A 72089-nucleotide genomic window follows, 5' to 3' on the forward strand; every position below is an offset into this window, starting at 1 on the left:
GTAATCAGATGGGAACAACCTATCTAAGTCACAGAGGTACGTAGTTTCCTTAGTTTGGCAGGTTACTACAGGAGGTTTGTGGAGAGTTTCTTGAAAATAGCCCTTCCATTGACTAGCCTGACCAGAAAGGATGCTAAATTTGAATGGACAACTAACTGTGAATGGAGTTTCCAGTATTTGAAGCAAAGATTGGTAACTGCGCCAATCTTAACTCTTTCAGTGCCAGGAAAAAATTTTGAGATTTACTGTGGCGTATCTAGACAAGAATTGGGATGCGTGTTTATGCAAAATGGGAAGTTTATAGCTTATGCTTCCAGGCAGCTAAAGAAACATGAAGGTAATTATCCTACTCATGATTTGGAATTGGCAGTGGTTGTGCTAGCATTAAAGATATGGAGACATTACTTGTATGGTGAAAAATGTCATATATTTACAGATCATAAGAGTTTGAAATATATCTTTGATCAGAAGGAGTTAAATTTGAGACAGAGACAATAGATGGAGTTAATAAAAGATTATGATTGCACTATTGACTACATCCAGGTAAAACTAATGTAGTAGTTGATGGTTTGAGCAGAAATTCAAGCAGATCCAGAGGCATGTTGAATTCTTTAAGGGAAAGGTTGCTATAAGAGTTCAAATGAGCTAATGCAGCTTTGACAGTGGATCACTTGGGAGAAATGGTAGCTCATTTCTAGGTTAGACCTACATTAGTAGATGATATCATAGGCTTAAATGACAGATGATAATCTCAGTAAGTTGATTGAAGAAGTTAAACAATAGCAGAGATCAGATTTTATTCTAAGACCAGATGGATCTTTGATAAAAAATGATAGGTTATGTGTTCCTAACAATTAGTTGTTGACAATTGTAGTGCTGAGAGAGGCTCATGATTCAGCCTATACTATGCATCCAGGTATCACCAAGATATATAGGACATTAAAGAAGTCTTATTGGTGGCCAAGCATGAAAAAATACCTAGTCAATTATGCAGATAGATGTCTGATCTGTCAGCAGGTTAAACCGGTATGGCAGAGACCTGCAAGTTTGTTGAACTCACTTCCAGTACCAGAATGGAAATGGCAGCACGTGACCATGTATTTTGTGTTTAGATTACTCAGAACATCTAGTGATTATGACCACGACAAAGTTTTTGCCATCAAAGCTATGTCTACTCTTGACCAACCAGCTAAGTTATATGTTGATCGAGTTGTGAGTTAGTTTGGAGCTCCAGTATCTATTATATCAGATAGAGATCCAAGATTCACTTCAAAGTTCTGGCCTAGTCTGCAAAAGGTGTTTGGTACTAAGCTACATTTTAGTACAACCTTTCATCTACAGTCGGATGGACAGTCAAAACAATGATTCATACTCTTGAAGATATGTTGATAACCTGTGTATTGCAGTTTAATGATAGCTCGGATACATATTTGTCATTGGTAGAATTTGCTTATAATAATAGTTATCATTCCAATATCGGTATGACACCATGTGAGGTTTTATATGGAAGACCTTATAGAACTCCAGTTTGCTAGAATGAGGTTAGAGAAAGATATTTGATATTACCAGAGTTAGTTTAAGCAACATCAGAAAATGTTAAGGTAATCAAAGAAAATCTTAAAATAGCTCAAGACAAACAAAAGAGTTATGCAGATAAGAGAAGAAGAGAGTTAGAATTTGAGGTCGAAGATCGAGTATTCCTAAAGCTATCACCGTGGAAAAGGATATTCAGATTTGGTAGGAAAGGTAAGCTAAGCCCCAGATATATTGGACCCTACAAGATAATTGAACGTGTAGGGCCAACAGCTTACAGGTTAGCTTTACCTACTGAATTATCTAAGATATATGATGTTTTCCATGTATCTATGTTACAGAAGTATGTACCTGACCCTACTCATATTCTCAAAAAATAGTCAGTACAATTAAAGGAGAATTTGTCTTATGAAGAGGAAATAGTTCAAATCTTAGACAGAAAATAGTACGTGTTAAGAAATAAGACTATCCGTTATTAAAAGTCTTGTGGCGAAATCATGAAGACGAGGAAGCTACATGGGAAGCTGAAAATCAGTTGAAAAGCAAATATCTATACCTATTCACATGAGGAATTCCAGAAAAATTTCAAGGACGAAATTTCTTTAAGGGGAAGGTAAATTGTAAACCCCTGAACTTGTTTTACTAGTTAAAGTGTTATGACTATATACGTTCAAGTTGTAACACGGTGGACGCGTAGAGATTTGGAGAAGTCTATTAATGGTAAGCCAGAAAAGGGCAAGAAAATATGTTAAGTATGGAACGTTGGTTTTTTAGGTGAAGTAGGAACAAGTTAACACCTAGAGAGAAGGGAGGGTTCCATGCGTTGGGATTGGTAGGCACCATATGGCCAGCTTGGTTGAATGATGTGGCCAGAGGCCCAAGGAGGGGGCATTGTGGCTAAGTATAACAAGTGGTATATAGGGTTTATGCGACCAACTTTTTATACCATTGTTGAGGGCTAAGCTGAAGAAGGATGCAACAGACGATCATGCGTTGAAGGGAGAAGTCTTGGATGGCCATAAGCTTAAGCTAAGGAATTCAACTTAATTAATGAATAAGTAAGCCAAGTACCAACCTTGCAAACATCAATAAATGGATAAGCTTGTCAGGTGGCAATTAATTAAGCAAACTCTTCATGCAAACCCAAGTACAAATAGGCTTACCAAGAATAAGACTGTTTTGTCAAAATTTTTCTTAATGCCTATGTGAAGAAGTGTTGTTGCCATCTGAAGACTTTGGAAGTTGAAGAACTTTCGACTAACTAAAGAAGAATTTGAGGGATTTTTTATCGATTCTGGAGGAAATAATGCTTAAATTCTAAGATAAGCAAAAGGTAAGATGTTTAGGAGAATTTTCTTTGAAAGGAGTTTAGTTAAACAAATGTAGGAATCAAAGTTATGAAGTCTGGGAATTTGAATTTGGAATGTTGTTATGGATGAATAAGCAGGCAGTTACATACGAAGAACAAGCAGTTGACTCAGTGATGTTATGCATTAGCGCGTACAACATAGCCAATCCACAACGAAGGCAATCTGAGTACATCACATATTGGATTTACGTCATATAGACCGAGAAGTGTTTTAGTGCTTAACCAAGCATCTTGGGAAAAATTCCCAATTATCCGCCAAGTTAACAGGTAAGATGGCCAAGGATAGTCGATGCGTTAAGGATAGTTTAAGTGTGTCGAATTTACCTATGATGCAATGACTATTAGTATGCAGTAAAGATAAGTTATGCACTAAGCTCAAAAGGGAGCTAAGTATACTGACTAGAGACCTTTCCTTTTCAGGGCAAACATAAGTAGGAGAGGTGTACAACCCCTTGGATAAGTAGCTTAAGACAGTGAGTGATAAGTTTTAATAAATGTTTTCTAACGCAAGTTTATGAATGATTCCATATGCATAGGCATTTCATATGAAGTTAATATATCATGATTTTCTCGAATGCATGCCTTAAAAAGAATGTTGATCGCATAATCCATGTTTTAAATGATGAAGTTATTTAAGGGTTTAATGTGTGTTTTCCAGTAAGCCTATGTCATGTTTTATTGCATGATGAAATTAAACAAGTATATTCCATGTTTTGCAAGGCACTATGCATTGATATGAAACCATGAGGTATGATTATTTCAAATATGCATATTCTATATATGTTCTTAAATGTTTAAATGTTTGTGCCTTTTACAAACCCTACTCCAATGTTGGTACCAAAGGTATGGTAAGGTACCTAGATTACAATGATGTTAGGAATCCTTGACACTGAAGGTATAGTAAGGTGGTTAGGACTCAAACCAGCTCTACGTGCATGTATGACTATATTATAAACGTTGATGAGATCGAGCAAAATGGCTCTCTCTCAACTAAGGTTAGCAAGGATTGAGCAAAAGAGCTCTCCCACATGTTCAGGCAATGGAGTAGTAGAGTTTCAGAAAGATGCTAATAAATTATTTCAAGGTTTTTACGTGATGTATTTTTATGATTTCAGCTCCTTTTTAAAAACCTTGACTATGATTTTATAAATATTTCTTGATAAGCATGTTTATGTTAACTATGATTTAAAGTATGTTTTACTTAAGATAGTAACTCACTGGGCTTTCCAGCTCACTTTTTTAAATGTTTTCCTCCTCAGGTAGCAGTTGATGTCTCGAGGCCTAGCAATTCTGTCTGTCAGTCACTTTTTTGACCCTCCGGAAGTTGCAGTTTAGGTGGCTCATAATGTTTTGTTATTGGTTTTTATGCCCATGTCAGGGGGGTGGGAAAACAGAGGGGAGTTTGTGTTGTATTTACGGTTGGTTCCTGAATTTGTTGAGTATGTTGATGTTAATATTTCTGGTTAGCAGTAAATTATATGTTTAAAGTTGTTGCTGAATTTATGTATTGAGTTCTAGAGAATTATAAATTACTAATCGGGTTTAACATGTGCTAAAATTATAGGTTCCCAGGAGTGTGTTGGATAGTAGTTTTCATAAGAAAGTTGGTAATTTCTGTCTTCATATCTCTCCTCGAATTAAGAGGGTAATCTGAGGAGGGGTGTGACAGAACATGCCGCACTTGAGTTTGAAAAAGAATGGAGGAAAGAAAGCGATAAAGAAAGAGGAGTCCACCAGAAGAAGACTCAACACATTAAGTGTAATTAAAAAAAGATTCAAGAGGAAAACAGAATATTGAGGGAGGAAGAAGAACAAAAGAAAAAGGCGGTTGGCAAGAAAAATAAACCAAAGAAGGAGGTGGCAAGTGCCACAAAGAAAGAAGCGACATTGAGAAAAGTGGCATCGAAAAGTGAAGATAAGGGCAAAACACCCATAGTCGAGAAGGAGGAAAGGGTGTCAAATAAGAGGCCACCAATTCTACTGGAGATGCGATTATTCCTGGAGAGCACACCGCTACCCACATTCATCACAAGATTGTTGATGCAATAGGGTGGAAAGATTTTTGCGAAGGGACCAGAATGGTCAAACCAGTAGTGGTTTGGCGTTCTATGATGGGATGACGCATTCAAACAAATACAGAGCAAATGTTGATGATGCAAAAATTGGATTTAGCGTTAGGAAAATAAACTATTTATACAATTCGAAGATATCCCTGATGTCATAGGAAACAAAATTATTGACAAGTCAACGGATGAAGAGTAAAAAGATGCGCTGAGAGTGGTCGCCCAACCTGGGACCAAATGGACCACATCTGCTAAGGGGATGAAGACTCTATCGCCACATAGCCTGGCACCTGAGGCAAACGTGTGGCTTTACTTCATAAAAAAGAAGTTACTCCCCACGACACATAACCATTCGGTTTCGAGAGAATACGTGATGGCAGTTTACTGCATAATGCGGCTTATTCCGATCAACGTTGACTACATTTTTGTCACACCCCCTCCCGAGCCTTATTACCCAAACTGGAAGAGTATGTGAAGACAGTCAACACCACCCTTTTGCAATATCAACTACTCAATTTCATCAACTTAATAAGACTTAGGAGAGGGTGTGACAATTATCGCAGAGAGACTTCGTTCTCAAAACCAATATTCTTCCCATAACTGATTATGCGGCTGTGTACAACACAAGGTTGGTTTGAAGAAGAAGAATAAGTGGAGGTAAGAGGAAAACTCAGAAGTCATTCTCTCCCCGCTTTATTAGATTACCAACGCATCAAGCCGAAAATCAGCCAAAGCAGCCAGCGAAGCGACAATCTCAACAGCAAGCTTAAACTTCCCCAGAATCTTCTCAACAAAAGAAGCGAAAAGTGGTCATTTCGTCCAACGTTGATGAAAGAGTGATCACATCACCCCAAGTTGAAAAAATGCCTTCTTCCTGTTGAAGCAAAACGTCATCGCCTAAGCCTAGGTCAAACTCTCTCCCGCACTAGGAAGAAGTTGATGTAGAATCATTTGCATAAAAAAATACATAAGGGTTCCTCTAGGTTAGGCATTGATCTGAACAAGCGCTCTGCCCCTCTCGAAAAACCTTCTCTCCCCATTTTGCCTATCGCACCAAAATTAGCAATGCCTCCACCTTCCCCCAAAATAACACAACAGGCTCTCATCCTTGAGGAGTATAAGATCCCAAGCATCCAACCAACCATATCGTTGCTGACTCGTTGTTGATGACCAAAGCCTACCAACTCTTACCCTAAAAGTAGGCAGAGGATCCAACATTGGTGAGGCCAGCGGGCACCAAGCTGGTGAAAGAAGCTAAGGCCAAAATCTCACACGTCTGAAGAAGAAGTTGATCCAATAGTTGATGAGTGGTACAGATTCCTTCACGATGACCTCTGAGATCATATCTTAGGTGGTCTTGATGAGTTGTCACGGTAGTAGAACATTATCGCAAGTCAGTCGAGTGATTTGATGCGGCAACAACAAGAACTTGTTAGTCAACACAACGAGTTGGCAGAATTTTTCCAATGTCAGGTTCAGTCTATCCAACACCAATAGATCGTTACCAGAAGCTTCATACGCCAGCAAACGCAGAGGCAACATGAGCAATTTCACTTTATGGTATAGTTTTTCCAAGACGTTTTTGCTCTCCTCATGGTTGGATTAGCCAGTCCCCCGCATCTTCAAGCTCGTTTGCAATTTCCAAAAGAAAACATACCACCGCAGGAGCAAAATGACAATGATGCGGGCAAAGATTAAATTTTGCGGTGTTTGATTTTCATTTTTTTTTATCCTTTTATATATTTTTCATCACATTTTATAATTATTGACTATGAATTTCATTCCAAGTGCCAACTTTTCTTTGTCTTTTTTTTAGCTTGTCTCTCGCATATCTTTATTGATCGCTTAATTTTCTTCTTTGTCTGTTTGCGCTCCACAAATGACCTCAATGACGATACTGTGCCACCAACACAATGATTAATATGACTAGTGTTAGTATTTAGCTTTAGTACTTTGCCTTAGGTAACATTTTTTTATGTTAGTATGTGTGCAAGCTTTATCTCAAACCTCTTTCTTTTTTATGCCATCACATAATCCAATTTTCAGTAATGAGGACCTTATTGCCCTCTAAATTTGGTGGTGGGAGAGGTTTGAGTTAAATGCGTTCAAAATAGATTTCTTTTTTAAATCTCCATGAAAAAAAGGGCATTGAGATTAGAACCTACTTGTAGTTGGATGTCTGTATGACACTTGTGAGGGTAGGCTAGAACAAAGGTGGGAATCATGATCAATGTAGTAAATAATTGATCACAACTCCTGTTGGGTTGTATGTCCTAAAACTCACAGTGTGTAATGATTAACATATTCTATTATCAATAAAGATGTTATTAACATTTATTCAATAAAATTGTTATTGAATTTGTGAATTGCACTTGTAAAGTCTAAATCCAATAAACTAAAGATCCATGGCTATATTATGAATACATGAACTTTATGTGGAGACATAAGAGCGAATCAAGTTTAGTAAATAGCCAAAATGGTCTATAGGTACCTTATTCTGGTAACGCTATCAGATGCGACCCACTCTGTAGTTGTTACAATTTGTTGTAAAGTGCTACAAATAAAGTGATTCTAATTCGTTCATGTATTGACATGAGGAGTGGGCATGTCCTATGCAATGAGTTTACATAAGATCGAACTAAGAATTAAGTCACTTTTACTTTATAACGTTGTTTACTGTTTAAGACTGACTATTTCAAAGTGATGACCTAGATAACTTGACCTTAATCCTGAGCTAACTATGAACTCCTATTTATTCAGGATTATCCTTAGATTACATGGGTGAGGGTTGACTCAATAGCGCTGGCTCAATAAACCTCCCATTTCAGGGGTAAGACCGGGTAGATAATTGAGGATATAGGGTGCAAGACGGAATTCACTCCTACCCACTTTTAGGAATAGTAGAGAAGTTTTTCCCTTAACTGTTGACTTTGAGTCTTGAACAAGGGGCCCCACCCTCTCATTGGCTCAAGAGGGACTCGGTTTAGTGATTAGATCGCAAACCAATTATTCATTAGAGGATCAGTGGGACTTAAGGAGCAAGATGTAATCTCAGGGGTAAAACAGTTTTTTACCCAACCGTTATTACGAACAACCTATGAAGGGTTAACTTACTAAGCATGGTTATATCGAGTGAACATAATATATCTATAGTGAGGGGAGTGCAACTACTGGGCTTTAGTGAAGTGACCCGATAGTTAACGAATGGTAGTTAATTAGGTTAAAAAGTTTAGTCAATTAATTGCGAATCGTTGGAGCCCATGATCTGTAGGTCCATGAGGTCCCCTACTAGCTCATATCGAACTAAACCTTAGAATAATGTGACGAATGAATTTGAAGTGTTCGAATTCGTTTTTTTGGAGCAAAGCGTTAAATATATACGATATATTTAACCTAATGTTTAATTGTGAATTAAATATAAAGAGATAAAATATGAGATATTTAAATAAGATTTAAATATCAAGATCATGAATAGAGATTCATATAAATTAGAATTAGTGTTGGATTTAATATTAAATTAAATTAATTAAATTATATAATTAATTATTTAATATTAATTTAATTTTAAAAATGATTATTAGAATTAACTTTAGAAATTAAATGGGTTTGGTCAAAATTGCATTAAAAGTCAAATTGTTGACTAGATAAAAAATGTAATGGAAGTCAAATTGTTGACTTTTGATTTTTGAAAGTCAAAATGTCAAGTTTATTGATTTTGGACTTTGAGAGTCAAACTTTGACCAAGTTAGTGGAAAGATCCAACATTTGTGAGTGAGAAATGCCAACTTTTGCGTGGCTAAGTGTTGTCTTCATTTGAAGACACTTGTCCCACTAAATCCCACTTTGAGTTAGTGGATTTTTTAGTGTCAAATTTTCATCAAACTCAAAGTTGCATGTTTGCATGTAATGGTCTTTAAAATGGAGGTTTTTGAAGAACTCTTGGCCATAGTGGAATGGGATGAAATTATGTGATAATCTCATCGTAATTTTCTCTCAAAGTTTTAGCTTTTCCCTCTCCAAATTAGTCACTCACCAAATCTCACGATCTCGTTCTAAGGCCGGAGAATAGTCGGGAAGACTCTCATGGTGGTCTACGAACAGTTCGTGAGGAGATTGGAGCTAATTTGAAGAAGATTTTCAAAGACTACAAAGGTTGTATTCTTTTTTCCCTTTTATTTGTTTTATATGCATGCTTATCTATAATTAATCTAATTAGAGTACTTTAGGTCCGTTTTTCTTCTGTTGCACATGTATTCGTTCCATCAACTCCGTTACCTATGTCAAAATTTTCGAAGTGTGAGTTAATTATAAAAAGAGTACATTGCTCGTAGTTGGATGTCCACATGACACTCGTGGAGACAAGCTAAAACGAAGGTGAGATGCTTGGATCAGCACATGATCAAACTAAAAGGCAAAAGCAAAGGAGAATCTTTTTACTAAACCTTTAAACAAAAAGCCCATTCCTAAAAACGAAATATAAGATAGCTTTGGAAATGAGTAAGAGATTTTTGAAAAATAAGCTTGTTGCATCTGAAGGCTAGAAATATTTCCATAGGTAAAAGAACGAAACAAAGAAAAACATTGGTCTAGCAAATCTAGAATAGGAGCCACTTTAAGAGGTCTAGGCAATGCATCAAAGCTATCAAGATATATTAGGACTCTAAATATATACTTAAGGACAAGCATTGTTTTAAATTTGGGGGTGTGATAACTTTTAGAAATACAAGTTATTTTACCTTTTTTTATCTAAAACAACTTGGAAAATGCGACAACTTGATAAGAAGTTCATGAAATTAATTATATCATGTGATCACATGCATACAAAATCTCACAATCCACGAAAGATATAAAAATCATGTTTTTTGGGTGCAAGAAATCTATTTAAGCGGTCACAAGGTATCACCACAAAGGAATTCCTAACGCCAACATTGGAATTGCATAGTTGAAAACATAGCCTCATGCGATAGAAAGTGATATGACACGTAGGTGGTGGAGGTCAAATGAGATATCAAGTTGGTAGCTGACAAGAAAGCTTCACGGTAGAGCCAATGAACTTTTGGTGTAGAGCAGACGGTACATCAGAGTATGGAAATTAATGCACCCTGTCAGTACAATCATTAGTGAGAGAGGAAGAAGTGTCTTTCAACGCCTATAAATACTCAGCGAAATTTCCATGCAAAGGATATAGCCAAGTCATTGGAGGAAACTTTGCACAATTTCTCACTTCATAAATACTTCCCTTCGAGCCCTCGTGAAATCTTGAGTGAAAGCTTAATATTTCTTCTGGAAAACAAATGAGAGATTTCACCTTCAGCATAATCTTGCGAAACAGTAATCTACAAAGCTAGAAGGAGCAAGGAATTGCACCCCACAACTTGATATTCTATCTCTATCTCTTTTCCTCTATTGTTTTAGTTATTTATATTGTGTAAAATGTTGAAAAACTTCTTGTATCAATATGAATGCATCTATAGTATTTTGTTTATCCATCTCTCCATCTTCTATCATGAGCAACTAATTTCCTTATAGGTTGAGAAACATTGCAAATAACATAACTAAGTAAATTCTAATCATGCGTTCAACTTGTTTTATATATGCTTTATAAAATATTTGAATAAGTTGAAAGATTGTTCTAAATAGAATAAATCTATGTTTGAAAAGGCAAAGGATTTAGACCACATAAAACAAGAAAAAAATATCTTTAGAAATAAAGAGACATCTTTTGCATCAAATACTCATCGCATGAATCCTAGAAATAGGATATGGCGACTAAATACACTGAGAAGTGTAGGTTATGATTTTCGAGTGATTTGTTTAAAGGTTCACAGAAGGTTGGGAAGTAGTACGCCCAATTCACTAGGTTCACGCAGGATTTATGTAGTTACTTAGGAATTGTTAGTGAATATTTTTCTCAACCCTATCTTTATTCATCTAAAATCAATGTCTCTCCGCATAGGCTATTTTACTCACGATTGTGATTCACATCGCATCCACCACTATTTATTTTATCTATTGAATAGGAACAAACTCATTGCATATTCAACAAACAATTCGCGTCAAGATCGAAACAATCATTGTCAACGCATCAATAGAATTCAATCCCCGAGTTCGACCCTGGACTCACCATGATTCTAGTTGGATTTATACTTGTGTCTAACTAGGTAAAACAATATGTTTATAAGATATTACATAGTACTTAATCCATCTCATAGACAAAACGCATCAATAGCTTAGGATGATATTTAAGGATATTACTTATTTCTCTTTGAGTATTTTAAGGGGTGTTTGGCCAAAGGAGTAAAAGCTAGGACTGGTGGTGTTAGCTCCTCTCATTGTTTGACTCGAAAAGTTTATAGGTCACGTGACTAAAAACATCAATTTAATAATTTATTAATTCTTTACGCTCTAGATTTCACTACTAAACAACTCTCAAAACTTGCATAACTCCACCTTTTGATCCAAAACATCTTTAGTCGCATTAATAAATCGTAGTCACTTGCATTGCAACAAAAATATGGTTGGTTGGTAATTGCTATAAGTGTATGGTGACCATTTGAAATAATAAATGATAGATTTTGACAGACAAAAACAAGTACAATCCATTTCTTCATCAATTAAATCATTTAAATCAAATCTCTTCATTTGCTTTTTTTGCCAATAAAGTCTTTCAGTTATCAGTACAATCTTATCCATTTCCCTCAAATATTCTTCCTTTATTTTCATCTTAATTTTTCGAATCGGAAATGGCTGCAGATTCGAACAACCCAGAGCTGGATCTCGAGCTTCTTCCTTACCTTCGACTCTACAGAAACGGCGTCGTTGAAAGGCTTCTTGGGACACGTATCACTCCCCCTGGGCTCGATACTCGGACGGGAGTTGACTCTAAAGACATCATTATTGTCCCCGAAACCGGCGTCTCTGCTCGACTTTACCGTCCGACCGCCGTTGACCCTCACCGGAAACTTCCATTGGTTGTTTACTTTCACGGCGGCGCGTTTCTCGTAGCCTCCAGTGCTGAACCTATCTACCATAACAACTGTCTCATCCCGCTTGCCGCCGAGGCCCAAACCGTCCTCCTTTCGGTGAACTATAGATTAGCGCCGGAGCATCCTCTCCCCGCCGCTTATGATGATTCTTGGGCGGCGCTGCAGTGGATTGCCGCCCAGTCCCAGACCTCCGCCGACGAGCCCGGTCATGAGCCTTGGCTTAAAGAGCTAGTCGACTTTGAGAAGGTGGTGTTGGTTAAAGTCCTTCCCTATGACTTCAGTAAATACATTTACTAAATTATATATATATATATATATTACACTTGTAAATATAGCTAATAAGCTCCAAAGCATCGGTAGACATAACACAGTTTAAAAAAGTTTGCATTATGACGAAATTTTGAACCAAGTTTCGTAGTCTCCCGGTGATCTCAGTCTATTACGGATAGATTTTATTATTGTTAAAAATAGATTTTTATCACCAATAAAAATTTATTACTGATAAACTCTCGTATACATCAAAATAAAAAACATATTTCTAAAAAAATAAAAATATTTCATCAAGAATGCCTTTAAACCGATTAAAAGATATATTAGAAACTAACTTTGACATAATAGTTGAAGTGATACATCTACGAACGTGTTAAACGTTCAAAATATATATATAAAAAAAAAAAATTGTTAAAAAAAGTCAAGTTTGGAAAATCTTGTTATGCATATAGAAAAAATAGTAGGAAATGTACGATGAGGTATTTAATTAATTTTCTTGTAACAGTGTTTTAAGTGTTCAACTTAAGGACTGTTAGATCTTTTTCTTTTAGTAAATGTATGTATAAGTTGAACATACTTGGAAATTAGCGTATAATTAATAAAGTGATTGTCAATATTAAATTATATTATAAAAAAGAATGTCGGTAAGGAAGATGATATTACAAAAGTTTGACATTCAAATTATTATTGATTATCATTATCAATTGGTAACAAAAGATAGTCATTGCAGAAGTTATTTTTTTTAGTTAAAAAACAAATTTAGACATTATACTTTGGGACTAATTCTATTTTAGTCCGTCTAAATTTACTCCCTTTGATATTATTATTATTATTTGAGTACCCTTTGATATTATAAGGTTTGATGGCTGAAAAATATTCATCTTATTTTCTATTGTAAATTATTGTCGATAGGATGCTATTTAAATTGACTGATTAACTAACATCCATAAATAAGTAGGTTGTAATATGAATTAGAAATTAGCTTAATTAGAAGTGATTGATTATATTAATTAGAATGGAACTAGTCAGTCCACACTAACATAGCTAAGGCATCAATTGCCATCCAAGGTTGATGGAAGAGAATCTTGCTACAATATAATGAAATTACCACAAGGCAACGTAGAGTTGAAAAGCTAAATTATATTATTTGAACAGGTGTTCTTAGTAGGTGACAGTGCAGGTGGAAACATATCACACCACATGGCCCTGCGAGCCAAAAGCTCGAATCTGGGTGCCAAAATCAAAGTCGTGGGAATCGCTCTAATTCAACCATACTTCTGGGGACAGGAGCCAATCGGATCAGAGATCACTGAGCATCACAAAAGAGCTGAAGTGGATCGTTGGTGGAACTTCGTCTGCCCATCAGACAGAGGAAACGACGATCTCCTCATCAACCCCTTCTCCGATGGGTCACCGGCAATCGATGGCCTCACCGGTGAGAAGGTGGTGGTAATCGTTGCAGAGAAAGACATCCTGAGGGACAGAGGGAAGCTTTACTACGAAAATCTAGCGAAGAGTGAATGGAAAGGTAAGGTGGAGATTTATGAGACGGAAGGTGAGGATCATGCATTTCATATGTTAGATCCCACTTCCGAGAAAGCTAAGGCCCTTATCAAACGTTTGGCTTTCTTCCTAAATGAAGATTAAACGTTCAAATTTGGCGGATTATAAACACCACTATCTTTTCATTCACATCTCAAGCATTCTAACCAATAGCTGTCCTTTAAAAACGAAACCATATCTCATCCTTAAGATCCAATAAAATAATAATGTGATGAAAGTGAAAGATAGGCAGGAGTTCGTAGCAATGGAAGAGCTTTAAACACTTTAGCTTGTTCAACAGTCACAAACCCGGCAACTTTCAACGGAGAATCCTGGCAGAGGACGTACGGTTCTTTGATGACCATAGTTTGATTAAAACACGACTGTGTCGAGCATTGTACCTAACGTCTGTATGATGTTTGATGACATCAAATTGGAGACATGTTCTTCCAGGTGCTTCTTAGCATCTTGCCTTCCCACGTTTGCAATTGCAAGTTTCTCTGGTGGCAACTCATCTTCCTCTTGTACTGCCTTGTTGTACTTGATAGCCAAGTTCAGCATTTCCTGCATGAAATATACCAGACCCGTAAATCACAACATAGATTATGTACAATGATATACCCCCTGCTGTGTGCAAGTTTTATTGAGTTTAGCCATGAAAAATGAATCGTCAAGATAATTGATCACAACCCTTTTTTTAATTAGATGAGATCACCACTCTTTACGTTGTCAAAATTAAGATTAGAGAGCAATTGAATTGTTTGGCAACGCAAGAAGCTCATTTTATTCAATATTGCAAGAAGAGATGCAACCTCTAGAAGGTTAACACTTAAAAGACATGCTTACCTGGACGTTGTCAAAATTAAGATTAGAGAGCAATTGAATTGTTTGGCTACGCTAGAAGCTCATTTTATTCAATATTGCAAGAAGAGATGCAACCTCTAAAAGGTTAACACTTAAAAGACATGCTTACCTGGACAGTCTGCTCATTAGTTTTCGAGTGTGTATCGAATCGTCGAAGTGTTAGCCCATCAGTCCATTTCTTCTTGTGAAGATTAAGCAACATCTTCTCTTCAAGTTCATTTTTCCTATAGTTAATTGCAATAGAGTAATAATGGCGATTCAATCCGTGGATTAATGCCTGAAAAAACAATGATATGAGTCAGTCAATTGAAAGCTAGAATGATTTAATTGTATTTGTTCAATACTCACTTGAATAGATGGCTTATTAAGATGGCCGAGGTTTGATGTTGTTTGTCGTGGTTCTTGGCCGAGCATCATTGTCTGGGGATTAATAAGACGAAAGGCATCAATAACCACCTTTCCCTTGACACTTTGGATTGGATCCACAACTACGGCAACAGCTCGCTGATTGAGAGCTTCAAAACTCTACAAATGATGGCGAAAGTAAGCATATTTCACATTATAATCTCAACTGCAAATCTTCATTACACTTTTTCCGTAGCTGGAAGACCCAGTAAAAAAGTTATTATAAAATAACAAAAGCCCTGATAGATAAGAATACTTATACAAGAAAAAGGAAAGGCATTCACCCCTAGAAGATTCAACAATAAGGTGGATAACAATATGCTAGATGGGGCTGTTTGAGTAACACAAACCTGTTGAGTATTGATGTCGACACCAGAGAGCCAACATCCAAATCCAGGATGAGAGTGGTACCATCCTACAACCATCTCAGGGCTGAAGGCAAAAAATAGATAGTCAAAGGTAAAGGGCAGCAGAAGATTATATGTCAATAATGAGTTCAACCTTCATACATGAACAAGGGAAGAACTGAGGACTGAGGAGCTTCCCCCATCTCCCAAAACACTCTCACATCACAGACAAGCAAAAAAAATGTATCTCCTCACAAGGCCTACTCTTATCCTTAACTACACCCCCTTCTGTTAGTCCATGGTTAGATACATAATCTCATGGGCTCACTTAACTAACTAATTACAGAAGATATTAACTTCCCCACCATTTTCTCCTCAGACGCCTCCTCTTGTACACATGCTTAATAGGAGAGCTTTCGCCCATATCATGCATAATCTGGGGAGGACTGACATCCATACACTCATTACTTTATTTAATTCTAACCATACGTTCATTTGATGAAAATGTCAACTGATATACCAGACCAAAACCAAAACCAAAGCTAAAGTAAAAGTGATGGGGAGACACCTAAAAATGAGGAGTCATTCAAATGAAACATCGGGCATACACACAACCAAATAAATGATTATAGAAGAAGATAATATAGTGAGTGGTGCTCCATGAAAACAAGAATGACAATAAAATTAAAATGAACTGAGCCCACATTTAGGGAGTCATTTCCTAAAAGAAGCAAAGTGTTGGAAACAGCATGACAAAAGATTCTGATTCTGACTCTGGACAAACGAAAGCCCAACGATATAAGTAGGAAAGAAAACTAAAATTCCTCCAGAGTGCATACTGTTCGACTGAAAATTGACATCAACAGATTTTCTTGGCAAGAGTTCAGCCATCCCAGGATCCTCTAAATATTCATTTACATAGTTGACAATGAAATTTAAGTAAGCCTATGTAAGTTTTATGCTAAAATCAGGTCTATTCCAAAAATTAAACACGCACTAGACAGAACAAGGCCTCCCAGACAACACAGGCGGGACACACAAATAAAATTTAAATAAGCGAAGCTGTTTGCAGGATCTAAAGTTCCATTTCAGCAACTTAATCTTTAAGATGTTTCCTCCAGCAAATTTAGTCATTACAAATCTCAATCTACATAAGTAAAGAAAATTACCGTCCAGTTTGTTTAAGCATGTCAAGCATATTGGTCTGGAATACATGATCAACAGCTTCAACACTAACACCCGTACCACTTTGCGGCATAGCAAATACATCGACCACGCGCACGGTGTACTCGTCAACAAATTCCCCCAACATCAGACCCATTACTTCCATGGGAACCCCAGCTCTCCCTATTACGCAAAATTGTAGTGGAAACTTACATAAACGGGAAGTTTATTTAAAGCTTCACGATCTAAATTACCAAGAACATGAATTACATCCAACATCCTATACCTAAAACCGAGCAAAACCATCCAAATTCGTTGATAATATAGAAGGGCAGAGTCGACAGAGCCTCTAAACATTAATTAAGTAAAATATTGTGAACACATTCGAAAGAATAAGAGCCGAATAAACAAGAAAAGTGGCACTTCAATTCGAACAGTACCGTGCTTAAGCATCTTCAGAAGTGCGAGCGAGGAGATGTAGACCTGTTCCGACGAATCAAGAGTGGGCGAGTCCGGTGGCGGGTGCCCCAATGAACCTCCGGCACCGGCGAACATTCTTTGTAGCCGCTCCATTCGTAAAGTTTTCCCTCAGCGTCGATCTATCCGGCAGCCGGGCATGCAACTGAACTTTCTTTTGCAACAAGACTTCTCTCGTCTGGTTCTCTTCTTAAAAATGGCGATTACGGGAGGTGGCAAAACTCTTATCAAAATGACTATTTTGCCCTTCAAACTTTATTTATTATTATTTTTAAATAGATATATAGATTTAGTATTATCCGAACTAAGTAGATATTTTTTTGTTTTTTGGGAAAAGAAACATCAAATGTCAACTAAACTTACTCATAGTCATGTTAATTGATAGATAAATCCTTGATTTTTTTTCATTTCAAAATGTGTAATATTTGTTGAAATTGCCAGCTCAAAATTCCTAGTTAATTAAATTAGTCCACTTGACTTTCTTTATTAAATTCACACATTTGTGTAGTGATCAATATTCTTATGTACTATTTCTTATTCGCAAATCTAAAAATTTAAGAGTGACATTTGGATGTTGTTGTGACGCTTCGAATACTTAAGTTGTCGAATCTAGATTTATAGATGAATTCAATCAACTAAATCTTCTTAAACTCGTTTATTTATGTTTCATTTTTTTTTTGGTCTATAATATCTTAACAATTGACCATCACTTTAAAGTTCACGTTCTTTCTGACTTTTTATTTTATTTTATTTTTATTTTTCTATTTTATTTTTAAAATTTCGTTCCATAGTTTAGTTATATTTAACCATGCAAGAAAGGAAGAAAGGGAGGGCGGGAAAAAAACCCCTCTAAAGGCTTTTTCTTCTCTGGCCTTTCCTTTCGGGCCCGCCGATCACAGGCCGAAAATTTGAGCCCATGATTAGGCCCTATAGGCCCAATTATTATTATTATTATTTCTCGCTTGGGAGGTTCGCATCTTCTGTGAGAAAATTCTCTATGGACTTCCTTTACCGTACAACTCGCGCATTTTCGTTTTGTCCCGCCATATGTTAACGCCTGCAATTTCGCACTACGCTGTCTGACGAACGATCAACGAAGAAGAACAGGGAGATAATCTATTCAATTTTCCCTCTTAGATGAGAAAATTTGTTTGAATAAGAATTGGGAAGTAGATATCTTCAAGTTTCGGATAACGAAATTATGCTTCGTGCTTGGGCGAAAAGTCGGTGTTCTCATCGTTTGATTAATCTTCGTCGTTTCTCATCGTTGTCTTCATCTTCTACTTCGCAAAAATCAATCGAGGGCTCGAATAATCTCCAGAATTCGCATCCAGTCTCACCCTCGGCTCCGATTTTGCACCGCCCACAGAACAGCTTGTTGACTAGTGCATCCCCCGCTTCTTTTTCTCGCAGTTCGATTATAACTGTCTCCGCTGCTGTTGTTTCTGCTTTAGTCGCTTCCATTACTCTTCTTACCTCTGACAGTTGGTCTGATCGCCCCCAGGAGAGTTATAATCCCTTGTATGATGGGATTGAAGGGGCGGCCCAGAGATCTAGCGATTCATTTAAGAAGATTTTTCATCACATTAAACAAACCGGCGTTGCCGCCTCGGTTCTCTGGCAGTCGTTAAGGTCGGTGATGTCGTCGGCCAATCATGAGGTCCGGTCCGGCTTTGAACTCCGGGTCGCGGCATTGCTGGCTGACATTGCTGCAGCCAATGCCAGCCGTAGGGCGGCAATTGTCGGGGCCGGAGGCGGTGCTGTGGTGGATTGGTTGCTAGAGTCGGTGGCAGTTCCTCGGGATGGATGTGGAACTCAAGCAGAGTCGGCCAGAGCGCTGGCCTACTTGATTGCCGATCCTGATGTGTCGGCTTCCGTCCTTGGTAGGCCTCGTGCTGTTCCAAATCTTTTGAGGTTCATCTTCTCGTGTCAGCCTCGGCGAACGAAGCAGGTAAAATTTACGATATACATTTGAGATCAATAAAGTTTTAACACATTTCTTGGGTAAAAAGAAAAAGAAATTAGGCATACATTGAAGTTGTAGTACTTGAGACAAATACCATGAGTCTTACGTCGAAGTTGCAAATACGGTAAGTTTCTTTTCTGATGCAGTCAACTACCATCATTTAATTTTAGTTAGTGAGAATCCTTTCAATACCTTATTTGTTGTCCCTTTTGGTCATACATACTAAAACAAGCCTAGTAAGTCTAAAATTTGGAAAACAATTTTCTTGATGAAAGGAAAATAAGGTTTTTAGGTAGACTAACAATTGCATTCCCATGAAATGGCTAGAAAGCGAATTTTGAGTAAAATTGGTAGATAAGGTAATAGTACACGCATGGTCAGATCGAATGTTAGAATCTGAGTTGGGATGTTGTTTACTTGATGCCATCAAAGCAGTCAGCTCTTTGGTTTTTTTGTTGTTGAACTTGAAACGAAATGTAAAATATTGTTCTCAGGATTTTGTTGATATTCCCCCCTTAAGTCTTGTTTTCCCATTGATATTTGTCACATTTTTGTGGGACAGCATCCAAGACGTAGTTCATTCGATATTTCTGATTCTTTGAAAGGTAGGAGCATGCTTGTGGCTGCCATCATGGATATTGTAACGTCCAAGTGTGATAGGTTAGAGAATCTAGCTTTTGAGCCATCCTTGCCTGCACATGCTGAAACTAGAGATATTGCAGCAGCTATTCAAGTGATTGAGGAAGGTGGTTTGGAATTTGATGAACCAAATGGCGGCGAAGATGAAGATGGTGGAAGAGGAATCAAAGGAATAGGAATTAAGATTCTTGGAGGCACTACTGTTTTGGGGCTTTCGAGAATAAGTGGGTCTGTGATGTTGGCATATTCCAATGTTGGTCATGTAGAACTGGAAAAAAATACACCTAAAAGTTCAGTATCAGAGAAGCATGATACCTCTCTCGTTGCTAATTCATCTGTTGTTCCTGGTCTGTGGGATGATTTGCATTGTGAGCATGTTGCTGTACCTTTTGCAGCATGGGCGTTGGCAAATTGGTCAATGGCATCAGAACTGAACAGATTGCACATCCATGAACTAGATCAAGATGGACATGCTGTCATGACTGCTTTAATGGCACCTGAAAGGTCAGTGAAATGGCATGGAAGTTTGGTAGCTAGGCTTTTACTAGAGGACCGTAATCTTCCCTTGAATGATTCTGTTTCTGATTGGAGCTCAAGCCTTCTTTCTACTGTTTCTCATGCAAGTAAAAATGATGACATCCCTTTGGCTCAGGCTGCTTTGTCTGCATTTTTGGCTTCCGTTGAACGGTTCCCTGGGGCACAAAAGAAGATAATGGAAAGGGGTCTGCATCTAATGAGAGACGCTGCTATACGGACCCAAAAACATGGAGAAGTTCAAGAGGCATTAGCAAAGGCATTAGAGTTACTCAGCACTGGATGGATGCATCTATCAGCTGAAGAGAGTCAGAGATGGTCTGCTATACTACTTCAATGGGTCTTTGGCAAATATTCCTCTGAATCTTTGAGGTCTTCTGCGACTAAAATTTTATCTTGCATTCTTGAAGACTACGGACCAAGCTCCATACCTATTTCTCAAGGATGGTTGGCCATACTGCTGACTGAAATACTACGTTCTACTAAAAAGTCTGCAGTGAATGGAGTTACTCAGCTTAAAAACGACAAAGTGAAGGTTTGCAAATATCTTTATTTTCTACACTTAATTACTCATTCTGTTCACTAACATCACAATGATTTTTACATGTGTAGAGCACACACATACATTCATGTCACACTGTAGTGCACTTATAAAGGAGGATATTTTGTCAGTTTTATTTTACTGAAATTCTCCCGACGGATTTTTGCAGACTAAGATTGAGCAGTCAAACATTGTTTTTGCCAGTCAAGTTGCTAGTCAGCTAGCAAGTGCAGTTGTTAACCTGGCGGTACATCAGTTTGGTGCAACTACTGACTCATTAGATATCTCTCCGTTGGCAGATTTACTTTCACGTGAACCTTTTGTTGCACTGTTAAAGAATATAAAAAAAGAGAATAGTCCAAAGTTTGATGCAGCAGATTCTGCAATGGCAACGTTAAAGGGGATTAAAGCCCTGACCGAAGTTTGTGCAGATGATTCTTCATGTCAGAGCAGAATAGCTGATTTCGGCGTTCTCTTTTTGCTGAGACGCCTTTTGTTATGTGATGATTATGAGAAGCTGGCAGCCATGGAAGCATATGATGCATCTAGAGCTCTTGAGACTCAAGAACGTGTTTCAAATGCCTCCGGGGAACCATCACTTTCCGAGAAGAAGAATGACTCGTCTAGTGTCCGAGTACCCCCCACAGCTCACATCCGTAGACATGCTGCACGGCTTTTAACCATCCTTTCTCTTCTAGAGAAAGTTCAAAAGGAGATTCTCTCTGATGAAGAATTTTGTACATGGCTTGAGGACTGTGCCAATGGGGCCATTCCCGGTTGCCATGATGCTAAATTGCAAAGTTATGCTAGAGCCACACTGTTAAATATATTTTGTGTTAACCGTAGAGCTTCTGTAAATGGTTCTTTCTCTAATTCTGAGTCTGCTGAGTCTACAAACAGGAAAAAGAATTGCCCCCATTATGATGATATGGTTTTTTTAATAAATCCCGAACTGCCTCACTGGAAGGTTCATGAAGAAAAGAAGCAGGACACTGTTCAAAAGGATGAATCTTCTCTTTCGCAGGCTAATTTCATTGATATTGATGGTGTAGCTGTGGCACGGCATGGAAATGATAACAACACCTCTTCATCTCATATGTCTCAGAATGATTCTAGGCCAGACTCTCCTTTGGTTGATGTTGTTTTTATTCATGGCCTCCGAGGTGGACCTTATAAGTCATGGCGCATATCTGAGGACAAATCCTCAACAAAATCTGGACTGGTAGAGAAGATTGATCAGGAGGCAGGGAAACTAGGGACGTTTTGGCCAGGTGAATGGCTTTCATCTGACTTCCCAAGGGCTCGTATGTTTACCCTTAAATACAAGGTCTTTTCAGAACTTTTAAGTTCCATTTATTGTAAAATCAGAAACTTCAGTTCCAAACTTGAAAATTATATATATGTCTAAAAGATATGCTTTTATAAATCTTGTGCAGACAAATCTCACCCAGTGGTCTGGGGCTAGCCTTCCTCTTCAGGTTTGTTTGCTAAATTAACTTGTCATGTGGCAGTTCTTTGAAGTTCATATGTTTTTTATGGAAATCAGCCTCTTCATTGAATTAATGAAATGAAACTAATCCTAAAAGTACAATATAGAGATACAATGAGTGAGCTTTGCTCTTGAGGATGAGGTGATGCACCGGACATCTCAACTAGGTTGAAACCCCCTTAGCATCCTCATCATGTCCTCATATGTTTTTCATTATAAAGCCAAGTTCATTTTGAGAATATGCAAGCCATTCTGCACTGTGCTATTCTTGATGTTGTTCATTAGGGATTTTAGCTTGTACTCTTTTCTTTATGGAGCTTTAGCAGTCCAATGGATTGCAGTATGCTACCACAAATCTCAGTTTGGTTGATATTTTGATGGAAGATAACTTGATTTCTAATTCATTAGTAGCTGTGCAAACTAATAGTAATTCCGTAGTTTTTCTGTTGCAGTTGTGATGTCAATAGTTTGACTACAATGTTGATTGTTTCGATTTTTTTATTTTTCTCGCACTTAAATGAGAATTCTAGTGTCTTTATTCTTTTTTGTTGGCCTTGGTCTGAGAGTGTTTGATATTGTTGTCTTTGCTGAATGATTGGTCATCAACTTTTACTTTTTAAAACTTGAAGGAAGTCAGCTCCATGCTACTGGATAAGCTTCTTGCTGCTGGAATTGGTGAACGGCCTGTTGTATTTGTTACTCACAGGTTTGTACAAAAATGGCACTTTTAAATTTAAGAATAACAAACCTGAGGCTAGCTTGGTTTTCTGTTTGTTCTGATGTGAAATCTCTCACCTTGAAAGATATTGTTTTCCGCTTAGATTTCTACATTTTGGTCACCTCTTAGATTGGCGAGGTAGGCGTTTCTTTTATCATACTTCCTCCTGTTCTTTGAGATGGATTCCTTTCCCTGCTTAAATGCTGCCTTCTTGATCTTGGTGATATTTTTTGTTCATCACATTAAAGATATTCTTTTGCTGTTATTGTTTGTCAAAGGTTGAGATGCTTGATGTATTGACCCTTAATTGTCAAATTTAAGGCAATTTGATAAGCCATTTTGCCAATTGGGTCGGTAACCTGAAACGGCCCTACGAACCTAGGCGCTAACTTGGGGTGGCTGTGTTTTGCCAACGATGACTGCCTGTAAGCTTTAAGGCTTTAGCTTAAGGTATACCCAATCGCCTATATTGAATTCAACATCCCGTTGGTTCTCATTTGCCGTCTTGAATATACGTTGTTGGGCCTTGAGCAATGAGGCCTTTAGTTTTAACAACATGGTATCACGGTCTCTCAATTGCATATCAACCTCACTTACCATGCTAGTGCCATTCACATGAGCCAACACTGGGGGGAGGACTTGGGCAGATGTATGGAAAGAAGTGTTATAGCTAAATTCAGCCCATGGAACCCATTTTGCCCACTATTTAGGAGTGCCCATTGTGAAACAGCGAAGATACGTTTCTATACCCCTATTTACCACCTCCGTCGGCCCATCCGTCTACGGATGGTAGGCTATACTGCGACACAATTGAGTCCCTAACATACGAAAGAGCTCCTCCCTAAACAAGCTGGTAAAGATTTTGTCACGATCAGATACAATACTACAAGGATATCCATGTAAGCGAACGATTTCCTTCACAAATATCCCAGCCACGGAATGAGCAGAAAAAGGATGCTTAAGAGTGATAAAATGGGCATATTTGGACAGATGATCAACAACCATAATGGTATCATACCCTTCGGACTTGGGTAACCCTTCGATAAAATCCATAGAAATATCTGACCACACCCGATCGGGAATGGGTAAGGCATGTAGGAGGTCCGCAGGAGACAATGTCAAATATTTTGCCTGTTGGCACACTTCGCATTCTGCCACAAACTTTCCTATGCTCTGCTTCATCCCTCTCCAATAGACTTCCTTGGCTAATCATCGATAAGTGTTAAGGGCCCCTTGATGTCCCCCAATAGGGTTGTTATGGAATTCGCGTAACACTAAGGGAATTGTGGGAGATGTGGCCGGTAAGGAAATATGACCTTGGTAGTAGAGTAGTTCCCCCCGAAGACTATACCCCAAAGGAGCTTGCTGCCCATTCAACCGTGCTTGGCAAATAGCATGTAATTCACTGTCATTACATACCTAATCAACGAAGATAGAGGTATTTAACCCATTCACTATACTTAGTAGTCCAAGCTCGCATACCGTAGGCAAACGAGAGAGCGCATCTGCAGCCGAATTCTCAGTTCTCCATTTATATTCAATACTGAAATCATATCCCAGCAACTTAACGATCCAACGTTGATACTCCCCCTCAATCACTCGTTGTTCCAATAAGAATTTAAGACTTTTTTGATTCGTGCGAACAATGAAGTGTCGACCCAACAAGTATCGATGCCATTTTTGAATTGCAAACACAATAGCCGTCAGTTCGCATTCGTAAACGGCCTTGAAATAGTGAGTAGGGGGTAAAGCTTGGCTAAAATAGGCTAGAGGTTTCTTATTTTGCATCAAAACAGCACCAACGCCCACTCTTGAAGTATCTGTTTCCACGATAAACGGTTCGTTAAAGTTAGGCAACCCCAAAACTGATACAGACATCATAGCTGACTTAAGTTATTGGAAGGCCATCTCAGCTTCATCATTCCACATGAAGTTCCCCTTTTTTAATAAGTTAGAGGCAGCACAATTGAACCATAGTTGGCCACAAATTTTCAATAATAACTTGTTAGATTGAGAAACCCCGTAGTTCTTTAACATTTCGGGGTGTGGGCCACGCCTTCATCGCTTCTAATTTGGCCAGATCAGTTGAAACTCTGTTTGCCGAAATAATATGGCCCAGGTACTCAATACTAGTTGCTCCAAAATGGCACTTCTTATAATTTGCCAGCAATTGATTATGGACTAGAATGTCCAGAATAGTTGAAAGGTGAAAGGTGACCAACATGTTCTTCCATTGTCCGACTATAAACAAGGATGTCGTCGAAGAAAACCACAAATCGACATAGGTGCAGTTTCAATATGTCATTCATGATCGCCTGGAAAGTTGAGGGAGTGTTTCGCAATCCGAATGGCATCACCAAGAATTCGTAATGGCCCTCATGCGTCCGAAACTCTGTTTTGTGGACATCCTCCGTTTGTACTCGAATTTGATTGTACCCTGATTCCAAATCAATTTTTGAAAAAATGGCGGCGCCAAACAATTCATCAAGCAATTCATCAACTATGGGTATAGAGTACTTATCTGGGATAATAACATTATTCAAGGTCCAATAATCAACACAAAAATGCCAACTCTCATCTTTCTTTTTTACCAACAGAACCGGGCTTGAGTAGGCGCTCCTACTTGGTTGAATTATCCCAACTATCAACATTTCATTCACCAATCTTTCGATCTCGTCCTTTTGGAACTGGGGATATCTATATAGTCTCACATTAATTGGTCCAGCTCCTGGCTTTAATTCAGTGGAAAGGTCATGAACCCGAGCTGGTGGTAGCTCTGTCGGTGTTAAGAAAACCAATTCAAAGTCTCTAGAGTATCTGTTGAATCTCTTTTGGAACGTCAAAATGCTCATCTTAAATATTATCGTTATTTCCATCCACTGTATGTTGTGTTGCATCCACCGCATTTAGTTCAATCAACACCCCTTGATCCCCTTCCCTCATTTTTTTCACCATTGACTTAAGAGATATTTGGGACTTCACCAAACTACATTCATCGTGCAGCCAAATCAGCCATTCCCCAATCGTAAGCTCCATTGTGGATAAGCAGTAATCAAAAGAAATCTGCCCCAAGGTCTCCAACCATAACATTTCCAAAATTACGTCAGCATTGCCCCAGGGTAAAGGGAGGAAATTTTGTATTATAGATAAATCAGAAATAGTAAGAAACACACCTTTACAAACACCAGTTGCTTGGACTGACCCTCCTGAACCTAGAACCACATTGTAACCTTCTGATGGAGAAATCGGCAGTTGCAACTCATACCAGCTCTGTCGTGACGAAGTTTTGCGTGGCACTCCCATCAATCAAAACAACCACCTTACGACCATCGATAATCCCATGAACCTTGATTGTTTTCAGGGAACCAAGCCCGGCCATCGAATTAAGCGAGAGGTTTGCGATTTCTTTTGCATCATCTTTGTGCTTGTCCTACGGTTTATAACCGACGATATCGAGCTCTTCCCCTTCGTCTGCCAAATCTTCCCTTTCTTGCACGAATATAAACTGTTATTCCTTTTTCTTGCAACGGTGTCCAAAGCTAAACATCTCATCACATTGGAAGCACAGCCTCTTGTCTTTTTTCTCCTTCATTTCCACATTCGTCAGCCGTCGATACGGGTTGTTACTGCTACCTTTCACCCCCATGTCTTTCCGAGGAGTAATCCTCGTCGAGGAGCTTGTTGCACTTCGATTAGGGCTAAATGTGATCGACCGATTAGTCGGGTCATTTGACCCGCTAAATGTCGCTCCATTAGTACTTGATCGCCCTTAGTGCTCGGGTTATTCGCTGATTCAGATCCTTTGCCCAGCCTTTGCTGAAGCAGCTGGTCCTCTTCAATGAGTTGGGCCATTTGCATTTTGGCCTTAAGGCCCTCGGGTTTTAACTTGTGCATCTCACTATGGATCTCCTTTTTAAGTCCACAAACAAACTTACTTTCGAGGGCTTTGTCACCCAATTCTTTCAGGCCTGTTGAGTAGCGTTTGAATTTCCTCTGGTAATCCCTCATCGTGGTCTTCTACTGAAGCCTCATCACTATCACATAACGATCCGCTTCTCTTGCCGGCCGAAAACGTGTTAAGAACAACTCCTTAAAGCCCGCCCAGCTTCCCATCGGAGACCAATCATCCTCCCATTGATACCAGTCTAGGGCTTCACCCTTCAGGTACAACACGGCAACATCTAGCTTGTCCTTCTCCAATAATCGATTCACCACAAAATAGCATTCCATGCAGTGCAACCATCCATCTGGATTTTCTTCGTGTTCACCTTTGAAGAACAACACCTCTAATTTCCTCCGCCTCATGTCGAACAACGACACTTCCTTATTCTCAAGTGTGTGTATTCCTTCCATTGTATCTTTAATCTGTTCTTGGTTCTCGAGTCATGTGAATGATTTCTCTATAACCCGCTTCCCTTTATCCGTCGTCATCCTTTCCGATGACGGCAGACCTTGGTCATTATTAACTCATCGTCTCTAATCGAGATAAGACCAGTGACATCTGTGCAAATTCATCTTCTCTTCCATTTCTGCCTACTGTTCTTCTATAGCAATTACTCTGTTTTCCATTTTTCCCACCATGCTCAGATTATTGGTTTGATTCCAAAATGATAGGTGTTAAAAAGAGAATAGGGAAGAGAAAAACAACAGGATTACGTGGAAACCCTAGTGCAGGGATAAAAATCACGATATGAAGTCTTTTCTTATTTGCTTTAAAACTGATACTCTAAATACACAGGGACTCACTCTATAAATAGACAGTAGGGAACCCTAAGGGTCTTACACAATTACATAAATGCCCCTAGGTTAAAAACCCTATTTCCAACACTCCCCCTCAAGTTGTTGCATAGATATCAACAAGCCCCAACTTGCTTACACAATTAAAATTTTGTCTCAATAACCCTTTTGTAAGTACATCAACAACTTGTCGACTCAAAGGAATATAAGGGATGCATATGTTTCCACTGTCCAACCTCTCCTTAATATAGTGTCTTGTCTATCTCCACATGTTTAGTTCTGTCACGTTGATCTGGGTTTGCAATACTGATGGCAGCTTTATTATCAAAAAATAATTTCATTGGAAGCTCATTATCTTACTGGAGATTTGATAAAACTTTCTTCAACCAGATTTCTTCACAAATCCCTAGACTCATGGCTCGATACTCTGCCTCAGTACTACTTCTAGCAACAACTCCTTGTTTTTTATTTCTCCAGGTGACTAGATTTCCCTAGACAAACGTATAATATCCAGACATGGATCTTCTATCAACAACAGACCCTGCCCAGTCAGAATCAGTGTAAGTTTCAACAGATCATTTATCGGTTTTCCTGAACATTAGGCCTTTACCAGAAGTTCCTTTCAGATACCAAAGAATACGTTCAACTGCTATCATATGATCCTCACAAGGAGCTTGCATGAACTGACTCACAATACTTACTGCATAAAAAATATCTGGTCTTGTGTGAGACAAGTATATCAACTTCCCAACTAACCGTTGATACCTTTCTTTATTAACAGGAATTCCATCATTCTTATCACCGATTTTCGCATTGTATTCTACTGGCGTGTCAACAGGTTTACACCCAGTCATACCTGTTTCCTTTAGCAAGTCCAGTGTATATTTTCGTTGAGAAACTGATATACCCTCTTTTGAGCGAGCCACTTCCATTCCCAGAAAGTATCTTAGCTTCCCGAGGTCTTTAATTTCAAACGCTCTAGCCATCTCTGTTTTTAGTCTTGTGACTTCTACATCATCATCCCCAGATAAAACAATATCATCAACATAGACAATAAGAACAGATATTTTCCCTGATGTTGATCTTCTTACAAAAAGAGTGTGATCGGAATATCCTTGAACATATCCCTGTGCTTTCACAAACGTCGTGAACCTGTCAAACCAGGCTCTTGGAGATTGTTTCAATCTGTATACTGATTTCCTCAATCTACGCACTTTATTTTTAAATTGAATCTCGGACTCGGGAGGGGGACTCATATAGACTTCCTCTTCAAGTTCCTCGCTCAAAAACACATTTTTAACATCAAGCTGGTGTAGGGGCCAATCTTTATTCATAGCTGAAAACGTCTCAGAATAATCCACTCCATATGTTTGGGTGAAACCTCTTGCAACAAGTCTAGCCTTGTATCGATCAATTGTCCCATCTGACTTGTACTTTATATTAAACACCCATTTACATCCTACTGTTTTGTGCCCTTCAGGCAAAGTCTCCGGTTCCCAGGTTTTATTCTTTTTCAGAGCTTTTTCTTCCATAACAGCAGACCGCCATTCTGGTTTTTTTCATTGTAACACTTATGTTATCTGGAACCACCTCAGTGTCCAAGCTAGTAGTAAAAGCCTTAAACTCGGATGTCAGATTACTATATGTCATGTAACTATGCATAGGATATTTAGTACATGAACGGGTACCTTTCCTCAGGGCTATAGGAAGATCAAGTGACACATCACGTTCTTTCATCTCTTCAGGCTTCTCACCATGATTTACCATCTGTGTATCAGAAACTTCAGTGGTATCTTCCACATCATCATTAGCACGGACCATTTCATCCTCCATAGCTTCAATCATTTCATCCTCTACAGTTTCCCTTTCTATCACTCTCTTAGTATCACTGCTTCCTTCCCCCTTATCATGCCTGCCTTCATCATTGTCCATACATAAATCAACATCATTAGGAATATACGTACCTGGACCTGATGACAGGTCTGACTCTTGCACTGGACCGGCAGTTCTGGTTCAACAGGTGACACTGCTTCCTTATTGAGATTCTTCCTGTAGTACGTTTTCCAAGGAACTTGATTGGTAGGAAGAAACAGACTATCATGATCAGGACTAGGTTTAGATAAGGTTTGAATGGGCGCTGACTCTAAAGGAATAGCATAAGTGGACCAGTTAGTCTCTTCATTTATGTTCTCCTCCTGAAGATGACTAACAAGGAAGAACGACTGATCCTCGAGAAAGGTGACATCCATAGAGACATAGTACTTTCGAGATGACGGGTGATAGCACTTATATTCTCGTTGATGGAGTGGATATCCAACAAAGACACACTTATGAGCACGAGGAGAAAATTTCGTGCGGTTTGGACCATGGGAGTGAACAAAAGCAACACAACCAAAAACCCGAAGAGAAACATCAGAGATCAACTGAGTAGTAGGAAAAGACTCTTTAAGCAATTCTAAAGGGGTATGAAGATTAAGAATACGAGAGGTCATCCGATTAATGAGGTGAGCAGCAGTAAGAACTGCATCTCCTCAGAGGTATGACGAAAGGGTGGTGGATAACATAAGAGATCGGGCTACTTCAACCAGATGCCGATTTTTACGCTCAGCTACTCCATTTTGTTGTGGAGTGTAAGCACATGAGCTCCGGTGAACAATACCTTTAGAGTCGAGAAATTCTCTAAAAGAGGCATTAAAGAATTCCCGTCCATTATCACTTCTTAAAATCCCAATCTTTGTTTTAAATTGAATTTTGACAGTTATGTAAAACTGTTGGAAAACAGAGGACACTTCAGATTTATCAGTGAGCAGGAAAACCCAGGTGAGATGGGTGTGATCATCTATAAATGTGACAAACCACCGTTTTCCCGTGGAAGTAGTAACCGGTGAGGGACCCCATACATCACTATGAACAAGAGAAAAAGGACTCGAGGGTTTATAAGGCTGAGAATGGAAAGAAACACGACGTTGTTTGGCACGAATACAAACATCACAATTAAAAGAAGTACTAGCATTACAAAATAAATGAGGAAATAAATATTTCATATATTGAAAATTCGGATGTCCTAAGCGAAAATGCCATAACATAACATCATTTTCAGTAATAGAGAAATTTAAAGACATAAACCCCGATTGGTGACCATTCCTAGAGGAAGCCTCGTCAGAAAGGAAGTAGAGTCCCCTATCGTGCCGGGCAGTGCCAATCGTCATCCCCAATTTCAGATCCTGAAATAAAACTGAATCAGGTGAGAAAATCACCTTACACCTCAAATCTCTTGTTAGTTTACTGACAGATAACAGATTATATGATATTTTAGGCACATGTAAGGTATCACGTAGAATTAAACCATGAAACGGAGAGATATGGCCCTTTCCAGCAACAGGGGCAAAAGATCCGTCTGCAATTCGAATTCTCTCATTACCAGCACTCGGATTATATGACATAAATAACTCTGAGGAACTCGTAAGATGATCAGTAGCTCCTGAATCCACAATCCATGGTTTCTTACCATTCACACTAATTAGGCTGAAAGAAGGAAAATTACCTGACTGTGCAATTGCACTCACCCCAACTGTACTTAAGCTGTGTTTACCGTCACGAGGAGATTTCTTCTGAGTTTGGTCATCTACTGAATCACTTGCTAGGGCACGACTAGTATTGGATTTTTCATGAGACTGTCGTCGCCTGCTATTTGGGGGCTTCCCGTGTAATTTCCAACATTGATCCTTCGTATGCCAAAGCTTTTTATAATGTTCACAAATGGGAGGAGGTTTCTTATCACCATCAGTACTGGATGGCTTGACAACGAAAGCGGCTGCATCAGTAGTTGTGGTGGTATTATTCATGGCACACGACCGATCTTCTTCCAGTCGTATTTCAGAATAGACCTCTCGAAGTGAAGGAATCGGGTGCTGGCCTAAGATCCGACTACGAACCCCATCAAACTTTGGATTTAATCCAGCGAAAAACACATAAACACGATCTGCTTCCTCAATCTTCAAATATTGGGCCCCATCCTGTGGACAATTCCAGACAATTTCTCTACACAAGTCCATTTCCTACCACAGCATCAACAGTTTGTTAAAATAAGAGGTAACATCCATAGACCCTTGTTTGGATTCATGAACCTGTTTATGGAGTGTATATAACCAAGAGGCATTTTGTCGTTTAGAATATAGATCTTGCGCCGCCTCCCAGATATCCTTGGCTGTGGCAGCATATAATAGCGGTCTTCTTATCTGGGGTTCCATACTGTTCACCAAGACAGACCATAGCAACGAATCTTCTCCTTTCCAAATTCGTTCTTGTGGATCACCTGGGGCCGGCTTTGGAATTTCCCCTGTCAAATATCCAAACTTGTGACGCCCTTCCAAGGCCATCTGGATCGATTGAGACCAAGAAAAATAGTTCTGGCCATTTAATTTTTCTCCGACGATAAATCCTGCAGTATTACCCACCGAACCAGATAAGCAAGAAACGTTAGGCACTATAGGTAATGAGTTTACCGGATTTTTTGAATAAACCGGTTGATGATTTGCACCGAACATCGTATCCAAATAAGAAATCTGTTGTTGCAGGTAAGCCAATTGTTATCTCACATCGTCTGGGTAACAAGCTGAACCACAATTGATTGGAACAGGTGCTGGTTGCTCGAGACCTCGACTGTTGGATGTGAAAAAACCATCGGGTCAGCTGTTGAAGGAAACTAGATCACCGGGTCGGGCTGGATGGGCTGAAAGTGGATCAGTTGGCGCAAAAAAACTGGACAAATGAGTTTTCGGGTTGGGTCAGGCGTGGGTCGAATCGCGGATCGAAATTAAGGGTTGAGCTTTCGGGTCGGGTCAGGCGTGGGTCGGAACTAAAATCAACATACTGGGTCTGGCTGGTCTGCCCTGGTTCAACTCGAACTGGTCTGGTTTGCTCCAGATCGGTACTAACCCTAATCAGATCACTCTTCTGCTCTTTGCCCCCGACACTTCTCCCTCTGCCCTGATAGCTCTGATCGATGGTCAACCCCTCCTTGCGGCCAGTCTGTTCTTCACGTCTGAGACCGCCGGCGACTCTGCCATGATCCTGATAGCTCCGATCATGAATCAATGGTTCCTCGCGGCCGGCTCCAGCTCCAATCGGATTCTAACTGATTTCGGAATGGTGATACCCGGTTGGCTGAGGGCGATTTTCCAAGGATTGTACCTGAACGGCAGATATTAATTCCGGTAGGGCATCCTGAAAACATTCCTTTACCGCTGCTCGAATTTCTGTTCTCATGTCAAAACTTGAAGATCCATCAACAGAGGAGGATTGAGGTTGATTCTCTTCCATAACAGCTAGGTTTTCGTCACCGTGCTCTGTACCATGTTAAAAAGAGAATAAGGGAGAGAAAAACAATAGGATTACGTGGAAACCCTAGTGCAAGGAGAAAAACCACGATATAATGTCTTTTCTTATTTGTTTTAAAATTGATACTCTAAATACACAAGGACTCACTATATAAATAGACAGTAGGGAACCCTAGGGGTCTTACACAATTACATAAACGCTCCTAGGTTAAAAACCCTATTTCCAACAATAGACCTTAGCCTTAATCAATTTTATTTATCAACAGCAGAGGGAGAATTCGAAAGCTTCCTTATCTCTCCCTAAATCTCACTAGAGATATTAACAAGCAAAATGATTTGAATGCCCCACCCATGGGCCCCTCCATAACTAACAATATTCCTAGGGTCCACTTCCTATTTCATTGCTTAATTATTCCTATCCTTCTCATTATTTATCCTCTCTTTGGTACGCTTCCGTTGCTCATACACTTGTCACTCGAGGCATTTGAGGTCTATCACTATGCATGGTCTATTTATTCATTATTATGAGGTCTATCGCTCATACAATTTTTTTTTTTTTTTTGACTTGAAAGGAAAAATGTTCTCCCCTCTCTCCTTCTTTTCTTCCTTCCCCCACGCCCCCCCTTCTGACCACCCCACCGGAGCTCACCATGCCCTCCCTAAACTTCCCTCCTTCTGACCGCCTCCCTCACCCCTCTCCCTCCAACCTTCTTCCGGCTTCTATCATTCCCCCCTCACTCTGTTTCTGCCCTGTTTCCAACCATGACTTCGTTCTCTTGTCTTATCCTTGACCACGCCTTCCATATGGAGCAAGAAGGATCGAACTTCCTTTTAAAAGACATAAAAAAAGGACAGTCCATTCTTCTCTCCTTAACTTCAGCTAATTGGCTTCTTGAGAGCTTTTGCAGATTACTGTATGGTTCCACCTTTGAGTTTTTCCTTCTAAAAGAAAGAGTTGATCAAAGCTTCATGAGGCTTGCCAAATTTCGTGCAAAGGAGAGTTGGTTTGTTGAATATGTTGTATGGCCAATCACAGGAGGAAGAAGGAACATCCACATCCCGTTCAGCGACGAAAAAGCAGGCTGGCATGACTTTAAGGAGATGATCGATAGCTACATCCAATACTTCAGAAAATCCCCTGTTCTCCAGGTTAGTTCTTCTTCATCTCCTCCCTTTACTAAGCTTAGTCCAGTCGATCGTACCGGCCTTACTCCACCTCCCTGTGAAAACTCTGCCCTCCCATCCCTCCCTACTCCACTTGTGAAGAAACAGAGCAACCTTGCTGTCTGGTTAAAGAAGAATGATGATGTCTTGCCAAAAATTTTAGTAACCTCTAGATTATCTCAAGACTTATGGCATCAAATGGGTGGAAGGAAATTGCGATAGAACTAAGCAAGTGTCTAGGCACCAATGTCATCATCAATCCTCTGTTTGCAGACAAAGCCCTCATCAAACTAAGCCAAGGAAACCTCAACGAAAAAGTGCCAATTCAAGGTAAATGGACTAAGTTCTCGGCCCTTTTCATCTTCATCTGGAAAAATGGAATTCAATCAGTCATGGAAGGGCCTCGGTAATGCAAGGTTATGGGGGTTGGATCACAATCAAAAACCTTCCCTTAGATTATTGGTGTAGGAAAACTTTTGAAGCAATTGGGGCTTATTTTGGTGGATTAATTGCTATTGCTTCAGAAACTCTTAATCTCATCAACTGTTTAGAAGCAAAGTTAAGGATGATATTCGTGGAAGTTTTTACTTAAACTTTGGTGATATTGCTTGCTATCATCAGCCTTCAAAACTACCCACTAAAGTCTTGCTTAAAGACTTCTCCAACCCAATAGACCTAGTTCAGTTACAAGATGCTCTAAAGGATGAAGATGCCTCATCCCAATTTGATGTAATTGATTTATCCAGTTGGTCTTTCCTATTGTCAAATAAATCTAAGCCTAAATTCTCACGAAGTCCAAGTCACAGACTTCAATCATCAATCTGGGAGAAATAAGGGAAGTCGAAAAGCCATCTTGCTTTTTTAATGAGGCTGACGAAGCAAATCATTTAAATACGGAAGTTGTCTTACTCACAGCCGCAACCTTCTGAAAAGGCTTTTTTTAATTCAAAGGAAGCCGAGAAGCCCCCCTTGCAACCGCAGTCATTCAAAAGATCATCTGGCATATTAAAGGAAACCGAAAAGTCCCCTGTTTTAATTGTTGTTTCAGATAAGACTCCTCGTGTTCCACAGATAGATATTAATTCATCTGCTGCCATTAAGATGAAAGAGAAAGAAGTTGAAAAGACACCAATGCCAAAAAGAAAGCAAGATTTTGTGTCCCCTGCAATGTGGTGCTTCCCTCAGTCTCTTCCTCGTTTGAGCATGTCTTAGCCAAGCCCGAAACCCAAGCTCCTCATCAGCTTTCCTCTTCCTCTGCTCTCTATCTCAATTCCTCTCCCCTGTTTTTCCAGATCACTCGACCTCCCTGCCTTCTCTACCCTCAAAACAGTCGGTCCCCTCCTTACCCTGCTCTCCCCTGTCCTAACAGAGCAATCTTTTCCTCTGTCTCTGCTTCCCCAAGCCTCCTCTTCCTCCCCTGAACATTAAACCAGCCCTTAAATCTAGCAAAACAAACCAGAAACGGCTAAATAGAGCCCGCCACCCCTCTTGCCTCTTCAAAACCTTTCCCGAACACTTTATTAGAAGAAAGCACCTGATGGAACACCCCAAAAGCCTCGGACTCACCCTCAGCTCAGTCTCCTCCCAGCCCCAAGAAGCCAGAATTCCTTCTTTTCCAAAGCAGCCTTTTAATTCCAGGTCAGATTATCCATCTTCTCTTCCCTCTTACAACCCGGCTGGACTACCACCAAAAGAAATCCCTATTTTCACCCCTAAACATCAATCAATCATTGAGAGAGATTGCCCTCATGATTCTCTCTTTAGTATCAGTACAGAGGAAAACGATTGGCTTATCAATTCAGAAGATCAAGATGAGCCAAATCCGGAAGAAACATTGCTTGCTGACCTAAATACCCTGTTTCAAACAGGGGAGGACCTTACTGCTGAGACTAAAATCCCCAACCCTGCCCTTCCTTCAACCCCTTCTGACCTCCCAGCACACCTTCTGAGCTTAGTCACTGAATGTAGCCTATTATTGGACTAACCATTGGTTGGCATTGATAACTGTTCTCGAAAAGATGAAGATAGTATCCTGGAACACCAGAGGTCTCAAAGACATTAATAAAAGATTGGTCCTTAAATGATTCTTAAAGAAAATTAATCCTTCAATTGTGTTAATTCAAGAATCCAAGAAGGAAAATTTTGATGCAAGTTTCATTATCTTTGTGGAGTTTTAAAGATGTTGATTGGGAATTCGTTGAATCTTTTGGTACTTCTGGTGGGCTATTAACAATGTGGGACACAAGCTTAATTTCAGTATTAGAAACCCTCAAAGGCGGTTACTCTCTCTCAATTAAATGCAACACTAATTGTAAAAAGACTTGTTGGGTCATTAATGTATATGGGCCAACTGAATACAAAGAAAGAAAATTTGTGTGGGAAGAACTTTTGTCGTTGGTAGCTTATTGTGAAGACGCATGGTGTATGGGTGGCGATTTTAATATCACAAGATGGACACACGAAAGATTTCTCTTGGGTAGAAGCACTAGAGGCATGGGAAAGTTTAATAAGTTCATTGAGCAAGCAAAACTCATAGAAATCCGGTTGAGTAATGGGAGTTTACATGGTCAAAGGAAGGCATCGCTGTTTCAAGATCCTTACTAGGCCGCTTCTTCATATCAAAAGGTTGGGATGAGTTATTTGAAAATTCTAGAACCAATAGACAAGCCCGGATTTTTTCAGACCACTACCCAATTTTATTAGAAGCCGGATCATTTAGTTGGGGTTCTTCGTTGTTCAGGTCTTGCAATAGTTGGCTACTCAACAAAGATTGCATCCAAATTATAGAGAAAGCATGGTTTGACAGCAAAGTACACGGTTGGGCTGGTTTTGTATTAAATCAGAAACTGAAAGATGTGAAAATAGCAGTAAAACAGTGGCATCACAGCAATAAGGAAGAATTAAAACAGAAAGAGGAGAGGTTGCTAGCAGAAATAGAAAATTGGGGTACACTTGCTGAGAATTCCCCACTGTCCAGCACTGATTATGCAGCTTGGTCTTCTTCAAAATCAGAACTAATGGCCTTATATAGGTTGGAAGAAATTAACCTATTACAGAAGAGTAAACTAAACTGGCTTAAGAAGGGAGATGAGAATACAAGCTTTTTTCACAGGTTCTTAGCAGCAAAAAAGAGGAGAAATTTTATAAACGAGTTAGTTGATGAACAAGGGGTCCCAACAAAGTCGAGTGCAGAAATTGAAAGCCTAATACTCAACTTTTACAGCAACCTTTATCTAAAATCTCCAGGGCAGAGGCATCTCCCTTTAAATCTAGATTGGCCTTGTGTGAACTCGAATCAGAATCTTCTCCTGCAAAATAATTTTTCAGCCACAGAAATCCTCTCAGCCATAAAAACCCTTGGCAAAAGTAAAGCCCCAGGCCCCGATGGCTTCACCACTGAATTTTTGCTGAAATCTTGGTCTATTCTCAAGTCAAGCTTCCAAGATACCTTTAATGACTTCTATAAGAATGGCAAGATCAATGCGTGTATAAGAGAGAATTTCATTTGCTTAATTCAAAAGAAGAAAGTAGCAATCAAGGTAAGTGATTATAGACCCATTAGCTTAACCTCATTAATCTACAAAGTCATTGCTAAGGTGTTAGCCGAGAGATTGAAAGGGGTAATGTCCGACATCATTGCTCCATTCCAATGTGCTTTCATAGAAGGAAGGCAAATTTTGGATCCCATACTTATAGCCAATGAAGCGGTGGAAGAGTATAAAGGAAAAAAGAAGAAGGGTTGGATCCTTCAACTTGATATGGAGAAAGCTTTTGATCGAGTTGATTGGAATTTTCTAGAAAAAGTGCTTTGGCCCAAGAACTTCAATTAGAAATGGATAGAATGGATCTTGGGATGTGTCAAAAACCCACTTTACTCGGTCTACATTAATGGGAGACCAAGGGGAAGAGTGGCCGCTTCAAGAGGGCTTAGATAAGGTGATCCTCTCTTCCATTTTCTTTATCTTTTAGTCAGCGAAGTTTTGAGTGCATTAATTTCCAAACTCAACCAATCCGACATCATTGAAGGGTTTTTAGTAGGCAAAGAGCAAGTCCAAGTTTCCATACTCCAATTTGCGGATGATACCTTATTGTTTTGCAAATATGACAGCACTGTGCTGTCAAAACTTAAGCATACATTGAAGCTCTTTGAATGGTGTTCAGGGCAGAAGGTAAATTGGGATAAATCAGCACTCTATGGCATTAATGTGGATGATAGTGAGCTCTATACTACAGCAGCTTCATTAAATGTTTCGGCTAACCATCTCCCTTTCCATTATCTAGGGTTGCCTCTAGGGGGCTACCCAAAAAGAGCCTCCTTTTGGCAGCTGGTCCTAGATAGAGTACAAGGTAAACTCGACAAATGGAGAAGATTCAATCTATCTAGGGGTGGAAGAGCCACACTTTGCACCTCAGTCCTTTCAAACCTTCCAACCCATTACTTGGCCATCTTCCTTATGCCCGAAGGGGTAGCAACTGAAATGGAAAGGTTAATACGAAGTTTCTTTTGGGAAGGCAATAAGGGCAGCAAGCAAAATCACTTAGTTAAATGGGAATTGGTTCAAAAACCTTTAGCAGATGGTGGTCTAGGTCTTGGGGGGCTCAAAGCTATGAACATTGCACTCCTTGCTAAATGTGGGTGGAGATTCTTCAATGAGGAAAACTCTCTTTGGGGCAAAGTTGTTAGAAGTATTCATGGTAAGGATGCTTTTGATTGGCATGCGACGCGGAAAGGAGGTAGAAGTCTGAAAAGTCCATGGATTAGCATCTCAAAGACATGGCTTAAGGTAGAATCCTTGTCACTTTCAAACTTGGTAATGGCAGTCGAATTGCTTTCTGGTTAGACACTTGGGAAGGACATTCCCCCTTCAGCATCCTTTTTCCTAGCTTATTCAGAATCACCATGCTCTCCAATGGCTCAGTTGCCAATCATTGGGACAATAACATAGCTTTGTGGTCCATTACTTTCCAAAGATCGCTTAAAGATGAAGAAGTGTTGGTCTTCCAAGACTTGTTGAGAAAATTTTTAAGTAGAATCCCTTCTCTCTCTTTTGATAAAAGAGTGTGGTCCATCTCAACCAATGGACAATACACCGTTAAATCCCTCAAAAGCCACCTAACACCATTCTCCCCTTGGAAAAGTCCATCTTCTCGGCTATTTGGAAAACAAAAAGTCCAAGAAGAGTCAACATCCTTATTTGGATTATGCTTTTCGGTCAGCTGAATGTAGCTGAAGTCCTTCAGAGAAAGCAACCAGCATCCTCCCTTTCCCTCACAGTTTGCCCACTCTGCCTACATCATAGTGAGGACTCCCTTCACCTTTTCTTTACATGCCCTTACTCAAATTGGTGTTGGAATAAGCTGCTGTGTTTTTTCAATCTTTCATGGACCTTGTGCAAAGATTTCAAAAGTAACGTGTTTCAGCTCCTTGCCGGCCCCATCTCCCACAAATCCATCCGTTTGTTATGGTGTAATGCTGTAAAAGCCTTATTGGCAGACCTTTGGTTTGAAAGAAATCAAAGAATTTTCCATAACAAAGCCACTAGATGCCAAGACTGCCTTGAAGCTGCCCGTCGTCAAGCCTCCTCCTAGTGCCTCATTTTCGATCCTTTCCGTGCCTACAGCCTTTCAGATTTCAACCTCAATTGGGAGGCCTTTATCTCAACCCCTCCTATCGGCATTAAACATTTCCAGATTTCCAGACTTCAGCAACACTTATTGAACTTTTTATATATTTCCATTATTTTCAGGCCACTGTTTTGGTTTTATCCTTAGTTTTTCACTTTTGTTGTTTCTTTAGGCTTTCTCCTCTTTTTGTAATCTTGTTATCTTATCTCCCAGTTATGGGTTAGAATTGGAGATGATGAGGGTGCTAAGGGAGTGTCAATCTAGTTGAGACGTGCGGGTGCATCTCCTGATCCTTTTACAAGCACTTGTATTCTCGTTTTGCTCTTTGTATAACTCTCTTGTACTTAGAGCTTTCGCTCCTATCTATTTATTAATACAATACAATGAATCGTTTCCTTTTCCAAAAAAAATAATTTTTTTGTCCTATTCTTTTCTCATGTGACGGAAACCCTCTAACCAAATGCAACATTCTTACTTGCAGCATGGGAGGCCTGGTTGTCAAGCAAATGTTGTATAAAGCCAAGACAGAAAATATTGATAACCTTGTGAAGAATACTGTGGGAGTTGTATGTTAACTTAAAATATTTGTTTTACTTGCTTTGTTCTCTATGCGTCTTCAATCTTCTTATCTGTCATATCTCGTTGACCACTGACTTCAGGTCTTCTATAGCTGCCCACATTTTGGCAGCAAACTAGCAGACATGCCTTGGCGAATGGGTCTTGTATTCCGTCCTGCTCCTACCGTTAGTATTTGACTCCATTAACGAAGTGACTCTGATTGAGAAGCAACTAATCATTTGATTTCTCGTCTTTTCTTGGGAACTAGTTCAAATTTTATGCTAACATTCTCATCAATATATATACTAACATCAAATCACATTTCTTGTTATTCAGATAGGAGAGCTGAGAAGTGGGTCTCCTAGATTGGTGGAGCTGAATGATTTTCTCCGCCACCTCCATAAGAAAGGACTGCTCGAGGTCCTTAGTTTCTGTGAGGTAGCCTACATGAGTTGAAATACAATGTTTCTTCGTGTTTATATTTTAGAATGATGGCAGCTTATGATCATCTGCAGACGAAGGTGACCCCAATTGTTGAAGGTTATGGAGGATGGGCTTTCCGAATGGAAATTGTTCCTATTGAATCCGCATATCCTGGCTTTGGCGAACTAGTTGTAAGTATGATTAATGATTAGTTTGTAATCCAGAAATCTGAACATAAGTTTCAATTATCACCAGCTATTATTTTTGGAGTTTGGACCTTTATACCATGAAAATTGTCAAATGACTTTTCCCTGTTGATATGATCTGGAATTTTTTTCTGAAGATCTAGTTTTCATGAATATTATGTAGCCTAATTTTATTAAAAAGAGTAAAAAGCTGTATTTCTCTTCCTAAATATATTCCAGATCAGAATTCTTTATGATACTCTGTTGGGCAAAATGGTGAAACTGTAGTGGATAGTGCATGCTATTGCTGTTCTGGAGTTGATCCTCATACGGTTCTCTGATGCATTCTTTCTGATTACAACTTTCATCCGAGTTAAATGCATGTTTAGTTTTACATTTCATGGTTTTGTTTTGGGTATACGATTTTCTTCTAGGGTTCCTTCCTGTTTTCTGGTTTTATTGGAGGAGCGTTGTATCGATAACTAAGAGCGGAATGTTTGATGGTTGTATTTGATTTTGCATGGAAATCAAAATTTTTCAAAATCAATCCTAGGATTTAACTGCCAAAAGTTATTGGTTCGTTAAACTAATTTATCTTGGATGGAATAATTCCCCAATTCTCCCCATCTCAATCCCTCTCATTAGCTCAATATTTTGGTATCCCTGTATTAAGGCCCGTTGAGTAACTATTCCATTTTTTTGTTTTTTATTTTTAAAATTAAGCCTATTTTCTCTCCGTTTCTTACAATTGTTTGCATCTTTTTTAAGTACAAAGCTTGAGTTCTTACTCAAATTTTAAAACAAAAATTAGTTTTTAAAAATTATTTTTTTATTTTTAAAATTTGGCTAAAATTAGATGATAAAGCAAGAAATTTAAAGGTGGATTGAGGATTTATAGGCTTAATTTTTATAAACTAAGGATTCCATTTAGTAGCCATTTGGTTTTTTTTTTTTTTTTTTTTTTTTGAAAATTAAGTCTATAAACACTACTTCCACTACTAAATTTTTTCCTTTGTTATTTACTTTTTATCAATTGCTACAAAATTAAGCAAAATTTTGAAAACTAAAAAAAGTAGCTTTTAAAAATTTGTTTTTGTTTTTGGAATTTGGTTAAAAATTTAACTATTGTACTTAAGAAAGATGTAAAATATTGTAAAAAATGGAGAAAAAAATATGTTTAATTTTTAAAAACTAAAAAAAAAAAACGAAAATAGCTACCAAATAGAATCTAAATGGTTGTCTAATGATCTAGCTTTTCGCTTTGTTGGGACTTGCATCTTGTTATCCGAATTTATATGTTCTTATCTTTGCTTGATCACTGTACAGGTGCTAGAATCAACGGATCACATAAATTCGTGTAAGCCCCTCAGCCGCACTGACCCTTCATACACTGAGACATTGGAGTTTTTGCAGAAGTTGAAATCTCGCTATTCTTAGGAAACCACTTCCCACCATTTTTGTAGTGCCCATTTATTTTTGTATATATAGTCAATAGAGGATGGCTGGCACAAGGTTCTGATATATTAGACATTCTTTTTCCGCCAAAATTCAAGTGGCATCGTCAACAATCTGAATGCTAACATAGCATAGAAGATACAGGCATCAGCTTACATATTTGTCCTCTTTTCAAAATTTATTTTTAATTTGTATTTTTCCCCTTTTCTTGTAACATTGTGTTGATATAAGTACAAGGTTAGGGGGAGAAAGGGATATTATATTGTACATACGTACCCAACAGATGGTGTAAAATTTCTTTTTAGTATAGAATTACAATTACTACAATTTAAACAGAGGAAATGAGTTGTTCCAAACGTTAGAATTTTATAATATCTATTTAATATTTGAATTTGATTTTACCCATGTTGCCCTCAAATGTACCTTATCTATTTTACAGTAAAACTCAGAAGTACTCTGATAATTGCAAAGTATTAGACTTTAGAGATGACAAATGGAGATGGTAAGAAATGGCTTTTTAAGTTTTCACCTTACAAAATTATCGTGTTTTTTGAAAATTTGTTAGAATCGTTTTTCTCGATATATCTATTCAAGTTTAGCCATCGATTTTTTTTCTTTAAAATAATTTTTTTAACTTATTGGTTGTTTTGGGTCGTCTCAGTATATCGAGATTTACTAATTTTGTATGTAATCTTATCAAATCTTATATCAAATCATCTTTTCAAAAATTTGGTTATTTTTAATAAATATTATATTAAATTATTACGTAATTTTTCAAATCTTTAGTATAATTTATATTTTCACAATGGGATGGATTTCCAAAATTTCAAATGGGTGTTCCAATTATCAAAATAAATTTTTCAAATTGATTCAAAATGATTGTACTGTCATTTTTAAATTTTGGCAAGGTTTGGGATATATATATAGAATCTCTATGTTATTTTGCCTGGATCAACACTAAGATCCACATAATTATATGAATTTCTAAATTGATTTACCGAAAAATTAGCAAATTTCGGTGTATAATTCTGGTCAGATGTACCGAGAATGTCCAAACCCATTGATAAATTAGAAAATTTTATTTTTTAACAAAATCTTGGTGGCGAATCTAAGACGAGATAGACTGAGAAAAACTATTTTAACGAGTTTTCAAAAAACATGCTAATTCTGTAAGGTAAAAATTTAAACGTGTTATTTCTAACCATTTCCTTATCACAAAAGGTTTATAAGGATAAGTTCTTTGCAAAACTCACGGTTTTTTTAATTTAGTTTACTCGTATCACACAAAAATGTGCAAGTGAAGTTTAGTTTTTTTTTTTTTTTTTTTCTAAGTGTAAATTTCAAAATGCGGTAGAAAATGCAAATATGAAAGGAAACTATTTGTTTATACATTGGTAATATATTTAGGCCTATTTGGTAGATAATCTAAATTCATTTGAAAACAACATTTTTATGTTTTCATTGTATCCAATGTTAAAATGCATAATTATATTAAATAAAGATGATAACATTTAGAAATATAATATATCATGTTATAAACTAACTCATTTTAAAAAAAAAATAATATGTATTACGTAATATATATATATAATATTACAAAATAATAATTATATAATTTTTTTAACATAAGTCATATTCATACATAAATTGATAATAGTTTATTATCAACTAAATATTAGGGGATAACTACCACCACTTTTGTGATTTATAAATGTATAGCATCAAACACATTTTTTAAACAATTGTTTAAATTAAAATCCAATTTTTGATCCACTACCAAATAAATATATGAAAACATGAAATATAAATTTTCATTGAATCTCTTGTTTTCAAATTGTCTATCAAACAAGCCCTTAAACTTTATCATTAAAAACTTTGTATTTTAAACTCTAAAAACTTATAGAAAATAGATAGTAAATTGTCAGAAATGACCTCCTCAACTTTTCATATTTCAAAACTAGCATATTTTTTGAAAATTCGTTACAATAATTTTTCTCGGTCTATCTCGTCCGAGGTCAACCACCGAGATTTACATAAAAATTTAACTTTTTCTAACTTATCGATTGTTTTCAATTTTTCTATATATTATGTAATCTTTCCAAATTTTATATCAAATCTTACCTAATTTTTCAAATCTTTTATCAAATCTTACTTAATTTTTTTAGTCTTTCAGCTCAAATATCAAAATTTTTACCAAAATTAAGAAAAATTTTGGAGATATAAAGAATCTTGGTGTATCTCTGACAAAATTAATACCGAGATTCTATATATTTAGGTTTTGTAAGTGAAATCTTGGGCAAATTCGAGATTCTTTATATTTTCCCAAATCTTAATTTTTTTTTTATTTGCAAATGTGATCTTTTACAAAATTTAAAAATTAGTGAACTTGAGATCCATATGAAAAATCATAATTGGTAAACTCATTTGGAAATTTGAAAATTAATATAATTGTAGAAACAAAACTAGGGTAAATATTGAAAAATTATGTAAACTTTTGATATAAAATTTGGTAAAAATAATCAAGTTTGGAGAAATTTTAAAAAATATATATAAGTTTTGGTATAAGATTTGGAAAGACTATACATTTGGAAAAATTAGTAAAATCTTGGTGTTAAATACTATCCGAGATTTTACCGAGAAGACCTAAATTAATTGATAAGTTAGAAAAGATTAATTTTTAGCGAAATCTCGGTGGTTGATATCGCTCAAGATGGATAAAAAAAACTAGTTTAACGAATTTTTAAAAAACGTGCTAGTTTTGTAAAGTGAAAACTTTAGAAGACTATTTCTAACCATTTTCTAAAATCGATATCAAATAGTCCGCAGGGGAGAAAATATCTAGTGGTAGTATAGACTTCTCATCCTGCTTTTGTTCATTCCTTGCTATAAAATAAGTAGAATTAAGTAGAATTATGTGAAATTTATAGATTAAAAATAGAAAAAAGTACCTTTTTTTCCTAAGGTCCTGTTTGGCAACTATTTTAGTCCGATTTGGTAATCATTTTATTTTTTATCTTTGTTTTTTAAAATTTAACCTATGAACACTACTTTCATCTCCAAATTTCTTTATTTGTTATCTACTTTTCACCAATAGTTTAAAAAACCAAGCCAAATTTTGAGAACTAAAAAAAGTAGCTTTCAAAAAGTTGTTTTTGTTTTTGAAATTTGGTTAAAAATTTAACCATCAAAGATGAAAATCATTATAAGAAATGTGGATGAAATAGGCTTAATTTTCAAAAACAAAAACAAAAAATCAAATGGTTACCAAATGGGGCTTAGTCATCAAGTTTTGAGTTTGGTTTCATTTTAGTTCTTAGGTTTCAAAATGTTACAATTGTACCATTGACATTTGAATTTTGCTTTAATTTGGTCCCTGTATTTCAAGATTTACACTTTTAACCTCGATTATTTATTAAATACTCATTTTTCATATTTAGTATTAATTTATGTTAATAAATTAAAAATCATTAAAAAAATATAATTAATTAAGTTTCTTTTCTTCACTTTTAAAATTAAATTTAAATTTTCACTTCTTAATTATATTTAATTGATTAATAGAAATTGATGTCAAGAATTGAAAGTAAGTATTTAATAAAAAATTGAGATTAAAATGTAAATTCTTTAAACTTAGGGACCCGATTGAAACAAAACTCAAGTCTCAAGGATAAAATTATAACATTTTAAAACTTAGGGACTAAATTGAAACAAAATTCAAAATTCAATGACTAAATGTGTAGCAATTTAAAACTTAGATGCAAAATCCCCTCCTAAATTATCTTCTAAATCCGAGAAGGGATGTGAAGACAGCAGTCACTAATCCTCTTATGACAACTATTGTCCAACTTGTTCCTGTGAAATTGTCTCCTTAGCACTCGTTAAACCTGATTAACAGTTCAAAATTTCTACATCTTATCATAATCTCGTCATTAAACCACTTCACATTAATAGATTTAGGAATCTTAAGTTTAATACTGCTAGTCAACTACCAATCCAACATACATTAATAGATTTAGGAATCTTAAGTTTAATACAACAACAATTTGACCCATATTCTACCCTTTCACCACATGACATGTACAGACAAAACTATGGTCTAACATAACAAAATGGACAACCTAAATTCCAAAATACTAAAAGATCTTGAATAGCGACTGACTGGAGGAAAACATTTGAAGGTATGAACTTAAAATGCTCAGTGTGTGACTATTTTAAAAGAAACATGCTTCATACATACGTAACATAAACAGACTTATCATAAAATATTTATATTCTCATTTTCAGGTTTTGGAAACAAAACTTAACAAGAAATCATCACATATGAAAACCCTGAATTACAACTTAACATTATTTTCTGTAAAGCACCTTTACTCCTTTGCCTGAACATGAGAGAGAGCCCTTTTGCTTGATCTCTAATAACCTTAGTTGTGAGAGAGCCCTTTTCCTTGATCTCATCAACATCAATAATATAGGTCGTACGTGTACGTAGAGCTGAATTGAAACCTGACCACCTTACTATACCTTCGGTGTCAAGGTTTCCTAACATAATTGGAATATAGGTACCTTATCATACCTTCGGCACAAACATTGGAGTAGGGTTGTACAAGGCACAAAAACATTTAAAAATATTTCATGAAAAAAAACACATAATACTTAAGATAACATGATTAAAGTTTCATGATAATATGTCATCACATAGTTCCTTGTAAACAGTAACATACTTATAGAATTCCTTTGCTGAAATCATCGTGCTTCATCATATAAACATAAACCTATGAAAATCACATGCTAGTTTTACAATTAAAACCTCATTCTTTGAAATCATGGATCATGCGATCAACATAAGTATAAAGCATGTATTGGCATAAAACAACATGTTAAACTGACTATACACTGAAAAACATTTGTAAATCTACTCATTAGAAATAAGGAAAGGTCCTTTGGTTAGTATCACCGGCTCCTTTTTTAGCTTAACACATAAATTTAATGTCACTACATACTTGTAATTTCATTGCATCATGACTAAGCTCATTGCATTGCTTATACTTAGCCAATTCACCTTCTACTTGCCCCTAGATAGACAACCCTCACTATCGGGTGCTAGGGAAGTCACGAAGACATACCTTGTGCCTATACGATGAATATCTGTTACCTAGGTGCTTCGTCACATTCCTTGTCTAGTCAGCTGCTTGCTTATCCCTCAGATGTAGTTGTCTGCTTGTTCATCCACAATACCATTCCAGATTTCAACTTCTAAATTCAATAACTTAAAATCTAGCCATGAATGAACTAAATTTTCTTTTTGCTTGTAAACATCCTAACTCTTCTTACCTTAGAGTTTGAGCATTAATTTCTTCTGAATAGGTTGGAAATCCCTTTGATCTCTTGAGTTTGTCGTGAACCTCTTCAACTTCTTCTAAGCTTTCAAATGGCAACAACACCTCTTCTTAAGTGTAGGAAAATTTTGGCAAAATAGTTTTCTTCTTCGCAATGCCTATTTATACTTAGACTTACATGTGAGATTGTCTTAATTAAACGCCGCCTGGCATGCTAATCCTCAAGTTAATATTTATAATGTGCTATTTAGTCCACTTTCTAAATGATTAAGCTAAACTATTTAGGGCTTTCCATCATTTAAGCCCTTTCTTGGTCATCGCATACTCCTATCCAACATCGCATTTTCTTATCTTAAGTATTCCTAATAAGACTTACCTGAATAGCCTTCCCACGTTAACTACCTTAACTTACTTCATCGCATCGCATGAGTGACACCATCATCGCATCAATCCACGACCGTCTCATTTGCTAACTAAGCCTTTCGACCGATACTTACTTCACGACCCTCCTAACATACACTACCTTTGCATCCTCTTGGAGTGCTTGCTTAGGCAACTTGGTCGCTCGCACACTGCCTACATTGAGCTTCTCCAGTCTCACATGATTTTGGTCTCATACTTCTCATATACAACATGGCTATACTTACCACAATGTCCCCTTCTTGGACTTTTGGTCGTATAACTTGACATGTATGACCACATAGCCTGACATAACTTCGTCACATCGAGCTCTTTGTTTCCTTCTAAGTATTAACTCTTCTTTATCTCACCCGAGAGCCCATCCTTCCATACTTAGAGTATTTTTCTCATTTTAACCTTACATAATAGACCTTCCATACATTTCAACTAATACAACATCATAAATACATACTTACAAGAGCTTAAATACATAACTAAGAGGACTTAAACATAATTAACCAATAAAACAAAACTAAGGATTTATATTAGAAACCAAATAGAAACTAGACTCAAAACCTTGTACCAAACATTTTTCTTTAAGGCTTTTAACATACAAGGCCTTAATTGTAGGCTATATTACACTGTTGTTTTCTACATTCAATTTATTTGAAAAATAACCCAATAAACCACAAACTTTTACCGATGTTGAGGTCAATATTTACCATTAAGACATCATCCATGGTTTTTATATAAAAATAATAATAATAAAATAAACCTAGGTTTTTGTTATCTCTCCCTGATGTATAGCCTAGGGTTTCATACCCATGTGCCCATTGATATTCCTTAAAAAAAAAAAAAGAAAATTTGTTGGACCCCAATTTCTTTCTTCTTTCTTCCTCCTCTCTTTTTCTTCTTCCTGACAGCGTGAGTTGCAAGTGGCGCAAGGTCGGTTCAGGTGAACAACATATTAGAGTTGATGCCCTAAACCTCGTAGGGTTCTATAGTTTGTAAACATCTGTATGAACAAACCTTTTGTGATTTATAATATGAAATATTTTATTCACTTCAGTCTATGAAATATGAGGTATTTTAGTTGCATTAACCACAAACCAATAAACTAGGATCCCTGGTTATCGTTGTAACTTTAGCATGTATGTGGAGACATACAAGTGGATCGTGCTTTAAGTGATAACCTAAATGGTTTGTAGTATATGGATAAAGGAGAGAAACCTTATCCTGTGATACTACGGATACGACCCACTTTGTAGATGTTACAAGTGTTACAAAGTGTTGCAAATGATTTTATCATGATCATTCATGTATAGACATGCGAGCGAGGGTATCTTATAAAAAGGAATTTGTATAAGACCGGACCACGAAATGTTTAGTCTCATTATATAACGTTGTTCATGACAAAGACTTTCATTTCATTAGGATGACCATAGGTAACATGACCTTAATCCTGAGTGAGTTAGGAACTTGTGCCTATGAGGGCAGTCTTTTGATTTGCATGGACGCAAATGGCCAGATCGCTGACTCAAACCTACCACTTTTGGGATTCGTCTGATTGGAAAGCTGGAAACTCAGCTACACAAGACGGAATTCACTCCTTCCCCGAAGCAAGGGGTAAGTAGATAAATTGCTCCCTTAAGGGCTGATTCCGAGGCTTGAATAATGTGGTGTCACATCTTCTTTTGACCCAAAAAGAGTTCACTCATAGTGGGACTATGATGTATTATTCATTAGAGGAATCAATGGTACTTAAGGAGTTAGATGTAACTACAAGTGCCAAACGGTAAATTGGCCCAGTTGTACTTACAAGCGATTTGTGAAGGATCATCGTATTGTTGATTGGTTATATCTAATGGACACATAAATATATCTGTAGTGCGAAGAGTACAGTTATCAGTCTTTAGTGGAATGTCTGACAGTTAACGGATGGTGGATATCGTGATTAAAGAGTTTAGTCAGTTACCCACGTACTGTTGTAGCTTCAAGCTACAGATTCATAAGGTCCCCTTGGTAGCTAAATAGATTCATGTTGAGAATCAATTTTTGGGTTAGTTTGAAGTGTTCAAATTAACAAGAGAGAATTTAATTATATATGATATAATTAAATTAATTCAATTATATGTGATATAATTGATTTGATGTATTAGATACATTAATTGGAGGAATTAATATAAATATGATTTATATTAAATGCAATAAAGGAGAAAAAGAACTATAGTTTACATGTTGCATATGATGTGATATTAAAACTATAGGTTATAAATACAATATGATAAATTAGTTATTATATTTATTTATAATTAAATCAATTATGAGATAATTGAAATTCAATTTTTTCTCCTAATAACCAACTAAGTGGGAAGTTATAATCAGTTTTTCATAATCGAACGCATTCGATTGCACAAGAAAAAAGCTATACACGATAGCTTTAAGAGAGTAAACGATCAAGGATCGAGTAATCTATACGATAGCTACTCACTGCTAAACAATCGAATACCCAAGTCTAAACGATAGACTTCTCCCTTCTCTTACTTACTCGATCATTCAATTCCTCCTTCCCTCTACCAAATCCATATAAAACCCACATCTTCTGGAAACTCACACCGAGAATACCAAGGTAACCGAGTGGTGGTGTTGAGTTTCTTGTTCGAGGGTCAAGGATCAAGTTTTGCTCAATTGTGTTCGAATATTCACCAATTCGTGTTGTTCACAATTTTTCTTGCATTGCGTTTGTGCTATTGGACGCCTTGCAGATTGATAGAGGAATACTAAAAGAAAAGTTATTCAAAGGTATGTTTACTCGATCCCTTTGTAATATTCCTTAAAAGCATGTTGTAATTTACTCATTTATGCATATCTGTTGTTGTTTGATTATAAATGCTTTGTTCTTTCACAATGGGGTTTGGAATGATCTACTTCCGCTCATTAGTTCTCTTGTTTACGAGTTCCTTCAATTGGTATCAGAGCCAGGTTGTTCTGATATTCAAAGTTAATTCCATTGATGTATTGAAATGCATTTACAGTCTTTGTGGGTTTTAAGCATATCTACATTGCGTTTAAGTGTTAGATGTAGTTGTGGATGTGAATTGATGGATGTTTCGGGATGATTGCCTATGTTTACAGCTTTCTTTTACATTTTAAAGTTAATTTGTAAGGGTCGCCCCTGCGTTTTTGGGCATAATTAACTTGCTAGTGAGTCTGTATTCAAAGTGTTTGGTGTGTTTTGAGTCGTTCGTGATGAACGGTGCTTCGATGAATGGTCAGTTACATTGGCAAGAGAGGAATTGACGGTGGCCTATGGATGGTGAGAGATGAACGACGACAACGCAAGTTGCAGGCGATGTTGTGGTGGTCGACATTGATGGAAGCTACTTGTTGGAGTTGATGCCCTAAATCTCGTAGGGTCCTGTAGTATGTAAACACTTGTATGGACAAACATTTTATGATTTATAATATATGATATTTTATTCACTTTTGTCTGTAAAATATTTGATATTTTAGTTGCATTAACCACAAACAATAAACTAAGATCCATGGTTATCGTTGTAACTTAAACATATATATGAAGACATACAAGTGTATCGTGTTTTAAGTAATAACCTAACTGGTCTGTAGTATCTGGATAAGATTGGATACCTTATCCTAGTGACACTACGAGTATGGCCCGCTTTGTAGGTGTTACAAATGTTGTAAAGTACTACAAATGATCTGATCCTGATCATTCGTGTATTAGACATGCGAGCGAGGATATTCTATACAAAGGAGTTTGTATAAGATCGGACCAATATAATGTCGTTCATAATTGAGACGTTCATTTCACTAAGATAACCATAGGTAACATGACCTTAATCCTGAGTGAGTTGTAAACTCCTGCCTATGAGGGCAGTCCTTTGATTTACATAGGTGAGAGTGGTCAGATCGCTGACTCAATAAGCCTACCATTTTGAGGATTCTTTTGATTGGGAAGCTGGGAACTCAGCTACATAAGATGGAATTCACTCTTTCCCCAAAGTAAGGATAAGTAGATAAATTACTCCCTTAAGGGCTGATTTCGGGTCTTGAACAATGTGGTGTCACACCCTCTCTTGGCCTGAGAGGGGTTTAGTCATGGTGGGACTATGATCTATTGTTCATTAGAGGAATTAGTGGTACTTAAGAAGTTAGATGTAACTATAGGAGAAAACGGTAAATTGTCCAGTTTTACTTACGAGCAATTTGTAAAGGGTCATCATTCTGTTGATTGGTTATATCCAATGGACACAGAAATATATCTGTAGTGCGAAGAATGCAGCTGTCAGTCTTTAATGGAGTGCTCGACAGTTAACGGATGGTGGATAATGTGATTAAAGAGTTTCGTCAGTTATTCACGTACCGTTGGAGCTTCAAGCTACAGGTCCATAAGGTCCCCTTGGTAGCTCAATGGATTCAAGTTGAGAATCGGTTTTTTGGTTAATTTGAAATGTTCAAATTAATAAAAGGGAATTTGATTATATATGATATAATTAAATTAATTTAATTATATATGATCTAATTGATATAATGTATTTGATACATTATTGTTATGTTTGGAGGAACTAATATTTGAATATGATTCAAATATAATTTCTATGAATTAGATTCATAAAGAACTATGGTTTATATATTGTATATGATGCAATATTAAAATTATAGGTTATAAATATAATATGATAAGTTAGTTATCATATTTATTTATATTTATTAATTATTTGAATTAAAAATATTTTTCACAATACTACCCTTAGTGGGTAGTTGCATGATTTTATGGCAATTTTGGGATAAAATGAAATTTGATTTCAAAATCTCTCACGATTGATATTTTTAGCAATCAAGTAAAAGAGTTTTACTATACGATCACTTGAGAGACTAAACGATCGAGTTGTCTGTCTATGCGATAGACTTTCATCTACACGATAGTGTTATCGTTTACTCAATCATCTCCTCCTCCACTTTAAATCTTCCCTCAAACCAATATAAGTCAGAACCTAACACTTCTAGTTTCTCACACCGAGAATACCAAGGTAATCTCGTGGTTGTGTCCAGATTTGTTCGAGGATCGAGTTTCTGCTCGTTGTTGTTCGAGGAAGTTCGTCTTGCTCATTGCGTTCGTGACTGATCGGGGGATATACTTGAAGAAAGGTTCTTCAAAGGTATGGTTTCTTGATCTTTTGTTTTTTTTCTTTTCAAGAAACATGCTGTAATTTAACATTTGTGCATAATATGTTTTGTATAACTGTAAATGTATGAGTTCTTTCACAATAGAGTTTGGACAATCCGTTTCCGCTCAAAGGTCCTTTATAATTAGAGTTCTTTCAATTGGTATTAGAGTCAGGTTGTTCTGATTTCCAAATTTCGTTGCTATATTGAATTTCATTTACAGTCTTGATGGGTTTTAAGTAGTCTGCAATGCGTTTAAGTGTTAAGTGTTTTGTGGAGGTTGTCGATGGATGTTTCAGGATAATTGTCTCTGTTTAAAGATTTGCTTTACTTTTACAAAAGTTAATTTGTAAGGGCCCTGCGTTTTTGGGCATAATATCTTGCAATCAAGTCTGTATTCATTTAAGTTTTTAATTCATTCATGAAGAAGCTTCAGATGTAAGGAGTTATTGTTTGCTTCGAGGGAGAAGACGAAACGATGGTCGTATTGTGTAGCTCAAGCTAAACGATCGTTTAGATTTGGCAATGCGATCGTGTAGAAATGTTCTACTCGATCATGTAAAGAGTTTACTCGATCGTGTTGCGTTGGCTACATGATTGCATAGACGCTCGGGGGTAAATGATCGCATAGTACTTAATACTTGATGCAAGGCATACGCGCTAAACGATCGTGTAGGCTATCATGCTCATCGCATAGTCATTAGCTACACGATCATAGGGTATACGATACTCAACAGTTGCTACTCGATCTTGTAGACTATCATACTCATCGCATAGTCGTTAGCTACACGATCGCCAGACATGCATTACTCGAAGCATGATGCACGATCGCGTGGACTTTTATGCTCGTAGCATAGTCCTTAGCCACACGATCATCACTACACGAACAATTATACTCAATGTGCGTTACTCGATGATCAAAAGGATTTACTACACAATCAAGTGACGAGGCTTCATGGCAGGCAGTTCAAGACCCGGTTCACCCATTCGAACTAGTTGACTCGAATCTTTTGTAATAGTTTAGCTTTTATTTTTGGTTTTTAGGCATATTATCCTGGTCCATCAACTTTTATTAAATGTGCATGTGATGTATGTTTAGATTATATGCCATAATGTATGTCATATAGTTTTAAAACCCACCATAGGTTATGCATTTTTTCATGCATCATCTTTATATTATAAGTGTTATAATATAGTAGGTTGCATGATTAAATTACATTAAAGCATACTCATGCATTATATAATTAAGAGTTATAATATATGCATGTATTAAAGCATATCCATGCATCATTTCTATAATAAGTGTTATAATATAAGGTTGTATATGAGCATGGAATGTATGCTTAGTTCATTACTTGTTATATAAAAGTTATATATTAGTAATGAATGAACATTGCATGAAGCATGACACTTAGGTTTATTTATAAAAGTTATAAATGTCTTGTGAATGTCTAGCTTAGCAATGTGAATGGTTTTAATTGTTTCATGCTTTATAAGGGTTATAATTAATGAAATTAGAATTAAAATAAATAATAAAGAGTTGCATGCAGACCTTAAGCTTTAATCATGTTTTAAAAGAGTGTTAAAATTTGATTGAGATAGACCTAAGATCACGGTTCTAATGAGATTAGATACCTAAGTTTAATCTTTTAATTCGGTTTGATAGGACTAAATTGACTAATAAAAGATTAAATATATAACAAATGTATCTATAAAGGACCTTTTGGCTAAGGCTAGTTCCTGGCTAGGCTGGAGTACTTAAGTCGATAGAAACATCGCACCCCTACCTGTGAACCTACCTGAAAAAGTGAATTAGATAGATTTGTTACATGCATGCAAATTTGATGAAAGTCTGTTAAAGTGTTTAACAAGACTTGAATCAAACTTGTTTAATCATCAAAAACAAGTGTTTTTTTTTTAGAAAATTAAACAAATCACTTAGTTCAAATCAGTAGCCGAATTTTCTAAGTTAATGAACCCCTAGGTAGAACATTTAGTGGGAGGTAATTGGGGTATATGATACTTCACTTTACCTCTACACGTTTCTCCCTAAAAAGTTCACACTGTGAGATCTATCCTCGGCCTCGAGACACACTAGGAGTGTCCTCCGAAAGGATGGAATTTGGGTAGGTCAATACCAAGGTGAATGGAGAAAAAAATGTTCATAGTAAGTGGGAGCGGGACTGTGATAACATATCCCTTCGTCTCTCTCATTAGGTTGGATAAGTTTTAGTGTATCGTCTCGAGGTACCTTGGGAGTGTCCCACCAAAGGATGGTTGTTATTGCACAACTCTTTATCTGATCTCCATAAATGGATAGGGTTGCTTTAGTCTCTTGTCCTAATCTGCTTTTCCCTACAGTTGGTGCATTAGGGCAGGACTCTAGGGCCTAAAATGAGGGTTACACTTACACATAATTGTTAAGGATGTTAACAAATTCTGGACCGAACAATGGTGATTGTTAGATTTAGTTACAAGGAGTTATTTCTGTCTAATGGTCGAGATTTTCTCATTCCAATGAAGGGGCACTTGATACCCCTACGATGACTTTTATCCTGCCTCACTGGAGCATCATTGCAAAATAGATGTCACTTAGGGTACAATAGAACTATTTTGCTAAAACTTGATTGGTGTTAAAAGTGGTTTAATGCAAGTAAACTTATTAAGTTTGTTCTTTTTTTATTAACTTTTAATTTATGGCTACCACTACTATTTCACTTTTAGCCGCCGATAAACTGACTAGCAAGAATTACGCTAGTTGGAAGAATACCATTAACATGATACTTATCATCGATGACTTATGGTTCTTCCTTATGGAGGATTGTCCTCCTTTCCACCTCCCAATGCTGCTTGAAACATTCGAGACACGTACGAGCACTGAACACAGACGAACGAAAAGGCATGAGCGTACATCTTGGCCAGCCTTAACGACATTTTGGCCAAGAAGCATGAGCCCATGATCACTGCACGCAATATCATAAAGTCCCTAAAGGGAATGTTCGGACAACCATTTGCGCAGCTCAGGCACGACGCTCTTGAAGGAGTAATATAATGTGCAACGGAAGAAGTCAAAATCAATAAGCACTTAAACTATAATTAATTTGAGTTTTAAACATGCTACTCAGGTTTTCATAAAGGGATTTGAACCAAATATTACCTTTGAAGATCTCTTCTATGAATTCAGCAGAATTTCTACAAGTTTGAGCTTGATTCTTCAAGTAGACCACCAACAAGATCTTCTCCATCATGCTCAAGAAGGAATGTATGGTGGAAACACTCTAATTAAGCTGAATTGAGGATGAACTTAAGAGGGTGTAATAGGGTTTTCAGTTTTGCAACAACTTAGATAAAGTTCTCAGCCTTCTCCTCTAATTCCATGCATGAAGCTCCATTTTATAGACTAATTTCATGCATTAGAACATGGCTGCATGTAGGCCAGCTTCTACTTGGAATTGATTGAAAATCTAAGGCGGAATTTGATGATAAAACACCAAAAAAGTGGTTAATGGATTTTTCCAATTTTTGGAAAAAATCCACTAACTCAAATTTCTCTTTTTTTAAAAAAAAAAATTGATTTTTATTGAAACAGGACTATTTTGTTTAAAAAATAGTTTTATAAAATTAATTTAAATAAACCTAATTCCAATTTTAATTAAACCTTTTATTTAAAAATTATTAATTTAATATCTAATATTAAATTAATAAAATACCAAGTCCACCAATATGATTCAATTTCGTATAATTAATATTTAAATCATAATTTAAATATTAATTGATTCTCCAATTAAACATTTTAATTGCATCATATACAATTAATTGAAAACCCTAAAACTGAATTTGAACATTTCAAATTCATAACCCTAAATTCAAAATTCATCCAATTAATACTCAATTTATTATTCCAATTTATGAGCTAGTAAAAGAACCTATTGAACCTACAGATCATGAGCTCCAACGATTTGTAATTAATTGGTTAAACTCTTTAAACCGAATTAATTACTTTTTGTTAACTATCAAGGCACATCATTATAGCTCAATAGTTGCACTCTTCTCACTGTAGATATATTTCTGTCCATGTTAACCATAATCAGTAAGTCGATTCTTCACAAGTCGTTCGTATTTACAGTTGAGTCAAAATTACCGTTTACCCCTGTAAATGCATCTTGTTCCTTAAGCTCTTGCTGAACCTCTAATGAACAACTGTTTCATAATACCACTTATGAATCATGTCCATCTCTATCACGAGAGGACGGGGCCCCATTTGTTCAAGAACAGGAATCAACACTTAAGAGAACAACCTATCTGCTAACCTTAAGATGGGTAGGAGTGAATTCCATCTCCATCTCGCAAGGCTATGTCTCCAACTATCTATCCGATCTTATCCCCAAAATTGAAGGCTTATTGAGTAGTGCTTTTAGACTACTCTCACCCATGCAGATCAAAGGACAATCCCGAATAAACAGAAGTTCATAGCTAGTTCAGGATTAAGATCAAGTTATCCTAGGTTACTTTAGTATAAAATAGGCAGTTTAACAGTAAATGGTCGTTATAAAGAAAAGTGACTATTTCAAGGTCCAGTCTTTATGCAAACTCATTGCAGGATGCCTCCACTCACATTACATGTCTCTACATGAATGATCTGTGGATCACATCATTTGTATTACTATTAACTTGATCCTGTTTATGTTGCCACATAAAGTTAAAGTATTCATACTATAGCCATGAATATGTTTATTGGATTTTTATAATAGGATGCAATATCAACATCTTTATCGAATAAGGTACTCAATAATATTTTATTGATAAATAGAATGTTTAAAACAAAATTTATGAACTGTGAGTTCTAGGACATTCCCAACAACTCTTAAGTACATCTATAACTCACGGATGAAGAAGGGAACATTTATTCCGGAACATGTTCTCAATATGATGGTTCACTTCAATGTGATGGAGATGAACGAGTCGAGCGTCGATGATGCCAGCCAGGTTAGCATTATTCTGGAGTTGTTACCAAAAAACTTCCTTCACTTTGTAAGCAACGCTGTTCTGATCAAGGTTGATTAAAACCTTACAACTCTACTGAATGAGTTACAAACTTTCCAATCTTTGTTGAAAAGTAAGGAAAATAAGGTCGATGAAGTAAATGTTGCTTCATCATCCAAAAAGTTCCATAAAGGTTCGACCTTAGGAACTAAATATGTACCTTCTTCTTCTAGCATCGACAAGTGGAAGAAGAAGAAGAAGGGTCATATGGGAAAGGTACCTACTAACCCACAACCTGCTGCTCTACGGGGTAGGCAACCAGTGCAGTTGACAAGGGAAAGTGTTTCCATAGCAATCAGGACGGGCACTAGAAGTGAAACTGCCCATGTTATTTAGCTGAAAAGAAGGTCAAACAAGGTAAATACGATTTACTGGTTTTGGAAACTTGCTTAGTGGAGAATGATGATTCTGCCTAAATTATTAACTCTAGGTCCACTAACCATGTTCGTTCTTAATTTCAGAAAATTAGTTTCTGGCGGTAGCTTGGTTCTGGTGAGATGAGATGCGAGTTGGAACCAAGCACGTCGTCTCAACTGTGGTAGTAGGAGGTCTCCGGTTGACTTTACAGAATAGGTTTATCATTCTGAATGATGTTTATGTAGTTCCCGAGTTAAAGAGGAACTTAATTTCTGTAAAGTCTTTGCTCAAATGTAATTATACACTAAATTTTTCAGTTAATAAAGTGTTTACTTTGAAAAATGGTGTTGATATATATTCAGCTAAACTGGAAAATAATTTGTATGTGCTAAGGCCGTTAGCAAAAAATTCCCTCCATAACATAGAGCTGGTTAAAACTATCGTAACTCAAAACAAACGACTTAAAGTTTCTGTTAAAGAAAATGCCCAACTTTGGCACCTACGTTTAGGGCACATTAATCTCAATAGGATTGAGAGGTTGGTGAAGAATGGACTTTTAAGCGAGTTAGAAGAAAATTCTTTACCAGTGTGTGAGTCATGCCTTGAAGGCAAAATGACTAAAAGGCCTTTTACTGGAAAAGGTTATAGGGGCAAAGAGCCTCTAGAGCTAGTGCATTCAGACCTTTGTGGTCCGATGAATGTATAGATCATGGGAAGCTATGAATATTTCATCATTTTTACTAGAGATTATTCGAGGTATGGGTACGTTTATTTAATGCAACATAAGTCTGAGTCCTTTGAAAAGTTCAAAAAGTTCAAGGTTGAAGTTGAAAACGCATTAAGTAAAACAATTAAAACGCTTCGATCTGATCGAGGTGGAGAGTTTTTGGATTTTGAGTTCCAGAACTATATGATAGAACATATAATAGTTTCTCAACTCTCACCACCTGGTACACCTCAGCAAAATGGTGTATCCGAGAGGAGAAATCGAACCCTATTGGACATGGTTCGGCCGATGATGAGTTACGCTTCCTTACCTGACTTGTTTCAAGATTTTACAGTAGAGACTATAACTTATATCTTGAACTGTATTCCCTCTAAATTTATTTGATGAGGTATTTTATTAATTTAATATGTGATATTAAATTAATTTTATTAAATTGATTTAATTATTTTTCCCAAATTAATTTATTAAAAATTTGGATTTTTGAAATTCAAAATTATGATATTAATTGGATTCAATTTTTATTTATGATTTTTAAAATTATAAAACTAATTTAATTAAATTTATTTTTAAAATCAGGATTTAATTTTAAAAAATTAAATCAATTTTATGAAAAGAAAAAAATGGATAATGGGTTTATCCCACTTTTTCCATTAAAGACCACCTCATGCCACTAATTTGGAAATGGAAAATGAGGTGACTTATTCTTGTTTCATCCATTTGCATGATCAACTTCTATTTATTGAAGTTATTGAACTGATTTTTGTGTTGAAGAACTAAAACTCTGAGATTCACAAAAGCTGAAAAACTGTTTTTCTGCCTTTTCTTCAAACTCTCTAAAAAATCACCTCAAATTCTTCTCAATTTGAAGTCCACACTTCAATCTAAGGCCTAAGGATAGTAGAAAATGCTTTGGTGGTGGTCTACTATTGAGATTGGAGAAGAAATTGAAGAAGAATCAAGCAATTTGGTGGAAACTACAAAGGTTGTATTCTATAAACCCTATTTCTGTTTTTTTAGTAAAAATGCATGTTTACCCTTCAAAATTGATGTAGTTAGAGTGCTTAGATCCTTAATTGCTTCCTTACGTTAAATATCAACTCCATCAATATGTGTGTGTGTGCGCGCGCGCACGTGTGTATACAAATTTCAATTATATATATAAGTGTGTAACACTGTCTACCATTGTTGTTTTAATATATGTTGTTGTTTAAATATAGCTAATATGTGATATCCCATTGTATATTGTAAATTCATACCGTTTTCCCTACAATATATATTAGATGTACACTCAAATATATGTATATATATTATAAGGTGAAAAATATTACTAACACATTTCAAAGCCCTAGCTTAAGAAATTAAACTCCACGAATTTTGTTTTTTTTCTTTAAATAATTTGATCTAATTTGTAGCATATAATGTGAGATGTATATTTGCAAAATAACTAAATATACATATGTATATATGAAAAAGTATGCAAAATATATAGCTCAATGGAAACGAGACTAATTAATGTGATATATTCCATCGTTCTAATGCATATTAAAAATAACCATGAATCTAAAATATGGTATATATGAGACAATAGCGTAAAATATGAACAAACTAAAAATAAACAATAGACTATAATTGACAAATTCAAACTCAAACAAGTCAGGCCATCATATAAAAATTACATTAGAATGACATATATATCGAACATCGGTGGAATATATTAGAAGTGCGTACATATCGTAGAATACCTGAGATATATATACCAAATAAATAATGAAATATATTACATGAAATCAAATAATACTCAAAATAAACAATGCACAGCAAATAATACTCAAAATAAACAATGCACAACAAATAATACTCAAAATAAACAATGCAATATATCACATAATATCAAAATCAAATAGGAAAAACAAAGAAAGCACCAGAATACGTGAAATGGAAAATAAAATCAAATTAAATGCATCGCTTCAATTGAAAATGTAATATATATTAAATGTATTTTCTCTCTCCCAATTGAAAATGAGAAAAAAACTATATTAAATGCATTTTCTCTCTTCATAATAATTATATTTTTTCTCTCAAATATTAAGTGAGCTTTGTAAATAGGGAAATATATATGAAAAACGAATATAAATAAATGAAAAAATTGGAAAATTTGTCCAAAATTAATAGTAAAATCCTTCTTTGAAAAAAAATTAAATTTAGAGAGATATATGACATATATGACCCAAAAATAGATTTTTTTTTTTTTTAATGTAAAAGTCTCTTTTCTATTATAAGATAGAGAGAAAAGAAGAACGAATATAAGAACATAAGAGAGATGTAGAGAAGAAAGTATAAAGAACAAATGTGTTATATTAAATTGAGGTGTTCTTTACAAACCTTATTTATAAGGTATGGTAGATTATATGTTACTAAGTAAAAATTAATGGGGCAGGTTAAGCGATTAGGTAACCTAGGAAGGTTATAGATTTGATATAACATAAGTAAGTTGTGGATATCTACAATATTACATTTATAATACTCCCTCTTAGATATCCATAGTATATAAAATAAATGTCTTGTCAAAACCTTCCTAGGAAAAATCCAATGGGATAAAAACCTCATAAAGGAAAAAAAAAAAGTACTTTAATAATTTCCTCATTAAAAACCTTACTAGGAAAACCCAGTGGGACAAAACCATGGTCAAGGGAAAAAGAGTGTAGCACATTTACTCCCCCTCATGAAAATATCACTTGATACTCTTGATTATCACATACAAATATTGTGTGTTAACTTCTCAAATGTTGTTGCAGATAACATGTCACACCCCTTCCCAAATTATCCTCCTAACTCGAGAAAAAGTGTGAAGATAACAATTGTCAATCCTCTTATGACAACTACTGCCAAACTGCCAACATACTTCCATGAACCTGTACTCTTAGCATCTGATAAGCAGTTATATGTTACAGCAAATTACTATCAAATGGTCAATACAACCTAAACATACAGATTCCTAAATCACAATACACTTTATTTATAACAACACGGTTATGAGGTCCAAGTAAGTCTATTTACAACAACCACTAACTTTTACCCTTATCCCTCACAACATGAACTTAAGATTCAAGTTTAATAAAGACATGATGAGCCACCTAAGCTTTGAGTTTTATGAGTTTCTTGAGAAGTGATTGGCTGGCAAAACTGTTAGATCTCGGGATGTCAACCGCTACCTAGGGAGGAAAAACATTTTAAAGAGTGAGCTTTAAATGCTCAATGAGTGACTATTTTAAAATAAGCATGCTTTCTTACAAACATAACATAAAACATTTACATTCTCACTTCAAGATTTGAGAGTAAAATGATAAACAGAGTATATAGAAAACCCAGTTTAAATTCATCATTATTTCCTGTAAAGCCCCTCTACTCCTTCGCCTGAAAATGAGGGAGAGCCCTTTTGCTTGATTCCTAATAACCTTAGTTGAAAGAGAGCCCTTTTTCCCTTTTGCTCGATCTCATCAACGTCGACAACATAGATATTACGTGCATGTAGAACGGAATAGGTTCTTGCTTACCTTACTATACCTTCAACAGTAAGGATCTCCATATAGTTGGGTACCTTACTATACCTTTGGTACCAATGCTTAGGAGTAGGTTTTACATATTAGCATAAAGAATTTTAACTTTACATAAATTCTTATATAAAATATCATATTCATCATGCTAAAGAAAATCCTTGAATAACTTAGTCAAATGCTAAAACATGGCATATAGCCTAATTGAAACACATAGAGATTATATATAAAATTTATCTTTAAACTATCGATCATGCATTAAACATAAATTTCTAATACTTAAAATATGCATTGAAAGAATCAAGTAAAAACCAACCATGCATTAGAAGCTCACTAGAAAAATACTTAGCAAATATTTAAAAACTAGTCACTCACTATCTTTGAGTTACTTCCTTAAAGGACTGTAGACCTCCCCTATAAGTGTTTGCCTTGTAACAATAATAAAAACCTTTAGTTAATGCCTTGAGCCCCATCTTGAGCTTAACTTCACTAACTAGTTTTAGCATATGCAAAATCCAACACAACCCAAACTTTACCTTATAATTGGTTAGTATTGGAATTGATGCTATAAATCTTGTAGGATCCTATAGTTTGTAATTGTAATGTACAAACATTTTATTTAAGTAATAAAATATTTGATGTTTTGTTTCAAAATTAGTTCCATTAACCACAAGCCAATAAACTAACATTCAAGGTTATCTTATGGCTTAAACATATATGTAGAGACATACGGGTGGATCATGTTTAAGTGATAACCTAAATGGTCTATAGTAAATGGAGAAGGTTGGATACCTTATCCTGGTGACACTGCGAGTATGACCCGCTTTGTAGATGTTTCAATTGTTGTAAAGTGCTACAAATGATCTGATACTGATAATTCATGTGGAGACATGTGAGCAGGGATATTCTATACAAAGAAGTTTGTATAAGATCGGACCACGAAATGTTTAGTCTCATTATATAACATCGTTCATAATAGAGACTCACATTTCAACAGATGACCATAGGTAACATGACTTGAATCTTGAGTGAGTTGTGAACTCCTGCCTATGAAGGCGGTCCTTTGATTTGTATGGGTGAAAGTGGCCAGATCGCTAATTCAACAAGCCTACCATTTTGGGGATTCATTTGATTGGGGAGTTGGGAACACAACTACACTAGAAGGAATTCACTCCTTCTCCAATGTCGAGGCAAGTAGATAATATTGCTTCCTTAAGGGTTAACTTCAGGGCTTGAACAATGTAGCACCACACCCTCTTTTGGCCCGAGAGGGGTTTGATCATAATTGGACTATGATTTATTGTTCATTAGAGGGATCAATGGTACTTAAGAAGTTAGATGTAACTATAAGGACAAAACGGTAATTTTGACTCAGTTGTACTTACGAGCAATTTGTGAAGGGTCATCAAACTGTTGATGGGTTATATCTAATGGACACATAAATATATATGTAGTTCGAAGAGTGCAGTTATCGGTCTTTAGTGGAGTGTCCGACTGTTAACGGATGGTGAATAATTTAATTAAAAAGTTTAATTAATTATTCACGTATCATCGGAGCTTCAAGCTACAGGTTCATGAGGTCCCTCGGTAGCTCAACGGGATTAAATGAGAATAAGTTTTTGGATTAATTTGAATTGTTCAAATTAATTGAGGGAATTAATTATATATGGTATAGTTAATTAAATTTTAAATTATATGTGATATAATTACTATAATATATTTGATACATTATAATATTAACTATTTATGAGAGGAAATAAATATGTGAATATGATTCGAATATTATTTTTATGAATTCGATTCATTTTGTTAAATTTAATGTAAATGTGATTGATATTAAATGTCATTAGTGAGAAAAAAGAAACTATAGGTTATATTATATATGATACAATATGAAAACTACAGAATATATGTTATATTTGATATAACATATAGTTTAATATATATATATGATAAGGTGGTTATCATATTAATATATATTAAATTATTTATTAAATTAATTAATTAATTATATATATATATATTTATTTTATTAATTTTAAATTAATTAATGGGAGGGAGATGTAACTCCCTCCCCTCCCCTCCCTCCCCCCCCCTATTTTCTATCCATTTTTACGTGAATGGAAAAATGGGCTTTGCAGAGATCTTCTTCTTCATCATCATGCAAAAAACACATAATAGATCTGTGAGTAAAAAGAAGAAAATAAAATTTCATTGTTTCTCTCTTCCTCTCAATTTTCCCTTCCCTCACCAGAGCACCACATACTCCTGGGTTCTCACCTGAGATTATCGAGGTTGCGTTCGTGGTAGTGTCCGGATGGAGATCGGGGTTTCAAATTGAAGAAACATCTTCAAAGGTAAGTGTTTCTGAAACCCAAATTTTATGTTTCTGCAATTTCTGTTTAAGCATGTTGTAATTGTAGAATTAAATGCATGATCTATTTCTTATTCTCTGTAAAATTGTGAATTCTGAAAAATGGGATTTGGGATATTCCGCTGCTTCCCTCAAGGACCCTTAATTGGGATCCTTCAATTGGTATTAGAGCCTTTAGGTTTTGATCCCAAATTCCATTTTCTTATGAATTAATTTTGCAGTTTTGGTGGGTTTTAGAATCTGCATTCTGTGATCATTTCATGTGATATGAATTAATGTTGAATGTGGTATTGCATTGATGGATGTTTTCAGGTTTGGACATTAGTTTATGGCTTTCCTTTATGTTTTTTGATCTGTAAAGGCCAATATTTTGGGGCATTAAATGCTGCTATCAAGTATGTATTCTTTTGTTGAGTCGTTCGTGGTGTTCCTATTCGTTTACTGGAAAAACCGAGGTATATTTCAATGGTTTTTCGAAGCAGATCAAAGCAATACAATGGGCAACTATGTTGTAGCGTCGCAACGCTATGCCATAGCATTGCGACGCTGCGATGCGACAGATGGAAGGAAATTTCCATAGCGTCGCAACGCTGGGCACAACGTTACAACGCTCCGAGACGGAAGTTTCATATGGTTTAGCTCTGTTCGCGCGTGGTTCGTGGTCTTCCGGTCCGATTCTGTTCGTGGGCTCTTTGGTTCGAGTGTTTTGGGTTCATCTGGACTAATTCCTGGTCCGGTTCGAGCAGTTCAAGGCCCGATTCACCTATTTCAAACTGAATGGCTTTTTTTTTTTATAATAGTTAGAATTTTTTTTCCTTTTAGGTGTCCAATCTCGGTCCACTAAATGCTCTTTTAATGTACATGTGATGTATATTTTATTCTTATATATATGTCATATTGTATGTCATATAGAATTAAAACCCACCATAGGTTATGTATTTATTTTCATGCATCATTTATATTATAAGTGTTATAATATATGTTTATGCATGGTTTAATTAATATAACATGCTCATGTATCATAAAGTATAAATGTTATAATATATGTATGCATGCATTAATAGCATATTGATGCATCATTTATATTATAGTTGTTATAATATATGGTTGGATGTATGAATGGTTGTATGTTATACTATGTTTCATTACTTTATTATATAAATGTTATATGTATTAGTGATGAAATGAAATTGCATGAAGCATAACACCATTCTAGGTTAATTTATAAATGTTATAATTTACTAAAGTATGTAAAAGCATGCAATGTATGGTTTTAATTTATTTCTTTTATTTATAATTGTTATAACAATATGGAATTAGAAATTAAAATCAATAATTAAGAGTTGCATGCAAACCTTAGGTTAATAATCATTTTTTAAAATTGTTTTAAAACATGATTCACATAGACCTAAGATCACTTTCTAATGAGATTAGAAATTTAAGTTTAATCTTTTAATCGGTTTAATAGTGGTAGTCTCCGGTTGGAGATCGAGGTTTCAAATTGAAGAAACATCTTCAAAGGTAAAGGTTTCTGAAACCCAAATTTTATTTTTCTGCAATTTCTATTTAAACATGTTGTAATTGTTGAATTAAATGCATGATCTATTTCATGTTCTCTGTAAAATTGTGAATTCTGGAAAATGGGATTTGGGACATTCCGTTGCTTCCACTCAAGGACCCTTAATTGAGATCCTTCAATTGGTATTAGATTCTTTAGGTTAATTCCATTTTTTATGAATAAATTTTACAGATTTGGTGGGTTTTAGAATCTTCATTCTGTGATTATTTCATGTGATGAATTAATGTTGAATGTTGTATTGCATTAACAGATGTTTTCGAGTTTGGACATTAGTTTTATGGTTTTCCTTTATGTTTTTGGATCTATAAACGCCTATGTTTTGGGGCATTAAATGCTACTATCGTTTGGGGCATTAAATACTACTATCGAGTTTGTATTCTTTTATTGAGTCGTTCATGGTGTTCCTATTCATTTACTGGAAAAAACGAGGTGGATTTCGATGGTTTTTCTAAGTAGATCGAAGCAGTATAGTGGTCGACTATCCCTTCCTTAGAACGTATGAAATGCCCAAACCGAGATCTTCAACTCAAACATCGTTTATATTAAGGTTGCATGACCAACTAACTTTCTTAGAATGATAGCTGGCACAATAACCCTACTTAAGGTCTCTAACCACGCCACTTAGCCCATTAGTTGGGGATTAAGCTAGGTGCTTAAGTCTTTCACCAATGTCCAGGTTGTGTCCAAGCTAACCTTCCTTCTCGGCCAACGAAAACCTCAATTAATGTTGCACACCCTTACTCAATACATACACTAACTTTGACTTAGACACATGCTTAAACTTGCCGCTCTTCAACGCCCCCTTAACCTCTAATTCACCTCGATGTTTGCCATGGATTCACCTAGGTAAACTCAACTGCCTGCATACTAGTCATCTTAGACCTTTACTAACCTTCAAGTAGCCATGAACGCATGCCTCCTATTAGACTTAGCCAATTTCCTTCCTTGGACTCTTAAGCCTGTAGGAAATCATGTGTTCTTTACTTCTAAGTTTTTTATTTCCATCTAAGCGTCAGCTCCCTTATCTCACCCGAGAGCATAACTTCTAGCACTTAGGAAAATTTCCATTTCCCTTTAGCTTGGCTTCATGCATACCTCCCTAAATTTCTCTACCTTCACACATATACCCATATAGTCTTCCATATAATTTCAACTACTACAACCATTATAGCTATATACTTGCAAGAATTAAAACACACAATTAGGATAATTAAACACATGATCAGGAGGACTTAAACTTAATTAACTAATAAAATAAGTTTAAGGGTTTACAATTTACCTTCCCCTTAGAGAAATTTCTTCCTTCAAATTTTCCTTAAGCTTGATCATGCAAACAGATGTGAATATTTTTTTTTTCATCTGCTTCTCAGCTTCTCAAGCGGCTTCCTCTATTCCATGGCTTCTCCATAATACTTTAACTAATGGAATAGTCTTGTTCCTCAACACCTGTTCTTTCCTGTCTAGAATCTGAACTGGTTCCTCTTCATACGATAAATCTTTTTCAATTGTACTGGTTGATCTTGAAGAATATGAATAGGATCTAGTACATATTTCCTCAACATAGATACATGACAAACATCATATATCTTTGAAAACTCAGTATGTAAAGCTAACCTCTAAGTTGTAGGCCTGATTCATTCAATTATTTCATAAGGTTCTATATATCTCGGGCTCAACTTACCTTTTCTGCTAAACCTAAGTATCCCTTTCCATGGTGATAGCTTAAGAAATACTCGGTGTCTAATCTCAAACTTGAGTTCTCTTCTTCTTCTGTCTATATAGATTTTCTATTTGTCTCAAGCTGTTTTCAAATTTTCTCTTATTAGCTTAACATTTTTTTATGTCATTTGTACCAACTTTGGCCCTATCAACTATCTTTCACCAACCTCATTCCAGCAAACTGGTGTTCTACATGGTCTCCCATACAAGGCTTCATATGGGGCCATGCCAATGTTTGAGTGGTAGCTGTTATTATATGTAAATTCTTTAAGCGTAAGTGTGCATCCCAGCTTCCTTTAAACTATAACACACAACATCAACATATTTGTTCCCTGTATTTTTTATTTTTAATGGTGCTTATGATTATGAATGTAAATGGTGATGAATGATTATGATGAGTGAAGATGAATGGTGGATTGATCTCTCTTGGTATGAAAATATTGTGATGCCTTGTTGATAGATTTGATGCGTGCAAACCTTGTTAGTGCTTACAAGTTCTCTTAATCTAGACCCAAGTATAAATCTAACCTAAGTTTCCTGGTAAGCCCAAGGTTGAACTCAGGGATTCTAGAGTATACTAACGCAAAGTTAGTTTTCAGATCTAATGCAGATGTTTCCTAATTAACTGATAGGCGTTGGTTATTTACACTAAGCTAATGGCACGCGTGCAAGAGGGAAATAAGAGTTATGAGAGGGAAAAAAGGACTTATGGATGAATAGCTTTAAGTGTAAATGGTATGCATTGATTTCCTAGTAGGAACAACAAGCCTATATGAGCACAATGATAATGGAATAAAGACGGTACAGATGTTTGTTTACAATCTAAATTTATTTGTTGTGCATTGGAAATATGTTCTTTAATTCATGCTCTGTTCAACATCTTTCGATGTGAATGCCACACATAATCCTATCTCTAGGTCGCATGCGTTAGTTACAAAGAACAAACAAAACACGTGAACATTTCTATTTATAAAAATATTTCGTCCTATCTTGATGTGTTCAACAGTTAAACTACTCTCTCGAGTGACTTAACCACTATTTCACTTCAATCTACTGATAAGGAAGATTCAAGCAGCAAATTTCATGCATTCATCAAGCAAGAAAGTTCACAAACATAAACAACTTCAAAAGTAAACATATGGAGAAGTGAAGAATGGTCGAAAATAAGACTCAATTAAAGAAAATAAGTGTTGATACAAACAATTTTAGTTCAATTAAATGGAATAGTGGATGGAAATGCAAAGTAAAAAGGAAGAAGTCAAGCCACATAGTTCATTCTCTTTTCCTCTTTGGCTTGTTTTTAATGCTTAGAATGACCAACTTGGTGGAGGAGTTAAAGAAGATGTCTCTCTCGAGCTTCTCTTCAGTAGCACCTCTTTATCAACGATGGAAAAATGGTAGTCGCCTCTCCTACTCCTTGCTTGCAAACGAACAGAGGTGAAAAAGTTCTAACTACCAGCTATCTATTATCTAAATTCTAACTGTCTAACTCTTCTTCTTGTAGGTGACTTCTCTTTGTATAAGCAACCTCTTAGCAACTTGGTGATGTGATCGCATTAAATTCCACACCCTAAGATAGTCGTCTACCACTTTGATTCAATCGGATGTTGTCAATCAGATGCTCATGCTTGCAAGTCGTGATTTGACGTAAAATACATGAGCCAAATGAATCTTTCATGCGTCGAGTAGTCTCAGACGCATACCTCTTGCGTTAGCCTAGTCTGCAACACTTGGTAAGTTTTTTTTTATTCCTACATTAAAGTGCGTTAGTGAAGTAGCTTTTACTTAAAAGGATACTTTTGTACAAATTTATCACATATGTAGGATTTCATATGTTTTCCTTTGTAATAAATGTGTTTACATCACTAGAAATCCTAATTATTCCAACTTTGATAGAACAATAACTTATACTTCTACAAGTTATCAATATCCTCCAATGTCTGGATTGTTCGTTCTGACTGTCCACCCATCAGCAGATGAAATACTGTACTAAAATGTAACTCAATACCAAGCACCTTCTACAAACTAGGCCAGAACTTCGAGGTAAACCTCAGATCCCGGTCTAATACAATGGATACTAAAGCCCCAAACTGACTGACAACTCGATCTACATACATTTTAGCTAATTGATCAAGAGTAGATGTGGCTCTGATTGGCAAAAATTTTGCTTTCTTTGCATTCTATCTACAATTACCCAAATACCATCATAACCACTGGGCATCCTGGGTAGGCCAAAAAGAAATCCATAGTCATATCTTCCCATTTCCATTTAAGTACTGGAAGTGGGTTAAGCAAACCTATAGGTCTCTGATGTTTTGGCTTAACCTGCTGACAGACTAAGCATCTATCCACATAATTGGCTATGTCTTTCTTCATTCAAGGCCACCAGTAAGACCTCTTCAATGTCCTGTAAATCTTGGTGCTACCTGGGTGCATACTATATGTTGAACTATAAGCCTTTCCTAGCACTGCATTCTTCAGCACCTCATTATTAGAAACACATAACATGTCTCCCTTCATCAAGGCTCCATCCTGTCTTAAGATATAGTCTGATATTTGCTGCTTACTTACCTCTTCATCTAACTTTTGAAGACCAGCGTCTCCTAGCTGAGCTCTAATGATATCATCTACTAATGTAGGCCTTGCCTAAAAATGAGCTATCATCTCTCCCAAACAGCCTACTGTTAGTGTTGCATTAGCATCTCTGAATTCATGCAATAACCTTCCCCTTAGGGAACTTAGCACGTCTCTGGGGTAACTCGACTTCCTACTCAAAGCATCGGCTACCACATTAGCCTACCTAGGTGGTAGTCAATGGTGCAATCATAATCTTTAATTAACTCTATCCATCACCTCTGTCTCAAGTTTAGCTCCTTCTTATCAAAGATATATTTTAAACTCTTATGATTTGTAAAGATGTAACATTCTCACCATATAAATAATGTCCCCAGATCTTCAATGCCAACACAATATCTGCTAATTCTAAATCATGAGTAGGGTAGTTACCCTCGTGCTTCTTCAATTGTCTGGATGTATATGCTACAACTTTTCTATCTTGCATTAACACACATCCTAATCCTTGTCTAGATGCATCACAATATCTCGAATTCCTTCCCTATAACTGGAAAGGTTAGGATTGATGCAGTGTAAAACCCGAACCCTAATTACTTCAAGTAAGAGTAAGTAATGTGATGTCTTCTAATGAGCTAAATGAAGCCATGTCTTAGGAAGGGTAGAAAATGGAAGCAAGAATAAATAGGCTCTTGGGTAGCTAAGTGTAAAAGTAGGACAAAACTCGGCTAGGCTAAGGAAGGTTATGTTTGATGAATGAGACCATGCCATCTAATGAGGTATGGTGCTGAAGTAATATTGTGAGTGAAGTTAACAAAAGGAAATTTGCTAAATCCTAGCCTATCATCACTAA

The 72089-nt window shown here is 36.4% G+C and overlaps 3 protein-coding genes across 4 annotated transcripts; 2 read left to right on the plus strand and 1 right to left on the minus strand.

The window, feature by feature from the left end:
• The first annotated feature begins 11582 nt into the window (after window positions 1-11582).
• On the plus strand, window positions 11583-13893 carry LOC120086137 (putative carboxylesterase 2). Its single transcript, XM_039042602.2, has 2 exons — window positions 11583-12197; window positions 13377-13893. Exons 1-2 carry the CDS (start codon window positions 11709-11711, stop codon window positions 13866-13868), a joined length of 981 nt encoding a protein of 326 aa, XP_038898530.1. The 5' UTR covers window positions 11583-11708; the 3' UTR covers window positions 13869-13893.
• LOC120086138 (26S proteasome non-ATPase regulatory subunit 14 homolog) lies at window positions 13878-17249 on the minus strand. The gene is made up of 6 exons (XM_039042603.2): window positions 16984-17249; window positions 16549-16726; window positions 15383-15464; window positions 14976-15152; window positions 14737-14904; window positions 13878-14327 (listed from the first exon to the last, which is right to left on the minus strand). The coding sequence occupies exons 1-6, from the start codon at window positions 17114-17116 to the stop codon at window positions 14136-14138; spliced, it is 930 nt and encodes a 309-aa protein (XP_038898531.1). The 5' UTR covers window positions 17117-17249; the 3' UTR covers window positions 13878-14135.
• A 753-nt stretch (window positions 17250-18002) lies between these two features.
• On the plus strand, window positions 18003-42794 carry LOC120085591 (alpha/beta-Hydrolases superfamily protein). 2 transcript variants are annotated; one of them, XM_039041646.2, is made up of 10 exons: window positions 18003-18971; window positions 19549-20694; window positions 20870-22027; window positions 22137-22178; window positions 22819-22895; window positions 40254-40338; window positions 40432-40515; window positions 40667-40768; window positions 40846-40944; window positions 42265-42794. In XM_039041646.2, exons 1-10 carry the CDS (start codon window positions 18222-18224, stop codon window positions 42373-42375), a joined length of 3654 nt encoding a protein of 1217 aa, XP_038897574.1. In that variant the 5' UTR covers window positions 18003-18221; the 3' UTR covers window positions 42376-42794. The 2 variants fall into 2 exon arrangements, 1 of the variants encoding a protein (XP_038897574.1); XR_016532407.1 differs by lacking the exon at window positions 22819-22895.
• The last annotated feature ends 29295 nt before the right edge of the window (window positions 42795-72089 follow it).

This window comes from Benincasa hispida, chromosome 9 (assembly GCF_027475165.1).
Source record: "Benincasa hispida cultivar pf3 chromosome 9, pf3_genome.v1.1, whole genome shotgun sequence".
NCBI classification, from domain to species: Eukaryota; Viridiplantae; Streptophyta; class Magnoliopsida; order Cucurbitales; family Cucurbitaceae; genus Benincasa; species Benincasa hispida.

Bases quoted from the DNA above. Each gene is read 5' to 3' on its own strand.
- LOC120086137 (XM_039042602.2), top strand. From the start codon at position 11,709: ATGGCTGCAGATTCGAACAACCCAGAGCTGGATCTCGAGCTTCTTCCT. The intron at 12,198-13,376 runs GTGGTGTTGGTT...TTATTTGAACAG, and splicing joins AGCTAGTCGACTTTGAGAAG to GTGTTCTTAGTAGGTGACAG.
- LOC120086138 (XM_039042603.2), bottom strand. From the start codon at position 17,116: ATGGAGCGGCTACAAAGAATGTTCGCCGGTGCCGGAGGTTCATTGGGG. The intron at 15,465-16,548 runs GTAATTTTCTTT...TTTTGCCTTCAG, and splicing joins ATGCTTAAACAAACTGGACG to CCCTGAGATGGTTGTAGGAT. The intron at 14,905-14,975 runs GTGAGTATTGAA...TTGTTTTTTCAG, and splicing joins TTAATAAGCCATCTATTCAA to GCATTAATCCACGGATTGAA.
- LOC120085591 (XM_039041646.2), top strand. From the start codon at position 18,222: ATGCTTCGTGCTTGGGCGAAAAGTCGGTGTTCTCATCGTTTGATTAAT. The intron at 18,972-19,548 runs GTAAAATTTACG...TTTGTGGGACAG, and splicing joins AGCCTCGGCGAACGAAGCAG to CATCCAAGACGTAGTTCATT. The intron at 22,028-22,136 runs GTCTTTTCAGAA...AATCTTGTGCAG, and splicing joins TGTTTACCCTTAAATACAAG to ACAAATCTCACCCAGTGGTC.